Below are 68,383 nucleotides of genomic sequence, written 5' to 3'. Positions count from 1 at the left end.
GTGTGAAAGTTATAAAATATATGCTTATTTTGTGGATTGTAAACCCTTTACTTGTGTTACAAAAGGTTAATAAAATAAAAATATTTTTGCTATCATTTCCAATTTGGGGTCAGAAATGACCCCTGTTGGCGCTTTTAGGGGTCTAAATAGCCTATGTTGGCGCTTTTAGGGTTAATGATATTTTATTTGACCCATGAGTAAACCTCTAAATGACTTTCATAAACCATACAATGTGTTGTTTTCCTCTTTCCCCCTTATTATTCTTTGTAACACCGTCTATAGAGGGGATATTACGCATGTTGAGGCATTTGACGACACTTGTTCTGTTGTTAAATATATCTGCATGAATAATAAATGATGATGAGATTGATATAAAAACAACTGATTACACAGACAAGATATTACCTGTCATGTTACTACTGCAATTCACCAGGTTCATCAAGTACAATCTAATAGCATTGTGCTATTCCACGATTCTCAAAGCACAGGAAAAAGGCATTCTTCTCCTTAACAGTCTTCAATTCCAACACTGAAAGTGAGGAATTGGAATTGAAACAGCAAAACAGCCAATTGTCCCTACTCTACTTGTATCTTACAAGGTTACAAAAACCCTTGTTTTCCGTTTTCAAATACTATACATCTGTTTTGATCATTACAGAGAGAACAACCCAATCAACTCGCAGCGCTTCAGACCCTCCCCATGTGATGGCTGGGCCATCTCAGGAACTAGTAGGTCTGTTTTTTCAATTAATCAAATCAAAGTTTATTGGTTTATCAGTTTATCGGTTGCATACACAGATTTGCAGATGTTATCGCAGGTGCAGCCAAATGCTTGTGTTTCTTTCTCCAACAGTGCAGTAATAATACCTAGAAATACAAAACAATACGCATATAATCCCAAACAGTAAAAATAAAGAAATTAAGAAATATCAGAACGAGCAATGTCAGTGTCTGGAATATATGCAGTACCAGTCAAAAGTTTGGACACACCTACTCATTAAATGGTTTTTCTTTATTTTTACTATTTTCTACATTGAAGAAAAGTAGTGAAGACATCAAAACTATGAAATAACAAATATGGAATCATGTAGTAACCAAAAAAGTGTTCAACAAATCAAAATATATTTTATATTTGAGATTCTTCAAATAGCCACCCTTTGCCTTGATGAGAGCTTTTGACACTCTTGGCATTCTCTCAACCAGCATCACCTGGAATGCTTTTCCAACCGTCTTGAAGGAGTTCCCACATATGCTGAGCACTTGTTGGCTGCTTTTCCTTCATTCTGCCATCCGACTCATCCCAAATCATCTCAATTGGGTTGAGGTCGGGGGATTGTGGAGGCCAGGTCATCTGATGCAGCACTCCATCACTCTACTTCTTGGTAAAATAACCCTCACACAGCCTGGAGGTGTGTTGGGTCATTGTCCTGTTAAAAAAACAAATGATAGTCCCACTATGCGCAAACCAGTTGGGATGGCGTATCGCTGCAGAATGCTGTGGTAGCCATGCTGGTTAAGTGTGCCTTGAATTCTAAATAAATCACAGACAGTGTCACCAGCAAAGCACACCCACACCATAACACCTCCTCCTCAATGCTTTATAGTGGGAACTACACATGTGGAGATAATCCGTTCACCCACAACGTGTCTCACAAAGACACGGCGGTTGGAACCAAAAATCTCAAATTTAGACTCCAGACCAAAGGACACATTTCCACCGGTCTAATGTCCATTGCTCGTGTTTCTTGGCCCAAGCAGGTCTCTTCTTCTTATTGGTGTCCTTTAGTAGTGGTTTCTTTGCAGGAATTCTACCATGAAGGCCTGATTCACACAGTCCCCTCTGAGCAGTTGATGTTGAGATGTGTCTGTGACTTGTTTTTTTTTTACATTGATATGTTTTTTTTTTTAGATTGGTACATCACTGTTGCTGGGCAAGAACTTAATTAGTTCCTCTCACTGGGTTTGTGTGTGTGTGAAATGGGCATCTGACCTGTGTTTGGGTCAGATTCTACAGTTGTCTTATCTTATCAGTGACTGAAACCAGACTTTGACCCTGTGGCTTTTCTTAGGCAGATCAGGCTAAACCCTTTGTCTCTCCTTGGGCGTCTTCTTGATTATTTACAGCATGACGGGAGGGGAGAGAGGGGTTGGGCTTGGGTATGTTTGAGAGATTGATTGTGGACCTGCCATGTCCAACAATCAATCTCCAGGTCAAGCCAGGGTGAGTCAGGGTTGAACAGAGTTCAAACTAAACATGAGTATTTTTACATGACAGGGCTGTTATTTGTGCATACTAGAGGGAGGGGAAGTCAGATTTCACCACTATCATAGACTAAGGAGGTGGGCGGAGCGGTCAAGAGGGGGAAACTGGAGACAGTGGTGGGGGAACGAAAGTGGGAGGGGTTAAGCTCAAATGTATGTAAAATTACTATATAAACTGAGATTGGGGAGGTGGAAAATCAGATGCTCTGCAGACCACTCGGCTTTGTCCATTGTAATAAAGTCTATCTTAATTCTACAAAAACTCTGGGAATACTTTGGTTCTTTGATCAATATAAGGACGAATTTACCAGAACACTTGAACTCTGTGAAGCATTTATTTGGGCTGCAATTTCTGAGGCTGGTAACTCTAAAGAACTTGTCCTCTGCAGCAGAGGTAACTCTGTGTCTTCCATTCCTGTGGAGGTCCTCATGAGAGCCAGTTTCATCATAGCGCTTGTTGGTTTTTGTGACTGCACTTGAAGAAACGTTCAAAGTTCTTGGAATGTTCCATGTTGAATGACCTTCATGTCTTAAAGTAATGATGGACTCTTGTTTCTCTTTGCTTATTTGAGCTGTTCTTACCATAATATGGACTTGGTCTTTTACCAAATAGGGCTATCTTCTGTATACCCCCCCTACCTTGTCACACCACAACTGGTTGGCTCAAATGCATTAAGAAGGAAAGAAATTCCACAAATTAACTTTTAAGAATGCACACCTGTTAATTTCAATGCATTCCAGGTAACTACCTCATGAAGCTGGTTGATTGCCAAGAGTGTGCAAAGCTGTCATCAAGGAAAAGGGTGGCTAACATATTTTTGGATTTGTTTAACACTTTTTTGGTTACTACATGATTCCATATGTGGTATTTAATAGTTTTGATGTCTTCACTATTATTCTACAATGTAAAAACTTGTCAATATAAAGAAAAACCATTGAATGAGTAGGTGTGTCCAAACTTTTGACTGGTAGTATGTAATTATATATATATAAATAAAAGAGAGAGAGAGAGAGAGAGAGAGAGAGAGAGAGAGAGAGAGAGAGAGAGAGAGAGAGAGAGAGAGAGAGAGAGAGAGAGAGAGAGAGAGAGAGAGAGAGAGAGAGAGAGAGAGTATTCAGACCCCTTGACTTTTTCCCCATTTTGTTACGTTACAGCCTTATTCTAAAATGGATTACATTGTTTTTTTCCCCTCATCAATCTACACACAATACCCCATAATGACAAAGCAAAAACAGTTTTTTAGATGCTTCACAGTAGGGATGGTGCCAGGTTTCCTCCAGAACGTGACGCTTGGCATTCAGGCCAGAGAGTTCAATCTTGGTTTCATCAGACCAGAGAATCTTGTTTCTCATGGTCTGAGTGTCCTTTAGGTGCCTTTTGGCAAACTCCAAGCAGGCTGTCATGTGCTTTTTACTCAGGAGTGGCTTCCGTCTGGCCACTCTACCATAAAGGCCTGATTGGTGGAGTGCTGCAGAAATGGTTGTCCTTCTGGAAGGTTCTCCCATCTCCACAGAGGACCTCTGGAGCTCGGTCAGAGTGACCATCGGGTTCTTGGTCACCTCCCTGACCAAGCCCCTTCTCCCTCGATTGCTCAGTTTGGCCAGGCGGCCAGCTCTAGGAAGAGTCTTGGTGGTTCCAAACTTCTTCCATTTAAGAGTGATGGAGGCCACTGTGGTCATGGGGACCTTCAATGCTGCAGACATTTTTTGGTACCCTTCCCCAGATCTTTGCCTCGACACAATCCTGTCTTGGAGCTCTACGGACAATTCCTTCGATCTCATGGCATGGCTTTTGCTCTGACATGCCCCATCAACTGTGGGACCTTATTTAGACAGGTGTGTGCCTTTCCAAATCATGTCCAATCAATTGAATTTACCACAGGTGGACTCCAATCAAGTTGTAGAAACATCTCAAGGATGATCAATGGAAACAGGATGCACCTGAGCTCAAGTTTGAGTCTTATAGCAAAGGGTCTGAATACTTATGTAAATAAGGTATTTCTGTTTTTGTTTTTCATAAATTTGCCAAATTTTCTAAAAAACTATTTTTGCTTTGTCATTATGGGGTATTGTGTGTAAATTTATGAGGATTTTTTTTAGTTAATCCATTTTTGAATAAGGCTGTAACGTAACAAAATGTGGACAAAGTCAAGGGGTCTGAATACTTTCCGAATACACTATATATACAGTTGAAGTCGGAAGTTTACATACACTTAGGTTGGAGTCATTCAAACTCGGTTTTCAACCACTCCACAAATTTCTTGTTAATAAACTATAGTTTTGGCAAGTCGGTTAGGACATCTACTTTGTGCCTGACACAAGTCATTTTTCCAACAATTGTTTACAGACAGATTATTTCACTTATAATTCACTGTATCACAATTCCAGAGGGTCAGAAGTTTACATACATTAAGTTGACTGTGCCTTTAAACAGCTTGGAAAATTCCAGAAAATGATGTCATGGCTTTAGAAGCTTCTGATAGGCTAATTGACATAATTTGAGTCAATTGGATGTGTACCTGTGGATGTATTTCAAGGCCCACCTTCAAACTCAGTGCCTCTTTGCTTGACATCATGGGAAAATCAAAAGCAATCAGCCAAGCCCTCAGAAAAAATATTGTAGACCTCCACAAGTCTGGTTCATCCTTGGGAGCAATTTCCAAATGCCTGAAGGTACCACGTTCATCTGTACAAAGAATAGTATGCAAGTATAAACACCATGGGACCATGCAGCCGTCATACCGCTCAGGAAGGAGACGCGTTCTGTCTCCTAGAAATGAACATACTTTGGTGCGAAAAGTGCAAATCAATCCCAGAACAACAGCAAAGGACCTTGTGAAGATGCTGGAGGAAACAGGTACAAAAGTATCTATATTCACAGTAAAACAAGTCCTATATCGACATAACCTGAAAGGCCGCTCAGCAAGGAAGAAGCCACTGCTCCAAAACCGCCATAAAAAAGCCAGACTACGGTTTTCAACTGCACATGGGGACAAAGATCGTACTTTTTGGAGAAATGTCCTCTGGTCTGATGAAACAAAAATAGAACTGTTTGGCCATAATGACCATCATTATGTTTGGAGGAAAACTGAGGTTGCTTGCAAGCCGAAGAACACCATCCCAGTGAAGCACGGGGTGGCAGCATCATGCTGTTGGGTTGCTTTGCTACAGGAGGGAATGGTGCACTTCACAAAATAGATGGCATCATGAGGAAGGAAAATTACGTGGTAATATTGAAGCAACATCTCAAAACATCAGTCAGGATGTTAAAGCTTGGTCGCAAATGGGTCTTCCAAATGGACAATGACCCCAAGCATACTTCCAAAATTGTGGCAAAATGGCTTAAGGACAACAAAGTCAAGGTATTGGAGTGGCCATCACAAAACCCTGACCTCAATCCTATAGAATATTTGTGGGCAGAACTGAAAAAGTGTGTGCGAGCAAGGAGGCCTACAAATCTGAATCAGTTACACCAGCTCTGTCAGGAGGAATGGGCCAACATTCACCCAACTTATTGTGGAAAGCTTGTGGAAGGCTACCTGAAACGTTTGACCCAAGTTAAACCATTTAAAGGCAATGCTACCAAATACTAATTGAGTGTATGTAAACTTCTGACCAACTGGGAATGTGATGAAATAAATAAAAGCTGAAATAAATCATTCTCTCTATTATTATTCTGACATTTCACATTCTTAAAATAAAGTGGTGATCCTAACTGACCTAAGACTGGGAAGTTTTACTAGGATTAAATATCATGAATTGTGATTGTGTATTTGGCTAAGGTGCATGTAAACTTCCGACTTCAACTGTAGGCCTAAGGCCGAGACAATAAGAAGACACAGTGGCAGAATAAATTCAACCACACCTTTGTTTCATCACAAAACCGGAGAGCAACATCTGTCCTGTGAAGTCCACAATGCATATTGCATGTAACAAACAGTTACATCACCTACAGCATAGTCAAGCAAGTGAATGTTTCCGACATTTTCGGACTACTAAACAACTATTGATTTAGAACCACGGAGAGTACCGCAAGTCGCAAAGAAAACAGGAGCTGCTCCACTATTGCAGCGCCACTTCAACTTCAACATCATCCAATCACCTATGCTTAGACTAATACAGTGACAACTAAGATACCATTAACTATTTAGTCCAATCAACGTAAGCTAAATATGATGTGGCTGTCCATGGTACTTATTTCTCTGTGTAAGTGTATGCGTGCAAGTGGAAAAAACATGTTGACTCAGCCTACTTGTAGAGAAACGCCAATGCCATCCTCCTCTCTTTCATGACTCTATCATACAGTACACGCTTTTAGTTTTTGTTGTCCTAGGCTACCTGGTTGAAATGCTTGCTAGCTAGCCTAACTTCCTTTCATGGGCCACGATGCGCCAGGCCAGCTAGTTAACATTAGCCTACTACATCTACTGTAGATACATATTGAATATCCATCCTCTCAAGCCAGGGGCACAATGTATGAATTTATGGTTGATCAGAATCGCTGTTATAATCATTGGCTAGTATGGAGAATTAAGTATGACCACAAGTCCAAATCCCTAGCTCCATCCATGGCTAATTTAAGAAAGGGGACGATATTAACTAGATAGCTAGCCACCAGAAGACAACACAACGAGATGCAACAATAGATGTCCTATAGATACTGAGACAGAGGGGACTGTTTAGCTCGCTTTGATGTTTTATCCAGTGAGATACATTCAGCCTCTGGCGAATTAAAGGAAAATTATGAAACAGAGAGAAGAAATACACATTATTTTATGTTTTTTTCTTGGTACATATTTTGGGGAAGTCAGGTTTCCCTTGGCATCCATGAATACACACCACTGGGCAGAAGGTAATTAAAGTGCAACTTACCTCTGCTTGCATCTGGCTAAGAACCCACAAACAAAAATATCATCAGGAGTGAAGGTGTGCACTTCACTTCAAGAGCCATGGTTGAGCTACGGGGTTTGACGAACAACTTTGAGAGCCAATGGACTTAAGAGTTTTAATGACAAGCTATTTTGAATTCATTTAATTGGTCAAGGGGTCGTGAAATGTTCATACAGACATAAAGGGGACCGATAGCATCATTAATGTAAAAAAAATCTAAATCACCAAATGTGGAGTTACGAGGTTTTCATCTGACAGAGACAATATAATAATATAACTTAATGTAACTGAAGTGATTTTGTAAAATGTAACGTGGTAAAAAGTAAGTTACTTCCTTCAGAAATTACATGACTAAGAATACAATACAGCCCACAGAGAGTAATTAGAAAACTTCCTCCAAAAATTCAAAGGGCAGTAGTGGGCCAGATTTAACCCATGCCAACTCCGGCATATGTGTGCCAGCGGCTGTAACTGCTGGACCACACAGGCACTGGGTCAACCACAAATTTATTCTGAGTATTGCTTGCCTTGAACATACACTATATATACAAAGGTGCATGGACACCACTTCAAATTAGTGGATTCTGCTATTTCAGACACACCTGTTAGTGACAGGTGTATAAAATCGAGCACACAGCCATGCAATCTCCATAGACAAACATTGGCAGTAGAATGGCCTTACAGGAGAGCTCAGTGACTTTCAAAGTGGCACCGTCATAGGATGCCACCTTTCCAACAAGTCAGTTTGTCAAATGTCTGCGCTGCTAGAGCTGCCCCGGTCAACTGTAAGTGATGTTATTGTGAAGTGGAAACGTCTAGGAGCAACAACGGATTAGCCGTGAAGTGGTAGGCCACACAAGCTCACAGAACGGGACCACCAAATGCTGAAGCGCGTAAAAATTGTCTGTCTTCGGTTGCAACACTCACTACAGAGTTCCAAACTGCCTCTGGAAGCAACGTCAGCACAAGAACTGTTCGTCAGGAGCTTCATGAAATGGGTTTCCATGGCCTAGCAGCCGCACACAAGCCTACGATCACCATGTGCAATGCCAAGCTGCGGCTGGAGTTGTGTAAAGCTCGTCGCCATTGGACTCTGGAGCAGTGAAAACGCGTTCTCTTGAGTGATGAATCACGCTTCACCATCTGGCAGTCCGACGGACAAATCTGTGTTTGGCGGATGCCAGGAGAACGCTACCTGCCCAATTTTTTCATTGCCAACTGTAAAGTTTGGTGGAGGAGGAATAATGGTCTGGTACTGTTTTTCATGGTTCTGGCTAGGCAAAATCTTAACACTAGAGCATACAATTACATTCTAGACGAGTCTGTTCTTCCAGCTTTGTGGCAACAGTTTGTATCAGCATGACAATACCCCCGTGCACCAAGCAAGGTCCATACAGAAATGGTTTGTCGAGATCGGTGTGGAAGAACTTGACTGGCCTCCACAGAGCCCTGACCTCAACCCCATCGAACACCTTTGGGATGAATTGGAATGCCGACTGCGAGCCAGGCCTAATCACCCAATTTCTGTGCCCGACCTCACTAATGTTCTTTTGGCTGAATGGAAGCAAGTCCCATCAGCAAAGTCCCCAACATCTAGTGGAAAGCCTTCCCAGAAGAGTGGAGGCTGTTATAGCAGCAAAAGGGGGACCAACTCCATATTAATGCCCATGATTTTGGAATGAGATGTTTGACTAGCAGTCCACATACTTTTGGTCATGTAGTGTATATTAAAACAATTGATGAAAAAAAACAATTGAACGAAATTGTCCATTATAATCCACATTAGAATTCACATGAGCCTGCACGTGGCCTACATAGACCTGCAGACAAACACCGCTTCAGACCTGCCCCCTGGCAGCAATTCTAAATATGAAATATTCATTCAAATCCTCCTGCTGCAGGATTATATTCCTCCTGCGACAAAAGGGGTCAAATTAAGATCCGACATCTGTAGGATGAGCCATGACTAGAATACAGTATATACATATTAACTGGGTAAACAGTGTGTAAACATTATTAAAGTTACCAGTTCAATGGGCAAAGCAGTCTCTAAGGTGCAGGGTACAGTACCAGGTGGTAGCCAGCTAGTTCAGGGCAGGTTCCTGGGTAGAGGCCGGCGAGTGGTGACTGTTTAACAGTCTAATGGCCTGGAGATAGAAGCTGTTTATCAGTCTCTACGTCCCAGCTTTGATGCACCTCTACTGTCTCCTCCTTGTAGATGGTAGCGGGGTGAACAGGCCCTGTCTCGGGTGGCTGAGGTCCTTGATGATCTTCTTGGCCTTCCTGTGACACCGGGCTGACCGCACCACTATCTGGAGAGCCCTGTGTTTGCGGACTATGCAATTGTCGTGCCAGGGGTGATACAGCCCGCAAGGATGTTCACAATGGTGCATCTGTAGAAGTTTGTGAGGGTCTTAAGCCAAATTTCTTCAGTCTCCTGAGGTTGAAGAGGCGCTGTTGCAGAGGAACTTGAAGCTTTTGACCCTCTCCATTGTGGCCCCGTCGATGTGGATGAGGGCGTGCTCTCTCTGCTGTCTCCTGTAGTCCATCCTTCATTTTGTTGATGTTGAGGGAGAGTTTATTTTCCTGGCACCACTCCGCAAGGGCTCTTACCTCCTCCCTGTAGGCTGTCTCGTCATTGTTGATAATCAGGCCTACCACTGTTGTGTTGTCAGCAAACTTGATGATTGAGTTGGAGACGTACGTGGCTACAAAGTCATGGGTGAACTGGGAGTACAGGAGGGGGCGGCGCACGCACCCCTGTGGGGCCCCCGTGTTGAGGATCAGCGAAGTGGAGGTGTTATTGCCTACCTTCACCACTGACCCAGGGCCCTGAGCTTAGTGATGAGCTTGGAGAGCACTATAGTGTTAAAGGCTGAGCTGTAGTCGAGGAATAGCATCCTTACATAGGTATTTATCTTGTCCAGGTGGAATGGGCAATGTGCCTTGCGTCATTCGTGGGCAGTGTGCCATGTGTCATTCGTGGATCTGTTGGGGCGGTATGCAAATTGTAGTGGATCTAAGATTGTCGGGTAAGGTGGAGGTGATATTGTCCTTAACTAGCCTCTCAAAGCACTTCAAGATGACAGAAGTGAGTGCTACGGGGCGATAGTCATTTAGTTCAGTTACCTTCGCTATTTTGGGTCCAGGAACAATGGTGGACATCTTGAAGGAAGTGGGGACAACAGACTGGGATATGGAGAGATTTAATATATCCGTAAACATTCCAGCCAGCTGGTCTGCACATGCTCTGAGGAATCGGCTTGGAATGCCGTCTGGGCCGGTAGCCTGCCGAGGGTTAACACGCTTAAATGACTTACTCACGCCGGCCACGGAGAACGAGAGCACACAGTCCTCATGAGCGGAGGGGGCCCGCGTCGGCGGCTTGATGTTGTTTTCCTCGAAGTGGGCGAAGAAGGTGTTTAGCTTATCCGGGAGTGAGTAATTGTTAGATCAACACTGTAACCCTGCTGAGAGCACTGAAACACAAAAACTGACATTTCATCAGAACTCAGTGTGCAGTGCAGGGTTGCTCCTGTGCAGTGGTTAACAAGATATTCAATATAAAGGAGCTGATTGACATCTTCAAAATCAAGAATAAGATTACAGAATAACTTATAACTTATATAACTTATATAACTTATAATATTAAACAGAAATATATTCTGTTATCCATGGGCTGAGTTGTTTCAAAAGGCATACTAAATGAGGAGAATGTAGGTCAGGGATAGGCATCTGGGCAGCCACCTTTTGAAGGCGCTCTGATATACACTAAACAAAAATACACTAAACAAAAATATAAACGCAACATGTAAAGTGTTGGTCCCATGTTTCGTGAGCTGAAATAAAAGATTCCAGAAATGTACAAAAAGCTTATTTCTCTCAAATTTGTTTACATCTCCTGTGCCAAGATAATCCATCCACCTGACACTTGTTGCATATAAAGTGGCTGATTAAACAGCATGATCATTACACAGGTGCACCTTGTCCTGGGGACAATAAAAGGCCACTAAACTGTGCAGTTTTGTCACACAACACAATGCCATAGATGTCTCAAGTTTTGAGGGAGCGTGCAATTGGCATGCTGACTGCAGTAATGTGCAGCTGAGCTATTGCCAGATAATTTCATGTTAATTTCTCTACCATAAGCCGCCTCCAACGTCGTTTTATAGAATTTGGCAGATCGTCCAACCGGCCTCACAACCGCAGACCACGTGTATGGCGTCGTGTGGGTGAGCGGTTTGCTGATGTCAACATTGTGAACAGAGTGCCGCATTGTGGCGGTGGGGTTATGGTAAGGGCAGGCATAAGCTACGGACAATGAACACAATTGCATTTTATCAATGGCAATTTGATACCGTGACGAGATCCTGAGGCCCATTGTCGTGCCATTCATCCGCCACCATCACTTCAGGTTTCAGCATGATAATGCATGACCCCATGTCACAAGGATCTGTACACAATTCCTGGAAGCTGAAAATGGCCTGCATATTCATGTCAGCCATTGAGCATTTTTGGGATGCTCTGGATCTACGTGTACGATGCTCTAGATTGACGTGTACGACATGTTCCAGTACCCACCAATATCCAGCAACTTCACACAGCCATTGAAGAGAAGTGTGACAACATTCCACAGGCCACAATCAACAGCATGATCAACTCTATGCGAAGGAGATGTGTTACGCTGCATGAGGCAAATGGTGGTCACACCAGATACTGACTGGTTTTCTGAACTTAGGTCTAGGTTCCTGGATATTACAAAAGGTGTACCACAGGGGTTGGTATTGGGACCTGTTCTCTTTAATATTTATATAAATAATATTGGTCTATCTGTTATAACGTGTAATATTCATCCATATGCAGACAATACTGTTATGTTTGCCATTGCCCCAACTGTAGACTGGAGCTGCAATCTGACCTTGTTACCTTACAGAAAGCCCTGGTTGGTTTAAAACTTGCACTTAATGTGGGCAAGACTAAATATATGTTGATCTCTAATTCTCACAAGAAATTCACATGGACTACATATTTATTCATTGAATGGTTCCCCCATCGATCGGGTTCCCGTCTCCATAAATATCTGAGCTTTTGGTTTGGCAAGGATTTAACGTTTAAAAAACATACTAATGAGCTAGTTAAAAAGCTAAGATTTAAGTGGGCTTCATTTTTTAGAAATATATATGGCCTCTCCCTAAACAGAAGGAAGCAGATTGTACAGTCAACTTTCCTGGCAGTTTTTGACTATGGTGACACCATTTACCAGAATGCAGCAGCCACTACTCTTAAACCTCTGGATGCCGTCTACCATAGCACCCTTCGCTTTATCACAGGTGAGCGCTTTAAAACTCATCACTGCATCCTTTATCAAAAACTCTTGAGGTTCCTCGGGTCTCCACCAAATTAGGTAAATCCGCTTTTAGTTTTAATGCGCCTTACCGCTGGAACAATTTCCAGAACTCATTACAGTTAGATTTTCTGGTGCCGCTCTGACAGTTTAGGGTGTTAATTGAGGACCTAGTAGCTGAGGACTATAACTGTTTTTCATACATTTTGTGTGTTGTGTTGATTGCTGTTTTGTTTTAAATTGTATTGGTTGTTGTATTGTTGTGATCATGGCACCCTTGGGAAAGAGACAGTGGTCTTAAGGTTTTTACCCTGAATAAATAAAGAATAATAAAAAATCAGTCTCTAACCACGTTTCCTTCCACAATTTTTATGCGAGTAAAGTCATACCGTATAAAAAAGATCTTGACAGCTGTGATGGAAACAGGATGTTTCGGTACAGTTTTATAAATGCCGACAGATCATTTGTTGGTTCGACATGGTGGGACCTTTTTGTGTCAATAAAATTAATTATGCGAGAAATGGCAGTGGAAACGCCTTTATGCACAAATATTGATATAACAACCATCATATCGAAAGTAAACTTGGAGTCACGTGATGACATGGTGTGTAGTCCTCCCACTATGACTCGGGTAACCATGCAGCTTATTAGGCTACAGATTAAATACATTATGATGAACTTCACAGGGTGATGAAAGTGCACGCTAATATTAATGCTCCTTTCAAAATAATATCAAGGGTCTAATTCTGGTGACATGATGATCGATGCTTGACTGCCGTTTGATAAATAAAAATATTCTCACTCTTATCCATAATAATGTAATCATGTACAGTGGGGGAAAAAAGTATTTAGTCAGCCACCAATTGTGCAAGTTCTCCCACTTAAAAAGATGAGAGAGGCCTGTAATTGTCATCATAGGTACACGTGGTCCTCTGTAGCTCAGCTGGTAGAGCACGGCGCTTGCAACGCCAAGGTAGTGGGTTTGATCCCCGGGACCACCCATACACAAAAAAATAAAAATTTATGCACGCATGACTGTAAGTCGCTTTGGATAAAAGCGTCTGCTAAATGGCATATTATATTATTATTATTATACACGTCAACTATGACAGACAAATTGATTTTTTTTTTCTCCAGAATATCACATTGTAGGATTTTTTATGAATTTATTTGCAAATTATGGTGGAAAATAAGTATTTGGTCACCTACAAACAAGCAAGATTTCTGGCTCTCACAGACCTGTAACTTCTTCTTTAAGAGGCTGCTCTGTCCTCCACTCGTTACCTGTATTAATGGCACCTGTTTGAACTTGTTATCAGTATAAAAGACACCTGTCCACAACCTCAAACAGTCACACTCCAAACTCCACTATGGCCAAGACCAAAGAGCTGTCAAAGGACACCAGAAACCAAATTGTAGACCTGCACCAGGCTGGGAAGACTGAATCTGCAATAGGTAAGCAGCTTGGTTTGAAGAAATCAACTGTGGGAGCAATTATTAGGAAATGGAAGACATACAAGACCACTGATAATCTCCCTCGATCTGGGGCTCCACGCAAGATCTCACCCCGTGGGGTCAAAATGATCACAAGAACGGTGAGCAAAAATCCCAGAACCACACCGGGGGACATAGTGAATGACCTGCAGAGAGCTGGGACCAAAGTAACAAAGCCTACCATCAGTAACACACTACGCCGCCAGGGACTCAAATCCTGCAGTGCCAGACGTGTCCCCCTGCTTAAGCCAGTACATGTCCAGGCCCGTCTGAAGTTTGCTAGAGTGCATTTGGATGATGCAGAAGAGGATTGGGAGAATGTCATATGGTCAGATGAAACCAAAATATAACTTTTTGGTAAAAACTCAACTCGTCGTGTTTGGAGGACAAAGAATGCTGAGTTGCGTCCAAAGAACACCATACCTACTGTGAAGCATGGGGGTGGAAACATCATGCTTTGGGGCTGTTTTTCTGCAAAGGGACCAGGACGACTGATCCGTGTAAAGGAAAGAATGAATGGGGCCATGTATCGTGAGATTTTGAGTAAAAACCTCCTTCCATCAGCAAGGGCATTGAAGATGAAACGTGGCTGGGTCTTTCAGCATGACAATGATCCCAAACACACCGCCCGGGCAACGAAGGAGTGGCTTCGTAAGAAGCATTTCAAGGTCCTGGAGTGGTCTAGCCAGTCTCCAGATCTCAACCCCATAGAACATCTTTGGAGGGAGTTGAAAGTCCGTGTTGCCCAGTGACAGCCCCAAAACATCACTGCTCTAGAGGAGATCTGCATGGAGGAATGGGCCAAAATACCAGCAACAGTGTGTGAAAACCTTGTGAAGACTTACAGAAAACGTTTGACCTGTGTCATTGCCAACAAAGGGTATATAACAAAGTATTGAGAAACTTTTGTTGTTGACCAAATACATATTTTCCACCATAATTTGCAAATAAATTCATTAAAAATCCTACTATGTGATTTTCTGGATTTCTTTCCCTCATTTTGTCTGTCATAGTTGACGTGTACCTATGATGAAAATGACAGGCCTCTCTCATCTTTTTAAGTGGGAGAACTTGCACAATTGGTGCCTGACTAAATACTTTTTTCCCCCACTGTAGACTAGCCTACCCACACTGTATCTGCAAACTGTTGGCTAGAGTGCATGTGCCAAGACCAGAGTAGGCACATTTGCTATTTAACACAACAGTTTTTGGGACAAAGCTATCGGTAGAGTTGAAAATGCGAAGGAAACATATTGAACTTTAGATTTTTAATCGGTTTATTTTGTGTGCAGTACGTCATCACGCACAGATTTTTATCTGTAACAAGTCAGTTTGGTGTGAATACAGCACTGGTGGGGAATGCACATATATTCTTTAAAGCAGATTGTAGAATATTCACATGAAAATCTGTCGCCAATTGGATGGAAACCTAGCTACTGAGAATGACTACTGATTAGCCCATGTCAGCTAACATTTCTTAGATAGCTAAGTTAGTTTAGCGGCTATCTAAACTTCTTATCATGGTCGAATTACTGGCCGGGGGGCCCCCATAGATTAAAAAAAACCTCACATAACATATCAAAAACTGGGGGGTGGGGGTATGGATGGGGGTACGCAGACCCACGAACAACTACTCTGTTTATCATATGTCCTGATCAGTGGCGGCTCCTGAAAAAATTCTCAGGAGGGGCAATTTTTCTGATGATTTAGGTGACCTACACACGTGCACGAGTCCGTGCACGCGATTCCAGATATCTTTACCTCTGAATAAACTGCCTTTATTATACCATATCCACCCTGTCCAAAGTCTCTACTTGGTCTCAGTTCTCCAGTAAACTTGTGATTATCAACAGTACACAACGGTAACAAACAATTGGGGGAACTCACGGGGCAGATAGTAACCACTTAAAAGGAAGCGATTCCAAACCTTCCATAACAAAGCCATCACCTACAGAGAGATGAACTTGGAGAAGAGTCCCCTAAGTAAGCTTGTCCTGGGCCTCTGTTCACAAACACAAACAGACCCCACACAGCCCCAGGACAACAACAACAACAACAACAACAACACAATTAGACCCAACCAAATCATGAGAAAACAAAAAGAGAATTACTTGACACATTGGAAAGAACAAACAAAAAAACAGAGCAAACTAGAATGCTATTTGGCCCTAAACAGAGAGTACACAGTGGCAGAATACCTGACCACTGTGACTGACCCAAACTTAATGAAAGCTTTGACTATGTACAGACTCAGTGACCATAGCCTTGCTATTGAGAAAGGCCGCCGTAGGCAGACCTGGCTCTCAAGAGAAGACAGGCTATGTGCACACTGCCCACAAAATGAGGTGGAAACTGAGCTGCACTTCCTAACCTCCTGCCAAATGTATGACCATATTAGAGACACATATTTCCCTCAGATTACAGCGATCCACAAAGAATTCGAAAACAAACCCAATTTTGATAAACTCCCTTATCTACTGGGTGAAAAACCACAGTGTGCCATCACAGCTGCAAGATTTGTGACCTGTTGCCACAAGAAAAGGGCAACCAGTGAAGAACAAACACCATTGTAAATACAACCCATATTTATGTTTATTTATTTTCCCATTTGTACTTTAACTATTTGCACATTGTAACAACACTGTATATATACATAATATGACATTTGAAATGTCTTTATTCTTTTGAAACTTCTGAGTGTAATGTTTACTGTTAATATTTATTGTTTATTTCACTTTTGTTTACTATCTACTTCCCTTGCTTTGGCAATGTTAACACACGTTTCCCATGCCAATAAAGCCCTTAAATTGAATTGAATTGATAGTAAGGTCGCAATGACACAGAAAGCAGTTCAATGTCGGGGTACAGAGTCGCTCTCTTACCAGGATCGCGGTCCGCTCTGACCAGGGTGAAGGTGGCCGGCTCCACTTCTCTGTCCGGGACTCATCCAGCCAAGTCTCCCAGCTGTATTGGGATTCAGCTGCCAGCAGCGTTTTCATTATTTAGTCCGTTCGTAGCGGGTATGTACACGATCAACAAGATCAGTCCAAAACCAACCACTGGAAATCCATGGTTGGCAGAATGTTTGTAAACTAAGTCTACAAATTAAAAACATAAAATAACGCCGCACTGCAGGTCGCAACAGAGACGCTTCTAGCCGCCATTGTCTTAGTTACGTTCAACGTTACGTCACGTATGACGAAAGCGCGTAAGTGCAAGCCCACAGACACCCATAGAGAATGTATTGAAAGCTTTGAAATGTGAAAAAAATAGATTTTACATGACAGGCTATGAGAGACTTCTGGGCGATTTTCAACTTGACTGAAATCGCCCCAAAAACGGGCGGGGCCATTTGAAGCACGACTTTAGCCTGATTTGACATTTAGTGGCTGGCAGATCAGACGTGAACACTGATAACTGCTGTTGCCGTGATATAATTGATTAGAAAAAAAATCCCTTCCTTTTCCCGTTTGGCAGTGCGTCGCCCATATCGCCCTATTGAACAAGCCGTCCCTGGTCCTGATGCCTGACCCTGTATTTAGCTTCTTGCTTTCTCGTGTTCTTCTTATTTTTATTTATTGTGTGTTTTTGTTCTACGTTGTTATTTTTAGTGCTACATTGATATTGATTACTGCATTGCAATAAAGGCATTTCACTGTACTTGTGCATGTGACATTGAAACCTGAAACTGGAAATGCGGCCCCTCATGATAATTTTTTGTGGCCCCAACCTCCATCAAAGTTGCCCATCCCTGATCTAGGTTAAGCATGACCATGAAAAACCATAGGAATATGAAGATTGATACATAATAGTACTTAGTTAAAATAAATAAATCTGTTCGAGGTACAAAAACTAGCAACACTAAAGCAAAGAAAGAAAGAGAGAAAGAAAGAAAAACACCCTACACAAACTTTAGCGGATTGTCATAGGTTGTTTTATGGCTGTTTTCAGAGCAGCCATTTTGTGGTGTGCTTCAGAAGTAAGGGGCTGTTGATGGGATGGGTGTCAGGGCACCTCTGACTCAATGTAGGTTGTAATTCAGCTGGGGGCCCTCCCAAGGGGAAGGGGGCAGTGTATCAATCTGCCATCAGTATTGCAACTGTTTCCCCTTCCTTTTATGTGGTCAGGGGGTTTACGCTAAGAGGCCTGTATACTTGCTGAGAGTTCCTTAAAATAGGAGCTCATTCATGCTAGCCCCATATGTTATAAAGTGGGAGAAATGTAGCTTGATTGGAAAGAATCCATGATATTAAACAGTGGATGGGATTGTAAGTGCTAGAAGTAATCATGCCAGGCAACAGACCACAGGAATCCAAATTATCCTCCATGCCAAGAGTTAAGTTAGCAGGTGGCCTCTTCTATTCATTGAATGTCAACACTTTTTCGATGGGGCGCACATAACATCTGGGCAGGCTGGTCACTGCTTTAAATTAAGTGAAATATAGTCACTCAATGTTCCGCCATTTGAGAAAAAAAGCTATAAAATGGGGAGGGTGAGGGAAGAAAAAGTATAGCTGAGTACATATCCTGTGTTTGGTGAAAGTCAATACAGTTGTATAAATAAATATTCATCTTTAACCTAATCCCTTTGGTTATCTACCTTTCCAAGTGTACTAAACATCCCTGGGCAACCAAAGGACTTCAGGAAGACTAACTTGGATTGATTTGTTAGACCAAGGGTGAATGCAAGAGCTATTCATCCCAGGTCCCTGCTCTCATTTCATAAATGAGCTGCTATGGTGAGAACCTGCATTAGTTAAGGCAGTGCATGCTCCTGTTGATAGAACCTTCTTCTGATTTGACCCAGGCCTGCTCACTTCACAGGTAGATGCTTCTAGATTTCAGAATAAAATATGTGTGTATGAGAAGTAGATTAAGATCACTTTATTTGTACACAAGATCACTTTATTTGTACACATGATGACTTTATATAAGGTCCAATGGAAATTTGACTTCCGCTTTATCCCAAACCCTCTGAAAGACACACATACACACTCAGGTTGGAAAAGGGGGCTGCCACACTATAACGCCACGTGGAGCAGTTGTCGTTGGGGGTTAAGTGCCTTGCTCAAGGGCACAACGGCATTTAATGGCATCTGTGATTTGATACCAGCAACCCTCCAGTTGCCAGCTCACTTACCACCAGATTTTTCCCATCAGACCCGGGATTCAAACTTGCAACCCTCCGGTTGCTGGCTCGCCTCTCTAACCGCTAGGCTCCCTGTCGCTAGGCTACTGTATAACAATAAACAAAATAATATACTTTATTTACAGTGGTGTGTATACATGGATGATCAAGAAAAGACACCAACAATATATCAAATAATTTGTCTTTCATCTCTCTGTGTTTCATAATTTTTATTCAATTTGCAAGAGGCTGAATGTATCTCACCGGAGAAAGCATCTGAGCGAGCGAAACAGTGCCCCTTTGTCTCTGTATGTGAAACCCATCTATCTGATGCTGTCTGGTCAAAAAGAGTATGACATTGTTGCTGCCCGTAGAATTGAATGCAAAGGAAGCCAGAGAGCATTTGGCCTCCCTTGATAAAAACATGAATGGAATTAAAAGCCAATCAGCATTGAGCTAAACTGAGTGAGCTCAACTGTGAATGGTCCAGGCACTCCAAAAAAAAAAGTGTCAAGGGAAGCCAGTTTGGGTCTGGCTTCACACTAATCACATCAAAAGCAAAACGTCATTGACAAAGCAAACTTGAATTGTTGCATCTCATTGCGTTGTTGTCCTCCGGTGGCTAGCTAGCTAGCTAAAATGGTCCCTTTAGAGATAGGGATTTGGACTTGTGGTTTTACTTAATTCTCCTTACTGGCCAATGATTATAAAAGCGATTCTGATCCAACCATATGTTCATACATTGTGCCCCTGGCCTGTGAGGATGGAAATTCAATATGTAGCTAGATGTAGTAGGCTAATGTTAACTGACTGACTCATCGTTGCGCATGAAATGAAGTTAGGCTAGCGAGCAAGCATTTTAGCCAGGTAGCCTAGGACAACAAAAACTAAAAGCATGTACTATTTTGCTATGAGACTTCTAAATCAATAGTTGTTTAGTAGTCCGAAAATGTCGGAAACATTAACTTGCTTGACCATGCTGTAGGTCATGTAACTGTTTGTTACATGCAATATGCTTTGTGGACTTCACCGGACAGAGGTTGCTCTCTGGTTTTGTGATAAAACAAAGGTGTGGTTGAATTTATTCTGCCACTGTGTCTTCTTATTGTCTCGGCTTTAGGCCTACTGTATATACAGTATAACGGTATCAATGCATATGAACTAACAGGTTATAGAGCAAACAACGCAATGATCACAACACATAAAGTACTAGTTAAAAAATGTGGACACACCTACTCATTTTTCTTTATTTTTTACAATTTTCTACATTGTAGAATAATAGTGAAGACATTAAACTATGAAATAACACATATGGAATCATGTAGTAACCAAAAAAGTGTTCAACAAATCAAAATATATTTTATAATTTAGATTCTTCAAAGTAGCCACCCTTTGCCTTGATGACAGCTTTGCACACTCTTGGCATTCTCTCAACCAGCTTCATGAGCAATACTTTTCCAACAGTCTTGAAGGATTTCCCACATATGCTGAGCACTTGTTGGCTGCTTTTCCTTCACTCTGCGGTCCAACTCATCCCAAACCATCTCAATTGGGTTGAGGTTGGGTGATTGTGGAAGCCAGGTCATCTGATGCAGCACTCCATTACTCTCCTTGGTCAAATAGCCCTTACACAGCCTGGAGGTGTGTTTTGGGTCATTGTCCTGTTGAAAAACAAATGATAGTCGCACATAGAAAATATATTTGGATTTGTTTAACACTTTTTTGGTTACTACATGATTCCATGTGTTATTTCATTGTTTTGATGTCTTCACTATTATTATACAATGTAGAAAATAGTAAAAAATAAAGAAAAACCCTTGAATGAGTAGCTGTGTCAAAACCTTTGACTGGTACTGTAGGTTGTAATGTGGCTTTTCTTTCTGGCTCCCCAGTGATTTTACCCACACACCGCTACTGTTTATGTACATTGCATAAACAAGAAGTTTGACTGAATCCTGCTCTTGGTGTGTTAGTGGTTATTAGGGGCAATTTCCTCAATGGTTAACTATCTGTTCTTCATTCCATTTGAGCCAAGTGGGAGCTAGAATGGGAACTAATATTATCGTTTCTCTTTTCATCTCGAGGGATAGGAGGCACTGTCAGTGGTCAGAAAAGGAAGTAGAACTGTCTTGAACTGAAATGTGTCTCCAAAGTGTTTGTGTGTCACAGAGAAAACCAAATCCATTTAGATATTCTCCCGCTTGGTAATTATCTTTCTAATAGCTTGGATTTCCTAGCTAGTTGATTTAAAAGGTCACTTCTCTATGGAAACCCCATGCACAACGGTGCTTTACCAACAGCTGCTTGGCAGGGCTCATGATTAAGTGCTCACAAAGACGAAAACAACCATTGTGATCACACCACCGTAACTCAAACCCTGATGATACTGCTATACTATGTATTAAACAATAACGTAGCAGTAAAACATTTGAGCACTGTATGGTCTAAACCATATATTTATTCTATGTTCTCCAAAATAGGAGGGACCTCCTCTTTGGTGCCTAGTGACTGTAGATCACTACACACAGCAACAATATGATGTTGTAATCCTCCCTGACAGGAGTCAGGAGAGAGCAGAGCTCTGCTGTAGCTCCCAGCACCACTAAACACTAGCAGTCTCTCACTACACAGCAGATGTACAGGCTCCCTGGGTGGACCCCTATGTTTAGATCATACTTGTCAAACATTTATACATCTCAGACGGTAGTCCGGCAACAGTGCATAAAACATCCAGAGAATTCCAAACATTAATACACGAAGACAACTTGGATTTGAAAGACCTGAAGGCCTGCAGCTGGAGGAGAAAAGAGAGTGTTTGTCAATGGAGTTTCTTTGAGGTAGGATTGGTGTTTTAGGGCCTTTGTGAGTGGGGAAAATAGTTATTTTCAAGTTTAAACTGAAAATCTTTTAAGGGATGTAAATTGTCTGTTTACTTTATAATGTGTTTTGGTTTAGTTAACAATACATTGAAAGTATTTGGAAGCAATATTTTCAAAAAGATCATTTAATAATACGTAAACAACACTAATAATACAGTAACCTGTATTTTTCCCAAACATATATTACTCAAATTACTATGAAGCATAACAACATGACAATAATAATATAACATCAATAATAATACAAAAATAACAGTGATATAACCACAATTGGGCAAACAATGTATTTTCTCACACCTTGACCAAACCGGCCCCTGTATCCGCGTGAGCCATCTTACGCATGTTGTTTTTGTTTATCCCCACCAGACGCGTTCATGACACGCAGGTTAAAATACCAAAACCAACTGTGAACCAACTATATTAATTTGGGGACAAGTTGAAACACACATGAAACATTAAAGGACATTTAGCTAGCTTGCTGTTGCTAGCTAATTTGTCCTGGGAGATAAACATTGGGTTGTTATTTTACCTGAAATGCATATGGTCCTTTGTAGAATTTTGTCCCGTTTTGAGTCATACAAAATTGTGTGTTCTCTACTCCGACAATTAATCCACAGATAAAAGGGGAAACCTAGTTTGTTTTTTTGTCCTTTTTCTTTGATTAATCTCTCCTCGTTCATTTTTCAATCACCCATGTGGGTTAGTATGGTCGTGAAAACAAAAGAGTAGATGAGAGAGGTGGGACTTGTAGCGCGTCAAGCTTCTCAAATAGAACCAAGTTCTACTTTAGCGCCTGGCTACGCAGACGCCCATTGACACATGCTAGCAGTTTGGATGACATGATTGAATAACATGTACAGTATGTGTACATTTATTTTGCAACACTCACCCATGCAACATGGCCGGTCTAGTCAGCATGTTAGGGTTGTTTCATCCATTACGTATTGAGTATGTAAAATATGAAAATATATACTGGCCATTAAGTACTTTTAAGAGAGCTACTCCACAACTTTTGCCTAGTTTTTATATATTCCTACAATAGACTGTTATTGAACTATGGGTCTGAGAATATAGCAGGCCAGTCCTCATGTTTTTTCAGTGAATGCTCTGGAAATATATATTCAACAGAGTGTAGCTATAAGATACTTTGGCGTAGAGGAAGTACCTTTCAGCATAACTTATTTGATATAAAACATGATATATACATATATTTTATAGCCAGAAGTCTAAGGATACCGTATAAACAACCACAAGTTTTTCCAAACCCATTTTTATGATAGACTGTTTGAAGCCTGTGCACAGTGTAAATATGATTAACGTCAAGCCTGGAGGAAAAACTCAGAGTGTTATTCAAGGGGACCTATTTGAAATACTTACTTTACTCTTCTACGTCATACCTTGTAATGTGATTTATGTTGTGCCGGGCGGTTACTCACTCAATGACATGAATAGGGATTCTGCTTTTAACATAGCTGATGGAGAAATCCAATAAATTGTTACAAGTTGCATAGGGTAGTATAGGTTATAATGTGCTTACAAAACCGTAATAATACAATGTTGATGCAATAATTGACACTATTTCTAGGTAAGGTACTGTAGCTACACAAACATTTTTCTTCTGGTGTGTCCTAAGATTTTACCTAATTTTACTGTAGCAGCATTTTGTAAACCTTTTTTGAGTGGTTAGAATGGTTTAAAACTATGGTTAGAACATTTAATCTAATGTAACAGTTTGAAAAACAGTGCTATACACTCTTGGAAAAAAAGATTCCAAAAGGGTTCTTCGGCTGTCCCCATAGAAGTACCCTTTTGGGTTCAATGTAGAACCCTATGTGGAAAGGGTTCTACATGGAACCCCAAAAGGTTCTACCTGGAAACAAAAGGGTCTCTTCAAAGGGTTCTCCTTTTAGGTTCAAGATAGCAAATTATTTTCTAAGAGTGTAGGTGTGCTTGAATAAAAAGATAAGTTGGAAAAATGTGTATACTTAGTTGAACCGTATCCAATAACAATATGTCCAATAGATCCATATAGGATCTAGAAGTTTCCTTTTACTAAGATGTACAACGAAATGCTGTAACTATAACAATGTACCTGTATATGTTCGCTATGGCCTATAGGAGAGAGTGCCAAGTGATGTCAAATATACATGGACTCTAATTTCATATTCTAAGTCATATTCATTGTACAATATCGAGTGTTATCACAAAAATAGGGGGAAATAAATAAGTTAATACAACTAATATATACATAATACTGTACATCACAACATCCGCTCTATCTAAATCGATATGTAGTTATCCAGCAATACCACATATCTGAAATATAGCGCTGCTTGCCCGTTAATGGCAACCACATGACCTGACGACCATGTTTCTGTATTTCTTGAGGATGACATTTGAGCTGTCATCAAAGTAAAGCACAGATATAGCGTTCAGCTTGGTCGGTGCACAACATGGCTTTGGCACATTGTCAGGAAACATCAGATGGACCTGTGGAAGTGAATGGAAAGGACTGTGTAAAATATAAACTAAAATGACTGAAAGAAAGAAAGAAAGAAAGAAAGAAAGAAAGAAAGAAAGAAAGAAAGAAAGAAAGAAAGAAAGAAAGAAAGAAAGAAAGAAAGAAAGGACTGAGTACAGAAAGGAGATAGCATCAAAGCAGCAGTTTGAGCAGCTCAGAAAATCTATATGGTGTGGGATTAATTATCACCATATTGGTCAAGAAATTCAATATGAATTCAAATAAGTAACTCTCAAGGGTTTGCACTTACCAGGGTTTGCACAATGGCGTGATTTGTCGCATTCATATGCGCATTGAGTGGAAAAGAACATTCCCCATCGCAGTAAAAAGCAGCGTAGCCTTCAGGTGCAATAATCCAGTCCTTCAAATAGAATAACAAAAGACCAAATAAGCCTCAACGTGCTCCTCGTTGAATATTGAAGAGACTTCATTGACACTTGATGTGTTTTCTTTAGTCATTCATATTATCTGTCTGTTTCTCGTGCACTGCATTGAATACCCTAAATAACATGGTTGAAACTAAAAGAGGTGCTTTTTACAAACACACACATATTTGTAACACACATGTTATGACTCCTTGGCTGCGTTTCTTTCACTAATTGGTCTTTTGACCAATCAGATCAGCTCTGAAAAAGATCTGATGTGAAAAGATCCGATGTGATTGGTTAAAAGACCAATTAGTGGAGAAAAAAAATCTGAATTGGGCTGCCTGTCTAAACGCAGCCTATGTGACATCTGCTCTGGCATGCTTATGACAGTGTAGAATAGACATGGTAAGGTTCAAATAGTATTCCATCTTTCTTACCTGCCATCCTAAGTCTCGGAAGCTGACATAAAGTTCATGCTTCTTGCAGGCTTGTTTCTGTTCACTGGTGTTATGATCTAAAAACAAGAAACATTCAATTAATCTGCAAGTTTATCAGTTCCTCATGTATCATTGGGCTTTTTTATTTTTTTATTGACCACCTGTGAGCACTCTGGTACAGTGAGGGGGGAAAAGTATTTGATCCCCTGCTGATTTTGTACGTTTGCCCACTGACAAAGACATGATCAGTCTATAATTTTAATGGTAGGTTTATTTTAACAGTGAGAGACAGAAAAACAACAAAAAATTCCAGAAAAACTAATGTCAAAATTTTTATAAATAGATTAGCATTTTAATGAGGGAAATAAGTAATTTGACCCCTCTGCAAAACATGACTTAGTACTTGGTGGCAAAACCCTTGTTGGCAATCACAGAGGTCAGACGTTTCTTGTAGTTGGCCACCAGGTTGGCACACATCTCAGAAGGGATTTTGTTCCACTCCTCTTTGCAGATCTTCTCCAAGTCATAAAGGTTTCGAGGCTGACGTTTGGCAACTCGAACCTTCAGCTCCCTCCACAGATGTTCTATGGGATTAAGGTCTGGAGACTGGCTAGGCCACTCCAGGACCTTAATGTGCTTCTTCTTGAGCCACTCATTTGTTGCCTTGGCCGTGTGTTTTGGGTCATTGACAGTTCTTTTGTGTTTCTTCCATTTGCGATTAATCGCACCAACTGTTGTCACCTTCTCACCAAGCTGCTTGGCGATGGTCTTGTAGCCCATTCCAGCCTTGTGTAGGTCTGCAATCTTGTCCCTGACATCCTTGGAGAGCTCTTTGGTCATGGCCATGGTGGAGAGTTTGGAATCTGATTGATTGATTGCTTCTGTGGACAGGTGTCTTTTATACAGGTAACAAACTGAGATTAGGAGCACTCCCTTTAAGAGTTTGCTCCTAATCTCAGCTCGTTACCTGTATAAAAGACACCTGGGAGCCAGAAATCTTTCTGATTGAGAGGGGGTCAAATACTTATTTCCCTCATTAAAATGCAAATCAATTTATAGCATTTTTGACATTCGTTTTTCTAGATTTTTTTGTTGTTATTCTGTCTCTCACTGTTCAAATAAACCTACCATTAAAATTATAGACTGATCATTTCTTTGTCAGTGAGCAAACGTACAAAATCAGCAGGGGATCAAATACTTTTTTCCCTCACTTTTTTGGCCACAGTAAAATTATTTTGGACAATAGGAAATGTATTCCAAATAAATTATTAATGAAATGTTAACAAACTGTTAACAGCAAATGGCATCACCAACTCAGTTATTGTTATTACATTAAAGCGGCCACTGAAGATGTGTTGAATGGGTGTCCCTAACGCACTGAACCACATCAGTTCAAAACAGCTGCAGAGCTGAAGCAAGTGCACATAGACTTCTATAAAATGACAGCCAAATTAAAATAAGAGAGGGTCATTGGGGATGTTCTGTGTAGTTTAGCTAGAGTATTTGTATGAGGTGAGCATTACATGTTAATATCCATGGACCATCCTTATGAGGAGTTGAAGGAAGGGTAATAGATTGAGCAGGTAGGTTTATTATTTTGAAAATCTATCTGTTTTATACGATCTACAGTACATGTGTACTGCAGTTGATTACTAAGACTTGTGATTTATGAATTGGAACATCATGCTGCCAAAACAAGACTAATTGGCAACAAGAGACTGCTTGAGTAGACAAATGTAAGGCTGTAAGGCTTGCCATCAACCCCTCAAAAGTCGTTGTATTATTTCAAGTTAATTTTCCAACCTACTCCAGTCGAAACCCAAAACAATGTCAATTATGGTCGTTTAATATGCCCACCTCCACTTTTCGGTGCATGTGATGAATCCTGTTGACCACCTGATTTGTTGCGATTGTGATTCTTCCTCTTTCCACCAGTGGCCCTGACAGAGCGCAGCAACACCTCACTGGCCTTGAAGAATGAGACTAGGAACGGCTGTTTGGATTGTGGTCCATTCCTTCCAACGATGCCAGCAGACTTCATGTTGATACTCCGTCCTTTTAAAACAACAAGCAATGTGAATAGCAGCAAACAGAAACATAATTCGATTCCCATCTAATCAAATGCAATGATATAGGGGAGCAATATAAGCGTTTATTTCCAAAAGGCTATATCCACCAATCGTTCACATTAGTTTTTACATCAGAAATTATTGCTTATGGGTACCTTCATGTGTGTGTAAAATATTATTGTTCTCAGATTTTTTAATTCATAGATTTTAGATGTGTATGAAAATGTGTTTTTTTTGCAAAACGCTATGTATCCATTGTTTAGCTGGAATGGTATGGTCGTATCCTGTATATTTGACTGTGATATGTGGCTGTCTCACCTAGCTATCTTAAGATGAATGCACTAACTGTAAGTTGCTGTGGATAAGAGCATCTGCATACATCTCATATTACTGTATAGAATATATATATATATATATTTTAATTATATTGATGTCACAAATGTATCATTTGTAAATTTGTGTAAAAAAAACGTGTGTAAAATCAAGCAGTACTACGTATTTCTCTGACAGTGAGGCGGATACTGTATATAACATTTTGCAAAAGAACATGATTATTTGTCTCTCTGAAATGAAACCATCAAGTGATAGATTTTAAACAAATACATGTCTGTCATTGAACAACCCCATGCCATGACTAGATAGTGAAAAACACACCAATCTGTTTCATAATTTCTTTCCACAATAAAATATAATTTACCAACATTTCTGAAAATGGATATATAGCGTTTTGGAATGAAAGTCTTTAATTGCACCAACCAAAAGTAGGTACAAAACCTTGCATCATGTAAGCTTGCATTGTTGATATGAGCAAATGCAAGGTCCGTTACACTTGGCTAGACAGCACTAATCTCAAACCACGACGATGCTTTATTATTGATTCATGGTCAATAATGGCTTGATGTGATGATAGTGGCTTGATGACTCATTGTGAGCTCACAGAACAGAGCTCCGGGCAGCTGAGCGGAAATGGAAGAAAACTAGACTCCCTGCGGACCTGGCATCTTTTCACTCCCTCCTCTCTACATTTTCTTCATCTGTTTCTGCTGCTATGGCCACTTTCTACCACTCTAAATTCCAAGCATCTGCCTCTAACCCTAGGAAGCTCTTTGCCACATTCTCCTCCCTGCTGAATCCTCCTCCCCCCCTCCCCCTCCCTCTCTGTGGATGACTTCGTCAACCATTTTGAAAAGAAGGTTGACGACATCCGATCCTCGTTTGTTAAGTCAAATGACACTGCTGGTCCTGCTCACACTGCCCTACCCTATGCTTTGACTTCTTTCTACCCTCTCTCTCCAGATAAAATCTTGCGACTTGTGACGGCAGGCCGCCCAACAACCTGCCCGCTTGACCCTATCCCCTCCTCTCTTCTCCAGACCATCTCCGGTGACCTTCTCCCTTACCTCACCTCGCTGATCATCTCATCCTTGACCGCTAGCTATGTCCCTTCCATCTTCAAGAGAGCGAGAGTTGCACCCCTTCTCAAAAAACCAACACTCGATCCCTCTGATGTCAACAACTACAGACCAGTATCCCTTCTTTCTTTTCTCTCCAAAACTATTGAGCGTGCCGTCTTTAGCCAACTTTAGCCTACACAGGATGCGGCACAGGTCCTAATCCAGGCACTTGTCATCTCCCGTCTGGATTACTGCAACTCGCTGTTGGCTGGGCTCCCTGCCTATGCCATTAAACCCCTACAACTCATCCAGAATTCCGCAGCCCGTCTGGTGTTCAACCTTCCCAAGTTCTCTCACGTCACCCCGCTCCTCCGCACACTCCACTGGCTTCCAGTTGAAGCTCGCATCTGCTACAAGACCATGGTGCTTGCCTACGGAGCTGTGAGGGGAACGGCACCTCCGCACCTTCAGGCTCTGATCAGTCCCTACACCCAAACGAGGGCATTGCGTTCATCCACCTCTGGCCTGCTGGCTCCCCTACCTCTGCGGAAGCATAGTTCCCGCTCAGCCCAGTCAAAACTGTTCGCTGCTCTGGCACCCCAATGGTGGAACAAGCTCCCTTACGACGCCAGGACAGCGGAGTCACTCACCACCTTCCGGAGACATTTGAAACCCCACCTCTTTAAGGAATACCTGGGATAGGATAAAGTAATCCTTCTACCCCCCCCTTACCCCCCCCCCCCCCCCCCCCATTTTTTAAAAAATATATATATAATTATATATATATTATAACATTAAAAAAAAAACATTTAAAAAAAAAATAAACATTGTAAAGTGGTTATCCCACTGGCTATAAGGTGAATGCACCAATTTGTAAGTCGCTCTGGATAAGAGCGTCTGCTAAATGACGTAAATGTAAATGTAAATGTAATGTAGTATTAATATCATAATAATAGATGCATGGATTATATAGTTCAATTTACTCTAGTGTGCATACGTTATATATATATTTTTAATGGTAACATTAACATTGTGCTTTAAAAAAATGCACAAATGAACATATGAATTGACTTAAATTCTTCACTACTAAAACTGCGATCTTATACGCTCTCATCCTCTTGTACCTGTCAGTTGCATTTGACACATGTGAAACATCAGATCCTGCTCTGAATCCCCACCTCTATGAGGGATGGGCATCTCTAGATGATCACTACAACCACATGACATGAAGAGGATCTGTCCTCACCATGAAGCCAAGCAACAGGTGTTCCCCAGGGCTCAGTTCTCCTCCCCCTGGTGTTCTCTTTGTAGACCACGACCATGTCACTGGGCTCTGTTTTCTCTTCACAGGGCTTATCCTACCTTTGCTATGCAGAAGGCGAACAGCTCTGTCTGTCCTTCTCTCGTCTGACATATATTTATGTATCTCTTCATGGTAAACATCAACATCTCAACCTCAAACCCTGACAATAAAGACCTAACCTCTCCTCTATGGACAGCTGTGTCTAACTACAAGATGGCAAAGAACTTGGGTGTGACCTTGGAAGACCAGCTTTGGGGTAACTACAAAGTTTAACTGACATTTGCTTTTTATATGTAATTCCCAGCAACAACAAAGGCTGAAGAAAAGTAATGCTTCCATTACCATCCATAGTTTCAACAGAGAGCTGTAGGCCCATGTTCTGCAGTGGATTCAGCACCCAGTGGTTACTGGTAGCTGTGATGTCAAAGACCAGCCAGCCCCCATCAGAGGCCTTGATCTTTTTGGAATCCAACAAGAATGTCTCTGCATCCCTGTTGAGGAAAATACATAGAAAATCAATAATAAATAACAGGTGAATGCATGTGATAACTTGACACACAAAGCAATGCACATACATTACTATGAGTAATAGTTTGATTTACTGGATAAAAAAGATTTAACACAGTGGTGATATAACTGATGGACCTTACTCTCCTCTTTGAGCTCTGGAACTAATCATGAAATTCCTGTTTATCCACATTCATTTTGTTAAGACTTGCACGGGGCCACACAAAGAGAGAACATGTTTCCTCTGTGTCATTTAGACTTGGAAGCAGTAGAACAATTAAGGAGGCCATGACCTGCCATATTGGAAATTATGATATAAACAAAGTACCATTGAATAATCACTACTGGATGCAATTTCTTCCATCTTTCTCCCTCAGATCTGAGCCAAAAACATCCTTTGACAAAAATGTATCTTACTAGTTGAATTTATTGTTCCATGTGTTCTGTCCTATGAGCCCCATATTTTAAAGTAAATTCCTCTGAAATACAGGTGCACAACTTTCACTGGGGATGGGGGGGTCATGTCCCGCCCCCACATTCTGAAATAGCATTTTTGTCCCCCCCAGTTTTATCATTGCAATGTGATACAAAACGAGGCAACGGTGTGCTTTAGGACCACGCGGACGCCTCAGAGCAGTCCGGTAGGCTGTTTGGAGTGTTCAGCCGGCTGTATTTAGGACCATGCGGACACCACAGAGCGGGCTGACAGTCTGTGTAAAAGGCAAAGCTTCTGGAAGGCTGACTGGACCAGCACTGGAGAGTTGAACAGAGGCAGCTGCTCTCAGTGTGTTACACTCTTTTTCTGAGTTGTAAAAGCAAGCAGAGCAGAAACTGGCGACTCTTTAGTTGACTGATGGAAAAAAAACTAAACTAGTGTTTATTCGCAGTGCTGAGCTATTAGCTAGTGTAACTGACATATAACGTTAGCTAATGTTTCATCCTATCTCGACTGAGGTGAATGAATTAGCTGCGCTAGCCTCTAGCTATCTGTCAGATAGCGATATGAGGTGGCTATTATTACTATCTAACAGCAGTTGCTTGTATGGACATGTTTTGTAGCCTTTGTTTTGTCCCGTTTCAACAGAAGTAAATGAACTTGGCTAGCATTCACCAGCTGATGTATCATTAAAGAGAGAGAGCTGGCCAAAAGTTGGCTAACGTTAGCTATTATTTTTGCCTCAATCGTTCTAGGCCTGAATCAAACAATGAAACCATCAGCCAAAAGATTGAAGATTGATATTCTGACTTTTTTTCCGTGCAATGTGAGTTTCTATTAGTCAGTATGGCAATTTAACATTATTGATCTGTCAGCTTCCCTAGCTAATTCCTTACTTTTCATACTGACACAGTAATAAACAGCTCTAACGTTACAGGCTTCACTATCATGGTGCACAGAAGAGGTCTGCACGGACTGATTTCTTCATCCCGCTCCCACCCGCACCCACAGGTTTTCATACCAATCTCAGCCTGCAAGAACTGGTCCCAAACCCAACCGCAGTCCCGCAATGTTATTTTAGGCGTATGTGACACAGCTCACTTGCCAGCCATGGTCCCAGCAATTTTGTGCCAAATAGGCAATATCAAATGCACAAAAATAACTTAAGAAATAGTTTAAAGTACCAGAGATTGTCACATGGCCCTTATATTAGGATATTTGTATTACTGGGCTATATCAGCCAATATGCTAGTTGTAGTTAGAAAAGAGCAGAGTAGGAGAGATTTGCACTTTCTCTTTAGCTATTTATTTTGCCTACCTTTTAGTAGTGGGAAGATTTTCAGACAGAGAAATATGGGTGATCAATATTTAGGCCTATTTCTAGGCAATGTAGTAAACTATATAGGAAGTACATTTCTTTGGAAAGATAACTTCCCCGTGCTTCTCCGCCCATGCATAGGCTATAGCCTACTCTATTTAATTGAGACCACACACGTACCTGATCTCGCAGGTATGGCTACTGAACTTGAAGCAGCAAGAATGATGACAGCGACACTTGCTACGTTTTGTATAGTCCTATAGGATATAGCCTACCGTTTAGGAGGACGATTTGCAGGCAAAGACAAATAATGGGTAATCAATACTTATTGAAAATGTAGCCTAACCTATGTGTGTGTTGTGCCTTTTCCTTTTCAGTGATGATTACATTTTTGGATTGCACTTCAATTTACGTTGGTTGAGCACCGTCCACTTCTTTCCATTATCAATAATTATTTACAGACACTCTAGTAAACTACAGTCGACTCATATTTAAGTTAAGTTCATATTTAAGTTAACAGCCATGTGATTCTCCACCCATGTATGCAGCCTACTCTGTTTCAACGAGACCACACATACTAGGCGCACTTGAACTGTCACGACTTCCTCCGAAGCTGCCTCCCCTCCTTGTTCGGGCAGGCTTCGGCATTCGTCGTCACCGGCATTCTAGCCACTGCCGCTCCATATCTCATCATTCCATTTGTCTTGTCTTGTCAATTACACACACCTGGTTGTTATTTCCCTCATTAGTATGTGTTTAAGTGTTCCCTCTGCCCCCTTGTCCTTGTGGGTGACTGTTCATTGTGAGGATTAGTAGCTCGGTTGAGCTCAGTATTTTGTATTGCCGGGGTATTTTCCCTGTGTGCATGTTTGTTCCAGTGTGCCTGTTTTGCGCACTGGACTGGTTACGCTGGATTACGGAATAAACTCTGTATACTGTGATTTACCCTCCTGCGCCTGACTCCTTCAAATCACGCATCACAGAATCACCCACCCACTATGGAGTCAGCGGGAGAGGAGCGCATGCCTGGACTCATGGCACAGGTCCAGGAGCATTCAACAATGCTAGCCAGCTTGGGAGAAGCGATGGATCGAGTTCTCCAGGTCGTCCAACGCCTGGAGAGGAGAGGACCCAATCTGTCGAGACCTGCTGGGCAACCGGATCCAGCCACCCACACCCCAGCACCCAGAGGGATCCATATATCCCCACCACGGGAGTTCGATGGGACAGCTGCTCTCTGCCAGGGATTCCTCCTCCAACTGGAGCTCTACTTCTCCAGCATCAGCCCGGCCCCATCGGAGCGGGAGAAGGTGTCCGCCCTCGTCTCCTGCCTCTCGGGGAAAGCACTGGAGTGGGCCAACTACGGGGAGTTCGCTCGCCTCTTTCGGGCTGTCTTCGATCACCCGCCCGAAGGTCGAGAGGTGGGCGAGCGGCTGGTCCACCTGAGGCAGGCGACGAGGACTGCGCTGGACTTCGCCTTGGAGTTTCGGACTCTAGCAGCTGGGTCCGGGTGGAACAAGCGGGCCCTTATCGACCACTTCCGGTGCCATCTGCGGGAGGACGTCTGAATGGAGCTAGCCTGCCGGGACACCATGTTGTCCTTCACGCAACTGGTGGACATGGCCATCTGTTTGGACAACCTGCTGGCAGCCAGACGATGTCCTGGAGGGGGTCTGCCCGTTCCAACCCCGGCCGACTCGGGTCACGAGCTGATGGAGCTGGGTGGAGCCGCGATCCGGGAGAGCGGAGGACGACAGCGCCAGTGTCACTCTGGTGGCACGAAGGGACATTACACCGCACAACATCGTCAGTGTTCTTTTGGGTTTGGAGGTGGCAGGCAGGCAGAGCACTCTCGCATCACCCCAGGTATCGAACACCCACACTTGTTCAGGGCCCTCTGCTGCGCACTGTACCCTACCAATCCACTTTCCTGATCACATTGTAGTTCCCCAGTGTAAGGCACTAGTCGATTCAGGCGCAGCTGGGAACTTTATGGACAGGGCATTCTCACACAGTCTAGGCATTTCATTGGTTCCCCTATCCATTCTACTCCCCATCAGAGCACTTGACAGTCGGCCATTAGGGTCCGGGTTTGTTAGGGAAGTTACTGCACCCATCACCATGGTTACCCACGAGACTCATTGCGAGCAAGTCACGTTTTTTATTATTGAGTCTCCTGCTTTCCCTGTGGTACTAGGTATCCCTTGGTTAGCACTCCACAACCCCACATTCTCATGGCCGCAGAGGGTTCTCACAGGGTGGTCGCGAGAGTGTCAGGGTAGGTGTCTCTGTGTTTCCGTTGGTGCAACCACGGTGGAAAGTCCAGACAGTACTTCCACCATGCGCATTCCCCCCGAATACCTCGATTTGACGCACGCGTTTTCCAAAACGCAGGCGACCAAGTTACCACCTCATCGGGTGGGGGATTGAGCGATAAACCTCCGGGTAGACGCTGTGCCTCCCAGGAGTCATGTGTATCCCCTGTCACAGGCTGAAACGGAGGCTATGGAAACATACAGTTGAAGTCGGATGTTTACATACACTTAGGTTGGAGTCATTAAAACTATTTTTTCAACCACTCCACACATTTCTTGTTAACAAACTATAGTTTTGGCAAGTCGGTTAGGACATCTACTTTGTGCATGATACAAGTCATTTTTCCAACAATTGTTTACAGACAGATTATTTCACTTATAATTCACTGTATCACAATTCCAGTGGGTCAGAAGTTTACATACACTAAGTTGACGGTGCCTTTGAACAGCTTGGGAAATTCCAGAAAATGATGTCATGGCTTTAGAAGCTTCTAATTGACATCATTTGAGTCAATTGGAGGTCTACCTGTTGATGTATTTCAAGGCCTACCTTCAAACTCAGTGCCTCAAAGCTTGACAACATGGGAAAATCAAAATAAATCAGCCAAGACCTCAGAAAGAAAATTGTAGACCTCCACAAGTCTGGTTCATCCTTGGGAGCAATTTCCAAATGCCTTAAGGTACCAAGTTCATCTGTACAAACAATAGTACGCAAGTATAAACACCATGGGACCACGCAGCCGTCATACCGCTCAGGAAGGAGACAAGTTCTGTCTCATAGAGATGAACGTACTTTGGTGCAAAATCAATCCCAGAACAACAGCAAGGACCTTGTGAAGATGCTGGAGGAAACAGGTACAAAAGTATCTACATCCACAGTAAAGCAAGTCCTATATCAACATAACCTGAAAGGCCGCTCAGCAAGGAAGAAGCCACTGCTCCAAAACCGCCATAAAAAAGCCAGATTATGGTTTGCAACTGCACATGGTGACAAAGAATGTACTTTTTGGAGAAATATCCTCTGGTCTGATTAAACAAAAATAGAACTGTTTGGCCATAATGACCATTGTTATGTTTGGAGGAAAAAGGGGCTGCCTTGCAAGCCGAAGATCACCATCCCAACCGTGAAGCTCTGGGGTGGCAGCATCATGCTGTGGGAGTGCTTTGCTGCAGGAGGGACTGGTGCACTTCACAAAATAGAATGCATCATGAGGAAGGAAAATTATGTGGATATATTGAAGCAACATCTCAAGACATCAGTCAGGAAGTTAAAGCTTGGTCGCAAATGGGTCTTCCAAGTGGACAATGACCCCAAGCATACTTCCAAAGTTGTGCCAAAATGGCTTAAAGACAACAAAGTCAAGGTATTGGAGTGGCCATCACAAAGCCCTGACCTCAATCCTATAGAACATTTGTGGGCAGAACTGAAAAAGTGTGTGCGAGCAAGGAGGCCTACAAACCTGACTCAGTTACACCAGCTCTGTCAGGAGGAATGGGCCAAAATTCATCCAACTTATTGTGGGAAGCTTGTGGAAGGCTACCCAAAACATTTGACCCAAGTTAAACAATTTAAAGGCAATGCTACCAAATACTAATTGAGTGTATTTAAACTTCTGACCCACTGGGAATGTGATGAAAGAAATAAAAGCTGAAATAAATCATTCTCTCTACTATTATTCTGACGTTTCAAGTTCTTAAAATAAAGTGGTGATCCTAACAAACCTAAGACAGGGAATTTTTACTAGGATTAAATGTCAGGAATTGTGAAAAACTAAGTTTAAATGTATTTGGTTAAGGTGATCGAGTCAATGCATGGAGCTCGCTTCCTCACCAAATTAGATCTCCGGAGTGCGTACAACCTGGTGCGTGTCCGAGAGGGGGATGAGTGGAAGACAGCATTAAGCACAACCACGGGGCATTATGAATACCTGGTGATGCCCTACGGTTTGATGAATGCTGCATCCGTCTTCCAGTCCTTTGTGAACGAGGTGTTTCAGGATATGCTTGGTCGCGGGGTAGTGGTCTATATGGATGACAATTTGGTGTATTCCATTACGCGCGCCGAGCATGTGTCCCTGGTTCGCAAAGTGCTGGCCTGACTGTTGGAAAATTACCGTTATGCCAAGGCAGAAGGGTGTCTGTTTTTCCAGCAGTCCGTCTCCTTCCTCGGATACTGCATTACCACCTCAAGTGTGGAGATGGAGGGAGATCGCATTTCAGCCGTGCCTAAATACTCCAACCACGGTTAAGGAGGTGCAGCGCTTTATTGGCTTCGCCAACTACTATCAGAGGTTTATCCGGGGCTTTGGCAAGGTCGCAGCTCCCATTACATCTCTGTTGAAGGGTGGGCCGTCCCGGCTCCGCTGGTCTGCTGAGGCTGACAGGGCCTTCAGTAACCTGACAGCCCCGGAACTGGCCCACCCCGATGATCATCACTACCGTTCGTAGTGGAGGTGGATGCGTCCGAGGTAGGGATAGGCGCTGTCCTATCTCAACGCTCGGGCACGCCACCCAAGCGCCGCTCCTGTGCCTTCTTCTCTAAGAAGCTCAGCCCGGCGGAGTAGAACCATGACGTTGGTGATCGGGAGCTGTTGGCTGTTGTCCGAACCCTGACCATGTGGAGGCATTGGCTCGAAGGGGCGAAACAACCTTTCCTCGTCTGGACGGACCACCGTAACCTGGAGTACATCCAGGCAGCGAGGAGGCTGAATCCTCGCCAGGCCAGGTGGGCCCTATTCTTCACCCGGTTTGATTTCACACTATCATACGTCCCGGGTACGAAGAACGTGAAGGCAGATGCATTGTCATGGCTGTATGACACAGAGGAGAGGCCCAGAGACAACACCACCATACTCCCGGCCTCCTGCATTGTAACGCCGGTAGTATGGGCGATGGACGCGGATATAGAGCAGGCGTTACGCACAGAGCCATCTCCACCTCACTGTCCAGCTGGGCTGCAGTACGTGCCTGCTCTTATCCGTGATCGTCTGATCTACTGGGCACACACGTCACCCTCCTCTGGTCACCCAGGTATCGGTCATACAGTGCGCTGCCTGACCGGAAAGTACTGGTGGCCTACCTTGGCTAACGATGTGAGGGTGTATGTCTCCTCCTGCTCTGTGTGCGCCCAGAGTAAGGCACCTAGGCACCTCCCAGCGGGTAAGTTACAACCTTTACCAATTCCACAACAACCATGGTCTCACCTGAGTGTTGATTTACTTACCGATCTTCCCCTCTCCCAAGGTAATACCACCATCCTGGTCGTTGTGGACCGCTTTTTTCCAAGGCCTGCCGCCTCCTTTCTCTGCCCGGTCTACCCACAGCCCTGCAAACTCCGGAGGCCCTGTTTACACACGTCTTCCGGCACTACGGGGTACCAGAGGATATAGTATCTGACCGGGGTCCCCAGTTCACATCCAAGGTCTGGAAGGCGTTCATGGAACGTCTGGGGGTCTCGGTCAGCCTGACCTCTGGTTTCCACACTGTGTCTAATGGGCAGGTGGAATGAGTAAATCAGGATGTGGGTAGGTTCCTGCGGTCCTATTGCCAGGACCGGCCGGGGGAGTGGTCGGTGTTCTTGCCATGGGCCGAATATGCCCAGAACTCTCTCCGTCACTCCTCCACTAACCTAACGCCATTACAATGTGTTTTAGGTTACCAACCGGTTCTGGCACCGTGGCACCAGAGCCAGACCGAGGCTCCTGCGGTGGATGATAGGTTTTGGCGCGGAGGAGACGTGGGACGCTGCCGACGTCCACCTCCAACGCGCCGTGCGTCATCAGAAGGCCAACGCTGACCGCCACCGCAGTGACGCAGTGAGGCCCCGGTCTTCGTACCTGGTGATCGGGTCTGGCTCTCGACCCGGAATCTGCCCCTCCGCCTGCCCTGCCGGAAGCTGAGCCCGCGTTTTTCTGGGGCCGTTCAAAGTCCTGAGAAGAATCAACGAGGTTTACCTATAGGTTATTACTCCCCCATGATTACCGTATTAACCCCTCGTTTCATGTGTCTCTCCTCAGGCCGGTGGTGGCTGGTCCGCTCCAGGAGTCTGAGGTGCGGGAGGTCCCTCCGGCTCCTCTGTACATCGAGTGGGCCCCGGCGTACTCCGTCCGTTCCATCCTGGATTCGAGGAATCGGGTGGGGGGCCTTCAGTACCTCGTGGAGTGGGAGGGGTACGGTCCGGTGGAACGGTGCTGGGTCCCGGTGAGGGATATCCTCGATCCCTCCCTGTTGCGGGATTTCCACCGTCGCCATCCGGCTCACCCTGCTCCGCGTCCTCCTGGCCGTCCCCGAGGCCGGGGTCGGCGCTCTGCTGGAGCTGCGCGTCAAGGGGGGGTTACTGTCACGACTTCCTCCGAAGCTGCCTACCCTCTTTGTTCGGGCAGGCTTCGGCATTCGTCGTCACCGGCCTTCTAGCCACTGCCGCTCCATATCTCATCATTCCATTTGTCTTGTCTTGTCAATTACACACACCTGGTTCATATTCCCCTCATTAGTACGTGTTTAAGTGTTCCCTCTGCCCCCTTGTCCTTGTGGGTGATTGTTCATTGTGAGGATTAGTAGCTCGGTTGAACTCAGTATTTTGTATTGCCTGGGTTTTTTCCCTGTGTGCATGTTTGTTCCAGTGCGCCTGTTTTGCACACTGGACTGGTTACGCTGGATTACGGAATAAACTCTGTATACTGTGATTTACCCTCCTGCGCCTGACTCCTTCAAATCACGCATCACATGAACTCTCACACCCAACTAGGAGAGGGAGGCTACTGAAGTTGAAGCGAATTCTGAGTGTGTGAGTAATGCGAAAAATATGTGATTTTATACAATAGGTAGGCTAACCCATACAAACAGAAAGAGGACCGTTTCCAAATAATCTGTGGGGCAAGAAAAATATTTTCATCCCAAAGTCGTCTTTCTGACTGCATAAACAATGCAGACTGCACCGCAATGATCTATGCACCGCAATGATCCTGCAGGGAATGCAGCCCTCTGGTGCACAGTCAGTACACAACACTGCTCATCATGTCTTAACAGGATCAGATGGTGACAGGGGTCAGGGAAGACCAGTCTACAGAGCTCAGGTGAATCTTGTAGTATATTAACATTATCAGTGAATGATACAAAGTTCCATCTTGAATTTATGGGTAGACCTACAGTAGCTACAGGACAGCAGCTTAAGCTTAAAGCTATAGTCTGGGATCTGGGAATAATGGTCATGTCAGTTATTGAACCATTGATTCTATTATTGGATAGCATAATGTATAAATGTACACCAAGGTAATTCTTTGTCATGCCTCATCTTAGGAGGATCAGATGGTGACAGGAGTCTCAGCAGGGTCAGGTAGCCAGGGAAGACCAGTCTGTGACGGAGCTGAGGTTAATTTTTTGCACATACAACACTTTATTCTCTCTGCAGAAAACACTGGACAAGCCAGATGCAATTTTAAGGCAGTCTGAAAAACCTCCAAAGTTTATTTCCAAACTGTATCAAGGATTGATAGAGGCTTTGCACGATGTCACAAAACATGTGAAACAAAAATGTGAGGAAGACCTGATAGAAGCTATTGATGATGATGAATGGATACAGATATGTTTGAATGCCCAGTCATGTTCATATAATCTCAGACATAAATTACTGCAGTTTAAGACCATCCATAGAATGTACTATATGCCAGTGAAACTGAATTACATGCACTCAGAAATGTCATTCCTCTGCTGGAGGTGTAAAACACAAAAGGGGACATATTTGCATATGTTATGGTCTTGTGAAGGCTGGCTGAATTCTGGCAAAGAGTATGTTATTTTATCTCAGCATGTCTACAGATTCTCCCTTCTACCTGTTTTTGTTTGCTTGGAAATGTTGATACTGGAGACTGTTATCTGAAGAAACTGTGTAACCAAGCATTTATAGCGGCTAAGAAATGCATTTACATTAATTGGAAGGTTGGTTTTCCTCCCACAATGTCAAGTTATGTATCACTAGATTTGATTTATTACAAGATTAAGGGTATACTGGGCAACTTTCATAAGGTCTGGGTGCCTTATATGGAATACATTATGACTAAAGGAGTCTGTATTGAAAATATGCCCACGTCAGGGGAGATACCTATTTAGGCAATCCCTAGCTGCTGGGCTGCTCAGTCCTGGCCCTGGGGGTCTGCCGTCCTGTGGGTTGTCACTCTGGCCTTGGCCTAACACACCCGAAACCAATAAATGAATGTTTCCCTAAGATCCTAAAGCTGAGTGGAGTGTGTTGTGTTGGGGCGCTGCAGGGTGGTGGGCCCCTGGGGGCAGGACGGGGCGACCCAGCTATATTGAGTGCAAGTAAAAAGAGCAGTACTATCAGGCCTATGAGATTAAATATAGGGAGGATTTGCTGTTTCTGTGAGTTCATGTATATTTGAGGTGTATATTGTTTTTTTTGTGTGTCTTTTTTTTTGTTTACAAACCTTTCCCTTCGGAATTAAAACAATTAAAGGTGGGAACTGGGAAGGAAATTGTGTTGGGAGAGAGTTGAGTTATTGACTACATTTACATTTACGTCATTTAGCAGACGCTCTTATCCAGAGCGACTTACAAATAGGTGCATTCACCTTATAGCCAGTGGGATAACCACTTTACAATGTTTTATTTTTATTTTTTATTTTATTTTTATTTATTTTTTGGGGGGGGGGTTGGAGTAAAAGGGGGGGGGGGTAGAAGGATTACTTTATCCTATCCCAGGTATTTCTTAAAGAGGTGGGGTTTCAAATGTCTCCGGAAGGTGGTGAGTGACTCCGCTGTCCTGGCGTCGTGAGGGAGCTTGTTCCACCATTGGGGTGCCAGAGCAGCGAACAGTTTTGACTGGGCTGAGCGGGAACTATGCTTCCGCAGAGGTAGGGGAGCCAGCAGGCCAGAGATGGATGAACGCAGTGCCCTCGTTTGGGTGTAGGGACTGATCAGAGCCTGAAGGTACGGAGGTGCCGTTCCCCTCACAGCTCCGTAGGCAAGCACCATGGTCTTGTAGCAGATGCGAGCTTCAACTGGAAGCCAGTGGAGTGTGCAGTGGACTAGACTGGTGGGGGTCGGGCGTGCAGGCGGATCGGGCTGGCTGGTCGGTCTGGCAAAAATTTGGTTTAGAGAATGTCTTAATAAAGACAATGAAAAGTCTTTATATGTAACTCATTTCAGGAAACTAGGCGTATGTCACAGGTCACTACTTCACAGGAGAGCCATTTGAACATAAACTTTTTCTTTTTATCAAAATGTGTTTTTTGGCAGAAATGCCTTCTGGAACATGTGAACTTTCATGTGCCTTAATAACAAACTTGTATGCCATCTGTAAATACGAATACAATTGTTAAATTACGAGCCTAGTTGGTTTAGCCACAGAAAAAGACAGCAACCTTCCCGCTAGCCATGATTGGCTGAGATAATGAGTGGGCTGGACATGCCGAGAGATGAGTTCGGATTGGTCTGCCATATAGCATGCTTCTGTCTATTTCAGCTGGTCAGTAATCCTGTCTAACGCAGCTTAAACAATATATAGTGTTGCTCTCCACTTTCTGGAGGACCGAGTTTTGAAATCAGTGGAATTAGAGAATGATAGCTAAGGAGATGGAGAAAACACCTGTCTCCGAATTACATCTTCAAACTAAGGGCAACCATGGCATCCGTGACAGGGAGAAGCGTCCAACCATGATGTATACGGGTAAGATAGTCTAGCTAGCTACATTTTCAGATATTACACATTTCTAATTTTGACAGAAAGTCGTTTTCATTTCAAGTTAAGGTGTACTGTTAGATAGCTAGCTAAAGTTAGCTGGCTGGCTCGTTAGCTAACGTTACGTGTATGATCTTATTATTCATATCTCAGAGCCATTTGCTTGGCTAGTTATAGCCTAATGTTAGCCAGCTAACATTGAACCTGGATGGTTAGTTACCAGCAGATTCATGCAGGGTAGTAACATCATGAGTTGGGATTATGGTTCATTGTTTAGCTAGCTACATGTCTTAACAAAATACTCCACTATGCAAGTAACCATTTCAATAGAATGTTCATGATATCAATGCGACAACTGTTGATAGACGTAGCTGGTAAATTCGCTCTGGCTATCTACTCCGATTTCAGAGCACTCTCGTATGAGTGTGCCAGAGCGCAGAATAATTGATGAATTTACGAACGCTCCACACCCGTTGAATATGGCCGGTGTCAGTAAACGTTGGCAAAAAAACGTAATTCAATTGTTACCAGCAGCACAGTTGCAGTCACCAACGCTCTGGATAACATAAAAACAACCTAACCAGCTCTGCTAGGGCGAATAAAATGGTCAGAATGAGCTGTTCTCTCATTTGTGTCTGGAAGTAGCTAGCAAGCTAGCCAACGTTAGCTTGGGTGCTTGACTGCTGTTGTTAGGACAGAACACTCGTCTCAACCCTACTCCACGGCTAGAGCATCCAGTGTGCACTCTGAATGCTCTGAGCATTCGAACGGACAATCTGACAAAGCTCTGAGTTTACGGGCGGGGCTATAGTTTAAGAGGGTGTGAACGATACTGAACGGGTGTAGACAAAGAAGAGCTCTCCAGTGGGTGTACCAAAACATTCAAAGGCCATTTTCTCAGAAGTGAAGTTACAAGTTTATCAACTTTCAAACCAGAATTACTTCCCCATTGTTCCTCAACTGGGCAGAAAGCTTAAATTCCTGTTGATCTAACTGCACTGTCCAATTTAAAGTAGCTATTACAGTGAAAAAATACCATGCTATTGTTTGAGGAGAGTACGCAACAACAAAAAACTTAGCACGGCAACTGGTTTGATACATTCACCTATGAAGGTAAATAATGTACTTACTTTCAGTAAACTTGCTCTGATTTGTCATCCTAAGGGTCCCAGAGATAAAATATAGCATAGTTTTGTTTGATAAAATCCATTTTTATATTAAAGTGTAGGAACTGGGTTCTACAGTTTGAAACCCTGCTGTCTCTGGCTCCACACCCACCCCGCCCGGCCATCTAGATGTATGAAAGTTAGTGTATAAGCTTATGATCCATCATGTATGACATTCCTGGGAGTGTGTAAACTTACACTTTGTATTACCATATAATTTTTGTATGTTCTCTATAGTTATTAACTTGAAAATGTATCAATTGACCAATTCGGCCAATTTGGGCAGACTTGATACAAAATAGCCCAGTATTGCAATGCTTCACTGGATCAATCTGAAACTTTGTACACACACTGCTGCCATCTAGTGGCCAAAATCTAAATTGTGCCTAAACTGCAATATTATATTGTGGCCTTTCTCATGCATTTCAAAGATGATGGTGTTTTTGTTTGTATTATCTTTTACCAGATCGTATGTGTTATATTCTCCTACATAAATTTCAAATTTCCACAAACTTCAAAGTGTTTCCTTTAAATGGTATCAAGAATATGCATATCCTTGCTTCAGGTCCTGAGCTACAGGCAGTTAGATTTGGGTTTGTAATTTTAGGCAAAAATTGAAAAAAAGGGTCCGATCATTAAGAGGTTAAAGAGTTGTTCATTTGTTAGGCTATTGGTTAAACATATTTAATAATGATCTCTTACCTAGCTTGATGACTGTGGGTATTTTTGCTTATTTTTTGTTCTAAATAGAGACGGCAAATTGGCTTGTGTAAAAATCCAGGAAATGTGCTTTAGATGCCCAAACAATTTCTGGGGGAGGACCCCCAGATCCCCAACTAGGTTATGTCCCCCCCACTTCTAAAACCAAAGTGGCGCCCCTGTTGAAATATATACAGTACCAGTCAAAAGTTTGGACACCCCTACTCATTCAAGGGTTTTTCTTTATTTTTACTATTTTCTACGTTGTAGAATAACAGTGAAGACATCAAAACTATGCAATAACACATTTGGAATCATTTAGTAACCAAAAAGTGTTAAACAAATCAAAATATATGTTATATTTTAGAATCTTTAAATAGCCACCCTTTGCCTTGATGACAGCTTTGCACACTCTTGGCATTCTCTCAACCAGCTTCACCCGGAATGCTTTTCCAACAGTCTTGAAGGAGTTCCCACATATGCTGAGCACTTGTTTACATTTACATTTAAGTCATTTAGCAGACGCTTTTATCCAGAGCGACGTACAAATTGTTGGCTGCTTTTCCTTCACTCTGCCGTACGACTCATCCCAAACCATATCAAAAAAAATGTATGCACTCACTAACTGTAAGTCGCTCTGGATAAGAGCGTCTGCTAAAATGACGTAAATGTAAATGTAAATTGGGTGGAGGTCGGGGGTGTGTGGAGGCCAGGTCATCTGATGCAGCACTCCATCACTCTCCTTCTTGGTAAAATAGCCCTTACACAGCCTGGAGGTATGTTGGGTCATTGTCCTGTTGAAAAACAAATGATAGTCCCACTAAGCCCAAACCAGATGGGATGGCATATCGCTGCAGAATGCTGTGGTAGCCATGTGTCACGGATTCTGCCGAGGCTGCTCCTCCTCCTTGCTCGGGCAGGCTTCGGCGTTCGCCGTCCCCGGAGTACTAGCTACCACCGTTAGATGTTTCGATGTTTGATTGCTTTTGTCTGTCTATTGCACCTGTGTCCGTTTGTGTCTGATTATGTGTCCTATAAGTTGCCTGTCTTGTGTTGGTTAGTTTGTGTGTTGTTATTCGCCTGTCCGTAGTGCTGCGTGTTTGCTCTGTTTGTTGTTTTATTGTTTACGCACAGTTTGCGTAATTGCTCGCCTCTGTTTTTGTTGAGGCCGTTCATTGTCTCTTTGCCTTGTGTTCTCACAAGTAAACTTTGTTGGACTAAGCTTCGGTGTCATGCGCCTGACTCCCACACCACATTCACCTCAGCCTTGACAGAACAACACACCAGTATGGAGTCAGCAGGAGCAGCGGCGGCACCCAAGTCGCTGGAGGATCGGATCAGCGACCAAGACACCATGATCCGGCAACTTGGGGCCGCCATGAACGAGGTGTCCAACACTCTGCGCCGGTTGGTTACGGGAGAGGTGCCCACGCCTTCTCACACCTTACCATCACCAACGGCCAGTCCTCCTCTCCCAGCACCGGAACCCAGTGGCATTCGGCTCTCGCTCCCGAGGGCATATGATGGTTCTGCAGCCGGGTGTCAGGGGTTCCTCCTGCAGGTGGAACTCTACCTGGCCACCATACACCCGGCGCCCTCGGGATACGAGAGCGTCTCCGCCCTCATCTCCTGTCTATCCGGCAAGGTGTTGGAGTGGGCCAACGCCGAATGGAGGGGAATAGACGCCGCTACCATCACCTACGCGGAGTTCTCCCGCCGCTTCAGGGCTGTGTTCGATCATCCACCTGAGGGGAAGGCGGCGGGGGAGCGTCTGTTCCACCTCCGACAGGGGAAGAGGAGTGCACAGGAGTTCGCCCTGGAGTTCCGGACTCTAGCGGCGGATGCGGGGTGGAATGAGAGGGCCCTCATCGACCATTACCGGTGTAGCCTACGAGAGGACGTTCGTCGTGAGCTGGCCTGCAGGGACACCAACCTATCCTTCGACCAGTTGGTGGACATCTCCATCCGTCTCGACACCCTGCTGGCTACCCGCGGACGTCCCGAGTGGGGGTCGTCCATTCCACCCTCCAGCACCTCCGAGCCGATTCCCATGGAGCTCGGGGGTGCTGGCGCTAGAGAGAGGAGGAGAGAGAACCCGAGGGGGGCCATCCCCTGCACCAACTGTGGCCGTGGAGGACACACTGCGGCCAGGTGCTGGGGAGGGTCTCCTGGGAGAGGGGACAACAGGTCACGCACTGGGGAGTCATTTCAGGTGAGTAGGCGCCCCACTTACCCAGAGCTCTCTGTTGGTCACCTGTGTATACCTGTGAGATTTCCACAGGTGGCACCTCATTCCCAGCATAAGGCGCTAGTAGATTCAGGCGCAGCTGGGAATTTTGTTGATCGTGAATTTTGTTATAGGTTAGGAATTCCCCTTCGGCCGGTAGAAGCCCCCTTTCCTGTTCATGCCCTAGACAGCCGGCCGTTGGGGTCGGGGTTGATCAGAGAAGTCACAGCACCACTTAAGATGACGACGCAGGGGGGTCATGAGGAGATCATTCAGTTTTATCTGATCGACTCTCCTGCGTATCCCGTGGTGCTGGGGCTTCCCTGGTTAAGCGCCCATGATCCTACCATTGCGTGGCAACAGAGGGCTCTTATGGAGTGGTCTGCCCAGTGTGTAGGGAGATGTCTAGGTGTTTCCTTAGGGGCGACCTCGGTGGAGAGTCCGAACCAAGTGCCCGCAATGCGCATTCCCCCTGAATATGAGGATTTAGCACTTGTGTTCAGCAAAACGAGGGCAACACGGCTACCACCTCATAGACAGGGGGATTGTGCGATAGATCTCCAAACAGGAGCGGCACTTCCGCGGAGCCGTGTGTATCCCCTGTCTCAAGAGGAGACAGCGGCTATGGAGACTTACATAGCCGAGTCCTTGGCACAGGGATACATACGGTCCTCCACTTCCCCGGTTTCCTCGAGTTTCTTCTTTGTGAAGAAGAAGGACGGGGGTTTGCGCCCGTGTATTGATTACCGTAGTCTCAATCAGATCACGGTTAAGTACAGTTACCCTCTTCCACTGATTGCGACTATGACAGAGTCATTACGCGGAGCGCGGTTCTTCACAAAGTTGGATCTCAGGAGCGCGTACAATCTGGTGCGCATTAGGGAGGGGGATGAATGGAAAACAGCATTTAGCACCACCTCGGGTCATTACGAGTATCTCGTCATGCCATACGGGTTAATGAATGCTCCTTCAGTCTTCAATCCTTTGTTGACGAGATTTTCCGGGACATGCATGGGCAGGGTGTGGTAGTATACATCGACGACATCCTAGTGTACTCTTTTACACGAGCCGAGCATGTAGCCCTGGTGCGCCGAGTGTTGAGGAGACTGTTGGAGCATGACTTGTATGTCAAGGCAGAGAAATGCTTGTTCTTCCAGGAGTCCGTCTCCTTTTTGGGTTATCGGTTGTCCGCGTCTGGTGTGAAGATAGAGGTTGACCGTGTGTCGGCCGTGCGTAATTGGCAAACTCCAACCACTGTAAAAGAGGTGCAGCAGTTTTTGGGTTTTGCTAATTACTACCGGAGGTTTATCCGGGGCTTTGGACAGGTTGCAGCTCCCATTACGTCCCTGCTAAAGGGGGGTCCGGTTCGTTTGCAGTGGTCAGCTGAGGCGGACAGGGCATTTGTCAAACTGAAGAACCTGTTCACCTCGGCTCCGGTGCTGGCGCATCCGGATCCCTCTTTACCATTCCAAGTTGAGGTAGACGCGTCCGAGGCCGGTATTGGGGCAGTCCTGTCGCAACGGTCCGGCACGCCACCTAAACTCCGCCCCTGTGCGTTCTATTCTAAGAAGCTCAGCTCGGCGGAGCGTAATTATGACGTAGGGGACAGGGAGCTGTTAGCTGTAGTCCAGGCCCTAAAGGTGTGGAGGCATTGGCTTGAGGGGGCTCAACACCCTTTCCTCATTCTGACTGACCACCGTAACCTGGAGTACATCCGGGCAGCTAGGAGATTGAACCCTCGTCAGGCTAGGTGGAACATGTTCCTGACCCGGTTTGTTTTTAAGATCACATACATCCCAGGGTCCCAGAACGGTAAGGCAGACGCCCTTTCCCGGCGGTATGACACAGAGGAGAGGTCCATTGAGCCTACTCCCATACTGCCGGAGTCTTGTCTGGTGGCTCCGGTGGTGTGGGAGGTCGATGCAGAGATCGAGCGGGCACTGCGTACCGACCCTACTCCCCCAGAGTGTCCGGTGGGGCGGACGTACGTTCCGCTCGAGGTTCGTGACCACCTTATTTATTGGGCTCATACATCACCCTCCTCTGGACATCCAGGTATTGGCCGGACAGTGCACTGCCTTAGCGTGAAATACTGGTGGCCAACGTTAGCTAAGGATGTGAGGGTTTATGTCTCCTCCTGCTCGGTGTGCGCCCAGTGTAAGGCGCCTAGACATTTGCCCAGGGGAAAGTTACATCCCCTGCCCGTTCCACAACGACCATGGTCCCACCTCTCGGTGGATTTTGTGACAGACCTTCCCCCCTCCCAGGGGAATACCACTATTTTGGTCGTTGTGGATCGGTTTTCCAAGGCCTGTCGTCTCCTCCCAATGCCGGGTCTCCCTACTGCCCTACAGACCGCTGAGGCCCTATTTACCCACGTATTCTGGCACTATGGGGTGCCCGAGGATATAGTGTCTGACCGAGGTCCCCAGTTCACCTCCAGAGTCTGGGGGGCGTTCATGGAACGTTTGGGGGTCTCGGTGAGCCTTACCTCGGGTTACCACCCAGAGAGCAATGGGCAGGTAGAACGAGTCAACCAGGATGTGGGTAGGTTTCTGAGATCCTATTGCCAGGGCCGGCCGGAGGAGTGGTCAAGGTATATCCCCTGGGCAGAGATGGCACAGAACTCTCTCCGCCACTCCTCCACTAATCTAACCCCTTTCCAGTGTGTGTTGGGGTATCAGCCAGTTCTGGCACCATAGCACGAGAGCCAGATCGAGGCTCCTGCGGTGGACGAATGGATTTGGCGCTCGGAGGAGACGTGGAACGCTGCTCATGTCCATCTGCAGCGGGCCATCCGTCGACAGAAGGCGAGCACCGATCGCCACCGCAGTGAGGGTCCGGTGTACGCACCGGGAGATCGAGTCTGGCTCTCGACTCGAAACCTGCCCCTCCGCCTGCCCTGCCGGAAGCTGGGTCGGCGGTTTGTGGGGCCCTTTAAAGTCCTGAGGAGATTGAACGAGGTGTGTTACAGGTTACAACTGCCTATTGATTATAAGAATATTAACCCCTCGTTCCATGTGTCTCTTCTCAGGCCGGTGGTAGCTGGTCCACTCCAGGAAGGTGAGATAGGAGACCCCTCCGGCCCCTCTGGACATCGAGGGAGCTCCGGCGTACACGGTCAGGACCATCTTGGACTCGAGACGTCGGACGGGGGGTCTCCAGTATCTCGTGGAGTGGGAGGGGTACGGTCCGGAGGAACGGTGCTGGGTGCCTAGGAGGGATATCCTAGATCCATCTCTCCTGACTGAGTTCCACCATAGTCATCCCACGCGCCCGGCTCCGCGTCCTCCTGGTCGTCCCCGAGGCCGGGGTCGGCGCACGGCTGGTACCGCGCGTCAAGGGGGGGGGTACTGTCACGGATTCTGCCGAGGCTGCTCCTCCTCCTTGCTCGGGCAGGCTTCGGCGTTCGCCGTCCCCGGAGTACTAGCTACCACCGTTAGATGTTTCGATGTTTGATTGCTTTTGTCTGTCTATTGCACCTGTGTCCGTTTGTGTCTGATTATGTGTCCTATAAGTTGCCTGTCTTGTGTTGGTTAGTTTGTGTGTTGTTATTCGCCTGTCCGTAGTGCTGCGTGTTTGCTCTGTTTGTTGTTTTATTGTTTACGCACAGTTTGCGTAATTGCTCGCCTCTGTTTTTGTTGAGGCCGTTCATTGTCTCTTTGCCTTGTGTTCTCACAAGTAAACTTTGTTGGACTAAGCTTCGGTGTCCTGCGCCTGACTCCCACACCACATTCACCTCAGCCTTGACACCATGCTGGTTAAGTGTGCCTTGAATTCTAAATAAATCACAGACAGTGTCACCAGCAAAGCACCCCCACACCAGAAAACCTCGGTGGGAACTACACATGCGGAGATCATCCGTTCACCCACACCGCGTCTCACACAGACACGCCGGTTGGAACCAAAATCTCAAATTTGGACTCTAGACCAAAGGACACATTTCCACCGGTCTAATGTCCATTGCTCGTGTTTCTTGGCCCAAGCAGGTCTCTTCTTCTTATTGGTGTCCTTTAGTAGTGGTTTCTTTGCAGCAATTCGACCATGAAGGCCTAATTCACACAGTCCCCTCTGAACAGTTGATGTTGAGATGTGTCTGTGACTTGAACTCTGTGAAGCATTAATTTGGCTGCAATTTCTGAGGCTGGTAACTCTAATGAACTTATCCTCTGCAGCAGAGGTAACTCTGGGTCTTCCATTCCTGTGGCAGTCCTCATGAGAGCCAGTTTCATCATAGAGCTTGATGGTTTTTGCGACTGCACTTTCTTGAAAGTTCTTGAAATGTTCCGTATTGACTGACCTCATGTCTTAAAGTAATGATGGACTGTCTTTTCTCTTTGTTTATTTATTGTTTTTTATCAAATCAATTATAGTAGTAGTAAGCTATCAAAGTTGACCTCCGGTCCTCCTTCTAATCTTCACACTCTCCTCAAACTGAACAGAACATAGGCTATAGGCTAGTCCATGCACAAGATGGTGAATTTTTTGTACTGGACCTAATCCTCCCCCAATAAACGGAAAGAAGCCTTTGAGTCTTCTCCTGAACTGCCACCGTAAGCCTACACAGCACAGCCATTGGTTAGGCAGCACACAAAAATAGTTTGGGATCAGCAAGAGCAGAGCAGGCCGGGGCTCAGGGTTGTAATATCCATTGCAGTGTGTAATGCAGCCTAGTTTTATTAACACCATCCCAGCAGCTTTCTTAGAAATATAACTTTGCTCTGTGCTTCTCCGAGCATGCACTTCGTAGCCTATAGCCTATATGGATCATTTGATTGAGACCACAGTAAATAGCCTATAGGCCCACTTGATATTGCACGCCCAGCGGAGAATCAGAGATGAGGGGTAGCATCGGGCACACATCCATATATAGCCTAATAAGCAACTAATTCTAAAACACTAATAAATATAAACATTTCATCAATTACAAATTACATGACCCTCCCCTGGACTAGATTTAAAAAAGACTAAACCCTCCCCTTGACTGAAATTGAAAAAGCATGACCCTCCCCATTTTCCTCCAGGTAACCATTCTGTAAATTTCGATCCGTCCCTAATGACTCTTTGGCCGGATTAGAGACAATCTGTTTTCACAACCGCACAAAATATGGACAAACAGGATATGGACAAACAGGATATTTGTCGTTCTCCGCCAACATCAAGGCGGTGACCCGATCCTGCAGGTTCATGCTCTACAACATTCGGAGAGTACGACCCTGCCTTACACAGGAAGCGGCACAGGTCCTAATCCAGGCACTTGTCATCTCCCGTCTGGATTACTGCAACTCGCTGTTGGCTGGGCTCCCTGCCTGTGCCATTAAACCCCTACAACTCATCCAGAATGCCGCAGCCCGTCTGGTGTTCAACCTTCCCAAGTTCTCTCACGTCACCCCGCTCCTCCGCACACTCCACTGCCTTCCAGTTGAAGCTCGCATCTGTTACAAGACCATGGTGCTTGCCTATTGAGCCGTGAGGGGAACGGCACCTCCGTACCTTCAGGCTCTGATCAGTCCCTACACCCAAATGAGGGCACTGCGTTCATCCACCTCTGGCCTGCTGGCTCCCCTTCCTCTGCGGAAGCATAGTTCCCGCTCAGCCCAGTCAAAACTGTTCGCTGCTCTGGCACCCCAATGGTGGAACAAGCTCCCTCACGACGCCAGGACAGCGGAGTCACTCACCACCTTCCGGAGACATTTGAAACCCCCACCTCTTTAAGGAATACCTGGGATAGGATAAAGTAATCCTTCTACCCCCCCCCCAAAAAAAAAAAAAAAAAAAAAACTTTTGTATAGTGGTTATCCCACTGGCTATAGGGTGAATGCACCAATTTGTAAGTCGCTCTGGATAAGAGCGTCTGCTAAATGACGTAAATGTAAATGTAAATATTAATCAACCAGTCACATACTCAAGGCCATAATTTCCAAGAAGTGAAAAAAACATTTAAGTAACAAATGTGTCTTTGTTCTCCAACCCATTTAAAGTCCTATGTGTCTGAGCTGTTGAGCAGTTTAACGCCAGCTTTATGAGTGCTCCTTGGTGGAGGAGCAGAGAAAAGGGTGCTGAACTGTGAAACTCTGAATACGTTTATCAAGCCGAAAAATCACAGTTCGGAACTGAGAAGCTAAATGTGTGATGTGTGATGGCGCCAGACCTGGGTGAGCTATAAAAGTGACCGTGATGACTATGGCCAGGGGCTTCAGATGGCAGAGTTTATTGACTAGGACCTCCAGAAAAGCCCAAGAGGGCCATATCTACCCTTCAATCACCAGCACACATATTTGGCCAGTGAATGTGGGCCCTGCTTTAAGTAGACCCCTGTGTGTTCAGCTATGTCACTGCTTCCCACTTCCAGAACATTGTTAAGAGAAGCAGGTAGGCATGAGGGTTACCATGGGAACCCCCTAGGCAGCTGCTATTGGGCCCAAATGGCTTCAACTGAACTGGGATGCAACAAGCCGCCTGACAGGCAACACATAGACCAGGAGGACTGATAACTGATGGATTTCCGAGGCTTCACAAGTGGTGAACTTGCCAATGGAAAAGCTTTATCCGAGAACTATATTTGTAAGGGCCTGGTGTGGTGAGAATGAGACAGAACATACAAGGATGAGGTTCACATATCTAGTCAGTCAGCTGAAAGGAGAGCAATACATAACATTGATGGATTTAGTTAACATGCAAAATTGAAATGTATGTTTTTTCCAAAGTTTCAGTAGCTTATTGAAAACATATTATTCATGTCCAAATGCATATAAAGTCCAAATGTATGTTTGGTCTTATTTCATCAAAAGAAAAACCTAATTGGACCCCAATGTGTGTGTAACCATGTCCAATGATAGTAGGCTGTGTTTACACAGCAGCCCAATCAGATCTTTTGGCAATAATTGGTAATTTGAACAATCAGATCTTTTGCCCATAATTGGGTAAAAGATCCACATTGGACTGCCTGTGTAAACACAGCCTTATTGCCTCCTTTCTTGTTTGTTTCATCTTCATAGGATTGTTTCATGACACACCAAGCTGTTTAGGCTACTGATTGCATTTACCACAGCTAAAACTCTCTTTCCATGGAAGACGTATAATATAAATAGCACAATGGATGTTTCTAGTTAATAAAATAAAATAAACATAAAAATAACTTTAATATAGATCCTCCCAGAAACTTCTAGATTGTGTCCCACATTTGGAATCAAAGTTAAGATAAAACAAAAGTATAGTCAAGCTCCTAATGATAATATATATATATATATATATATATATATATATATATATATATATATATATATACACTGCTCAAAGAAATAAAGGGAACACTAAAATAACACATCCTAGATCTGAATGAATGAAATAATCTTATTAAATACTTTTTTCTTTACATAGTTGAATGTGCTGACAACAAAATCACACAAAAATTATCAATGGAAATCAAATGTATCAACCCATGGAGGTCTGGATTTGGAGTCACCCTCAAAATTAAAGTGGAAAACCACACTACAGGCTGATCCAACTTTGATGTAATGTCCTTAAAACAAGTCAAAATGAGGCTCAGTAGTGTGTGTGGCCTCCACGTGCCTGTATGACCTCCCTACAATGCCTGGGCATGCTCCTGATGAGGTGGCGGATGGTCTCCTGAGGGATCTCCTCCCAGACCTGGACTAAAGCATCCGCCAACTCCTGGACAGTCTGTGGTGCAACGTGGCGTTGGTGGATGGAGCGAGACATGATGTCCCAGATGTGCTCAATTGGATTCAGGTCTGGGGAACGGGCGGGCCAGTCCATAGCATCAATGCCTTCCTCTTGCAGGAACTGCTGACACACTCCAGCCACATGAGGTCTAGCATTGTCTTGCATTAGGAGGAACCCAGGGCCAACCGCACCAGCATATGGTCTCACAAGGGGTCTGAGGATCTCATCTCGGTACCTAATGGCAGTCAGGCTACCTCTGGCGAGCACATGGAGGGCTGTGCGGCCCCCCAAAGAAATGCCACCCCACACCATGACTGACCCACCGCCAAACCGGTCATGCTAGAGGATGTTGCAGGCAGCAGAACGTTCTCCACGGCGTCTCCAGACTTTGTCACGTCTGTCACGTGCTCAGTGTGAACCTGCTTTCATCTGTGAAGAGCACAGGGCGCCAGTGGCGAATTTGCCAATCTTGGTGTTCTCTGGCAAATGCCAAATGTCCTGCACGGTGTTGGGCTGTAAGCACAACCCACACCTGTGGACGTCGGGCCCTCATACCACCCTCATGGAGTCTGTTTCTGACCGTTTGAGCAGACACATGCACATTTGTGGCCTGCTGGAGGTAATTTTGCAGGGCTCTGGCAGTGCTCCTCCTGCTCCTCCTTGCACAAAGGCGGAGGTATCATCAGCCAGGAAGCATAGAAACTGAGAAGTGGTCTGTGGTCACCACCTGTAAAGCAGTCCTTTATAGGGTGTTTCTTGCTAATTGCCTATAATTTCCACCTGTTGTCTATTCCATTTGCACAACAGCATGTGAAATGTATTGTCAATCAGTGTTGCTTCCTAAGTGGACAGTTTGATTTCACAGAAGTGTGATTGACTTATTTCTGATTACTTTGTGCCACTTAATGCTCTGCAATATCCATCTATTGCCTAAATGTGCGTATCAGGTCATGATTTGATATTTCAAAGTAGACAAATTACCTTCTTGAAGCTACTCAAAACAAGCAGATTAATCAGGCTCCGTATAGCTCCGCATTGACATGATTGGTTGACGCTAGGGGGGGGGTCCTGTATAAACACAAACTTACTTCCTTGACAACTTCCTTCACAACAGCTCAGCTCCGTAAAGCGCAATAAGTAGGTATGAATGCTCTGACTTCTGCGGAAGCCGCATCGCATTAAACACTGTAAGGCCACTGCAGACGTCAGATTGACCATGCATAGCCTTTTAGGGAGAGCCGCTCATAGATTTTATGCTCTACAGATGTGGAATATGTTGCAAAGGAGGCTCAGGATTGAATGCCTCATGCCCTTTAGGGAATGTACAGCATTAGTGGGAGATGCTCTAAGTGAATATTGTGTTTGTTTTTATGATTATGTCTTATGATTATGTATTTTTTATTGTGTTTTGTATTGATGTGTGTGTTTGTATTGTGCAGGGCTCATTTGAAAAAGAGACATGGTTTCAATATGACACCCTGTTAAAATAAAGGTTAAAAAAGTTTAAAATGTGATTGATTGGATTTATTGATTAATTAATTAGTTTATTTATTTATTCATTCATTTATTCATCCATTCATTTGAAAATACATTTACAGCCATATCACTGAGAGATTACATCTGACATATGATAAATAAATGTTTTCCATTCTCAAAATATCAAAGTTAAAAACCCAAATCAGCAACCATTTTGGTTCTCTAACTGGCAAAAAGGTCAGGTCAGAACAAGGCAAACTGGTTTGTAAACTCACATGGCTGCACCTTTTATGTACAGGGATTCAGGATGCCTATAAACAATAATAGGGGACATTTGAGATGACTGGTTCCTCTCAGTTAAACAGAATAAGATGTGCTTTCTGTTCTCTTCGTATAGGTATTTCATTGCGGAATCCACCACTCTAAACCATAGAATGATCAATTATATGCAATAGCCAATTCAATTCATAACATAGTTTGATTTAGACAAAATGTACAGTGACAGTCTAAAGAGGTATACAACTGGATGTCAAGGATATTCTACTGTACATTGTACTGTTTCAGAAAAATAAACCTTGTGGAACTTGGGAATCATAAATATACAGTTCAGCTTATTCCATAGGTGGCATTCTATACAATCTGTTTCTGTGGAGGGACATTTAAATGCCCATGGCTGAATGTATATTCAATTTCACAAGAATTTACAAGGTAATGATATACTTCATTAAAAAAAATGTTTTGGATGGATGATTAACGGAGTCGAATTGAAAAGCAGCTGGTCATGATTTGATATTTCAGAGGAGACAAATTACCTTCTTGAAGCTACTCGAAACAAGCAGATTATTCAGGAAAAAATACCCTCTAAACTTCAGCGATGTGCTAGTGTAAACAGGATGTCCTTTATTTTATGCCTGATTGCCTGCCACAAGTGTTTCACAGAACCGTGCAGGTTTTAAAGGGCAATTTAAAAGCCTCCCTTGGAGTAAGCTGACACAAGCATGTCCCCAAGGGTGGATGCTCAACTTTAGATAATTATCTAAATACAGCCACGCCAAGAATTCCAAACTTTCAAATGCATCTAAATCAAATCAAATTGTATTTATCACATGCGCCGAATACAACAGGTGTAGACCTTACCGTGAAATGCTTACTTACAAGCCCTTAACCAACAATGCAGTTTTAAGAAAATAGAGTTAAAATATTAACGAAATAAACGAAAGTCAAAAAAATTATTTTAAAAAAGAACAATAAATAGGCTATATACGGGGGGGTACAGATTAGTCGAGGTAATTTGTACATGTAGGTAGGGATAAAGTGACTATGCATAGGCAAAAAAACAGCGAGTTGCAGCAGTGTAAAAACAAAGGGGGGGGTCAACGCAACAGTCCGGGTGGCCATTTTATTAATTGTTCAGCAGTCTTATGGCTTGGGGGTAGAAACTGTTAAGGAGCCTTTTGGACCTAGACTTGGCGCTCCGGTACCGCTTGCCGTTCGGTAGCAGAGAGAACAGTCTATGACTTGGGTGACTGGAGTCTTTGACAATTTTTTGGGCCTTCCTCTGACACAGCCTAGCATATAGGTCCTGGATGGCAGGAAGCTTGGCACCAGTGATGTACTGGGCCGTACACACTACCCTCTGTAGCGCCTTACAGTCGGATGCAGAGCAGTTGCCATACTAGGCAGTGATGCAACCGGTCAGGATGCTCTCGATGGTGCAGCTGTAGAACCTTTTGAGGATCTGGGGACCCATGCCAAATCTTTTCAGTCTCCTGTGGGGAAAAAGGCGTTGTCGTGATCTCTTCACTACTTTCTTGGTGTGTTTGGGCCATGATAGTTTGTTGGTGATGTGAACACCAAGGAACTTGAAACTCTCGACACGCTCCACTACAGCCCCGTCAATGTGAATGGGGGCGTGTTCGGCCCTCCTTTTCCTGTAGTCCACAATCAGCTCCTTTGTCTTGCTCACGTTGAGGGAGAGGTTGTTGTCATGGCACCACACTGCCAGGTCTCTGACCTCCTCCCTATAGGCTGTCTCATTGTTGTCGGTGATCAGGCCTAACACCGTTGTGTCGTCAGCAAACTTAATGATGGTGTTGGAGTTGTGTTTGGCCACGCAGTCGTAGGTGAACAGGTAGTACAGGAGGGGACTAAGCACGCACCCCTGAGTGGCCCCCGTGTTGAGGATCAGCGTGGCAGATGTGTTGTTGCCTACCCATACCACCTGGGGGCGGCCCATCAGGAAGTCCAGGATCCAGTTGCAGAGGGAGGTGTTTAGTCCCAGGGTCCTTAGATTAGTGATGAGCTTTGTGGGCACTATGGTGTTGAACACTGAGCTGCAGTCAATCAACAGCATTCTTGCATAGGTGTTCCTTTTGTCCAGGTAGGAAAGGGCAGCGTAGTGTGCGATTGAGATTGCATCATCTGTGGATCTGTTGGGTCGGTATGCGAATTGGAGTGGGTCTAGCATTTCCCGGGATGATGGTGTTGATGTGAGCCATGACCAGCCTTTCAAAGCACTTCATGGCTACCAACGTCAGTGCTACGGGGCGGTAGTCATTTAGGCAGGTCACCTTCACTTTCTTGGGCACAGGGACTATGGTGGTCTGCTTGAAACATGTAGGTATTACAGACTCGGTCAGGGAGAGGTTGAAAATGTCAGTGAAGACACTTACTAGTTGGTCCGAGCATGCTCTGAGTACACGTCCTGGTAATCCATCTGGCCCTGCGGCCTTGTGAATGTTGACCTGTTTAAAGGTCTTGCTCACATCGGCTACCGAGAGCGTGATCACACAGTCGTCCGGAACAGCTGGTGCTCTCATGCATGCTTCAGTGTTGCTGGCCTCAAAGCAAGCATAAAATGCATTTAGCCCGTCTGGTAGGCTCATGTCACTGGGCAGCTCGCGGCTGCGTTTCCCTTTGTAATCCACATCCAGCGAGCGTCAGAGCCGGTGTAGTAGGATTCAATCTTAGTCCTGTATTGACGCATTGCCTGTGTGATGATTCGTCTGAGGGCATAGCGGGATTTCTTATATGCGTCCGGATTAGTGTCCCGCTCCTTGAAAGCGGCAGCTCTAGCCTTTAGCTCGGTGTGGATGTTGTCTGTAATCTATGGCTTCTGGTTGGGATATGTACGTACGATCACTGTGAGGACGAAGTCGTCAATGCACTTATTGATGAAGCCGGTGACTGAGGTGGTATACTCCTCAATGCCATTGGATGAATCCCGGAACATATTCCAGTCTGTGCTAGCAAAACAGTCCTGTAGCGTAACGTAGCATCTGACTACTTCCGTATTGAGCGAGTCACTGGTACTTCCTGCTTTAGTTTTTGCTTGTAAGCAGGAATCAGGAGGATAGAATTATGGTCAGATTTACCAAATGGAGGGCGAGGGAGAGCTTTGTACACGTCTCTGTGTGTGGAGTAAAGGTGGTGTAGAGTTTTTTTTTCTTCTGGTTGCACATATGACATGATAGTAGAAATGAGGTACAACGGATATACGCTTGCCTGCATTAAAGTCCCTGGCCACTAGGAGCGGCGCTTCTGGATGAGCATTTTTTTGTTTGCTTATGGCCTTATACAGCTCGTTGAGTGCAGTCTTAGTGCCAGCGTCGGTTTGTGGTGGTAAATAGACGGCTATGAAAAATATAGATGAAGACTCTCTTGGTAGACGGTGTGGTCTACAGCTTATCATGAGATACTGTGCCTCAGGCGAGTAATACCTCGAGACTTCTTTAATATTAGACATCGCGCACCAGCTCTTATTGACAAATAGACACACACCCCCACCCCTCGTCTTACCGGACGTAGCAGTTCTGTCCTGCCGATGCACGGAAAACCCAGCCAACTGTATATTATCCGTGTCGTCATTCAGCCAAGACTAGGTGAAACATAAGATTTTACAGTTTTTAATGTCCCGTTAGTAGGTTAATCTCAAACGGAGCTCATCCAGTTCATTCTCCAGTGATTGCACGTTGGCCAATAGAACGGATGGTAGAGGCGGGTTACCACCTCGCTGACGAATTCTCACAAGGCACTCTGATCTCCGCCCCCTGTATTTCCTTATTTTCTTAATGTGAATGACAGAGATTTGGGCCTTGTCCGGGAGCAACATTAAATTGTTTGCGTCAGATTCATAAAAAAAAAAATCTTCGTCCAGTTCAAGGTGAGTAATCGCTGTTCTGATATCCAGAAGCTCTTTTCCGTCATAACAGACGGTAGCATCAACATTATGTAAAAAAAAAAACACACAAAATAGCACAATTGGTTAGGAGCCCGTAAAACGGCAGCTGTCCCCTCTGGCGCCATTATCAGATTCAAAGCTAATTCAAAGGTCATTTAAGCTGTGTTCAATTTCACAAAGTGTTAGGTTCACTCTAAGACTACGGTGATTGGTAAATTGGAAGATTGGAAGATTGGATGACTGGTAGATTGGTTGTTTGGTAGATTGGAAGATTGGAAGATTGGTTGATTGATTGGTTGATTGGTAGATTGGTAGATTGGTAGATTGGTAGATTGGTAGATTGGTAGATTGGTAGATTGGAAGATTGGTTGATTGGTTGTTTGGTGGATTGGAAGATTGGTGGGTTGATTGATTGATTGATTGATTGATTGGTTGGTTGGTTGATTTGTAGATTGGTCGATTGTTAGATTGGAAGATTGGTTGGTTGATTGATTGATCTGTTGGTTGATTGAAATATTGATTGATCTGTTGGTTGATTGTAAAATTGGGTGAAAGGTCAGGTCAGAACAAGGCAAACTGGTTTGTAAACTCACATGGCTGCACCTTTTATGTACAGGGATTCAGGATGCCTATAAACAATAATGGGGGACATTTGAGATGACTGGTTCCTCTCAGTTAAACAGAATAAGATGTGCTTTCTGTTCCCTTCGTATAGGCGTTTGATTGAGGAATCCACCACTCTAAACCATAGAATGATCAATTACATGATATAGCCAATTCAGTTCATAACATAGTTTGATTTAGACAAAATGTTCAGTGACAGTCTAAAGAGGTATAAAACTGGAACTTGTGAATCATAAATATACAGGTCAGCTTATTCCATAGGTAGAATTCAATATAAATGTTTCTGTGGAGGGACTTTTAAATGGCTGAATGTATATTCCATTTCACAAGAATTTACAAGGTAATGATATACTTCATATAAAACATTTCATTGGATGGATGATTTACGGAGTCGAATTGAAAAGCAGCTGGTCATGATTTGATATTTCAGAGGAGACAAATTACCTTCTTGAAGCTACTCGAAACAAGCAGATTATTCAGGAAAAAATACCCTCTAAACTTCAGCGATGTGCTAGTGTAAACAGGATGTCCTTTATTTTATGCCTGATTGCCTGCCACAAGTGTTTCACAGAACTGTGCAGGTTTTAAAGGGCAATTTAAAAGCCTCCCTTGGAGTAAGCTGACACAAGCATGTCCCCAAGGGTGGATGCTCAACTTTAGATAATGATCTAAAGACAGCCACGCAAAAAATTCAAAACTTTCAAACGCATCCACTCACAAATTCAAAGCTAATTTAAGCTGTGTTCAATTTCACAAAGTGTTAGGTTCACTCTAAGACTATGGTGATTGGTAAATTGGAAGATTGGGTGATTGGAAGATTGGGTGATTGGTAGATTGGTTGATTGGTAGATTGGTTGATCAGTAGATTGGTAGATTGGTTTATTGGTTGTTTGGTAGATTGCTTGATTGGAAGATTGGCAGATTGCTTGATTGATTGATTGGTTGATTGGTAGATTGGTAGATTGGTTGATTGATTGTTTTGTGGATTATAAGATTGGTGGGTTGATTGATTGATTGATTTGTAGATTGGAAGATTGGTCAATTGGTAGATTGGTTGATTGATTGGTTGATTGGTAGATTGGAAGATTGGTTGGTTGGTTGGTTGATTGATTGATTGATCTGTTGGTTGATTGGTAGATTGGAAAAGTGAAAGATTGATTGATCTGTTGGTTGATTGGAAGATTGGTTGATTGATAGATTGGATGATTGGTTGGTTGGTTGATTGATAGATTGGAAGATTTTTTCATTGGAAGATTAGAAGATTGGTTGGTTGATTGATTGGTAGATTGATTGAATGATTTATTGATTGATTAATTGATTGGATTTATCGATTAATTCATTAATTCATTTGAAAATAGATTTACAGCCATATCACTGAGCGATTACATCTCCCATGATAAAGACAGTTCTTCCATTCTCAAAATATCCAATATAAAACCCAAATCAGCAACTATTTTGGTTCTCTAACTGGCAAAAAGGTCAGGTCAGAACAAGGCAAACTGGTTTGTAAACTCACATGGCTGCACCTTTTATGTACAGGGATTCAGGATGCCTATAAACAATAATAGGGGACATTTGAGATGACTGGTTCCTCTCAGTTAAACAGAATAAGATGTGCTTTCTGTTCCCTTCGTATAGGTATTTCATTGCGGAATCCACCACTCTAAACCATAGAATGATCAATTACATGCAATAGCCAATTCAGTTCATAACATAGTTTGATTTAGATAAAATGTACAGTGACTGTCTAAAGAGGTATAAAACTGGATGTCAAGGATATTCTACTGTACATACTGTAGTACTGTTTTAGAAAAAAAAATATTGTGGAACTTGTGAATCATAAATATACAGGTCAGCTTATTCGACAGGTAGCATTCAATACAATCTGTTTCTGTTGAGGGACTTGTAAATGCCCACGACTGAATTTATATCCCATTTCACAAGAATTTACAAGGTAATGATATACTTCATATTTAATTGGGATGATTTGGGGGGTTGAAATAAAGAGCGCTGGAGCTTACTTGTTTTGATATTCCTTGATGACCTGGTGGATGGTGACCTTCAGGGTAATGTTCTCATAGCGGGCAGGACTGCCATCTTTATAGATCCGAAACTCAGCAGCAGTCACCACCTCCCCCTCTGGGATCTGAGTCAGGTCGAAACGGAACTCCTTGTAGTGTCTTCGCTGATGGGAGAAATCTTTGTCTTTCTCCACTGTAAAAGAAGACAATATGGTCAATGAGGACTAAATAGAGGACTTGCATAACTGCATAACATGCTGAGATGCAATGCATAAACCTTATTCAGAGCAGTGATTATTATTACTGATATCTTCTTCCCTGATCCACAATAGATCCAAAATGTGTTGCAAAGCGACAGAATGTGGTGTAACAGCAGTAACCTACCTAACTGAAAAAAATGTAATTTATGTAAACTTTTCACATTCCAAAAGCCAATCCAAACATTTTGTCTCCCAACAAAAGCACCAGTCCATTCAATCAGTCAACTGAGTACAAGTAGCAGTTTCCAGACAAGCCCTCCACTGTGAGAGGAACTACATTCTCTGCCGATGATGAAAGTGCTGTCAGTTATGAATAACAGGCTGATTTCAATAATTGAAAGACACTTTCGTCTGCCCCTCCGCGTGAGAAAAAGAGACCAGACAGACTTTTTTTTAAACATTATTTCAGTAAACGATTTGAGTGACTGCTTTGACCTCATTTTCCAACCTAATATGGATGTCCTGTAGTTCCTATACAACATATTGTCCGTGTTTGATAGAAGAAACCTATATTCAGTTATCTTTGCCTGACATATCTATTTAAACTTGTTTCATAGGAGGACAATATAAAATGTCCACATTAACAATTTACAGAAATGATAAATGCAGGTGTAGGATCTTAATTTGACTAATATTGTCACCAGTGGCGGTCATGCCGTTTAAGATTAGGGAGGACAATTTTTCTTTTTATGAGCATGGTCTTATTTATATTACAGCATATTGGATGATATTCTAATTTGCCCTTTACCCATCATGAGGCTGCTACAACCTAGCCTGCAAATGAAAGTTTATAACGTTGGTGCACAGGTTGAGAGACAAATTGGAGTAATCAAGATGACAGACAGTGACACATTCAATACTGCCTTGCACACTCTTGCCTGCATCTAGCTGATCTGGTGTGTAATCATTAGTCCAAATAGTTTCAAAACGTTTCTCCTCCTCTCACCTTTTGCCTTTGATTGTGGACTTCAGTGCACAACACAATAGCTGTGACCTGGCACAAAAACCTCTCCAAGCCAAACCTTGATACCATAACTTCTAATTGCTAAACAGCCTACATCGTTGTCACCATATTAACGTTATAGTCAACAAACTAGAACTAACGCGTTAGTAAACCCACAATCCAATCCATATGTACAATCATACTTTTCTCATTCTCAGCTCAAGCTATTTCTCCAACTGTCAATACATTCAAATGAATAGAGGTACCGGAGCCCCGTAGCTATGTCACAATGGGACGCCGGACTATCGCATCTCAGCATCTGTGGACTATGATTTACACTTTAGCCAGCTAGCTAACGTACAGTAAATAGCTAGCTAGCATTCCTCAATGTTTGAGTCAGGATGTTGAGCAGGCTAAATTAGTTGCATTACCTAAGTAAGTGAAAGGAAAAATACAACGAAATCTCTCTCTCTCTCTCTGTCTCTCTGCTGCTTCTCCTTAATTTTTGAAGAAATGAATTTGTTCAAAACTGTTCAACTATTGTCTTTCTCTCTCTTTTTAAGTCAACTACTCACCACACTTTATGCACTGCAGTACTAGCTAGATGTAGCTTATGCTTTCAGTAGGCTACTAGATAAATTATCTGATCCTTTGATTGGATGGCCAACATGTCAGTTCGTACTGCAAGAGCACTGGTAGGTAATTATGAAGTCGTCATTATTACTGTCTAAGTCTATGAAAGGGGGTGAGAACCATGAGCCTCCTATGTTTTGTACTCAAGTCAATATAACCAGAGGAGGATGGAAAATAGCTGTCCTCCGCCTACACCATGTTGCTACAGTAGAGGGTGCTGTTAAGGCTACTGTAGACCTTCATTGCTAAACAGCTTGCCGTAAGAAGTTTGGTGACGTGAATATATTTAGTCTAGTTTTATCTAAAAATGATAACTTTTTTAATGTTTCACTATTTGTATTTTTCTGAAATTCCCTGAGTAGGATGGTCCTCCCCTTCCTCCTCTGAGGAGCCTCCACTGATTGTCATAGCAAAATAATCCTGCAGCAACAGCATTTGAACGTTTAGTCCATAATGTTGTTTATCAGTGGTTAGGCTATTAGCTGGCCAAAAGTAAGCTACATGAAAAGTGCAATAGTGAATTTATGTAAATCACGAAGCTCATCTGCATTTCCTGCGGTACAGGAAAATTATCAGCAACAAAAAGAGAGATAAAATGAAGATGGTACATCTGTACTATAGTATATGACTGAGAGTTACACTTGACAAACAAAGAAGAGCAGACCTCTTTTTGAACCCTGTCTGCAATCAAAGGGATGTCATCATGCAGTCAAGAAGACACAAAGTGACAGCTAACCATCCAACACTTGCTAAATAGCACACAAAAGCATCGAGGTTGAGGTGTGTTAGTGTTCTGGCACAGCCAGTGAAATTATACAGCCAGTGAGTCCATTTCACTGATAGTCTATCCACAGTGAAAGTCTGTGGTTCCTTAACACACACAGGCCATGGGTCAGGCCGTCCTGTTACAGAATGGACTTGCTCCATGATTAGCTATAGTCAGTAACGTGAAGCAGAAGTGAGGTTGAGTATATAGTATTTCAAGTGTCAGATAGCTGCAGATTCATTCGGAGGGTGGTTTGACTCACTAAAAAGGGTCTGCCTCTTAGGCTACTTGACATGTAACAGTTTCAGTGAATAAACTTTGATGACAATTTGGAAGAAGAGGAACTAGACAAATGATACATATTTTGTCTAATTGCTCATCGTAATGTCGACAAGAGTGAATATGCATTTTTGTGAATACCTCACGTAAATGGCCTAATAATCATTAATAGTAGTAGTATTATAGGAGTTAGTAGTAGCATTAGTGTAGTTAAGTCCATTATTGCTGTAGTAGTAACACTTGTGTAAATAGTCTCATTGAACACTTTACCACTGACTGTCCCCAGAATGAGAGCACAGAGCATTTAAGGCTGACAGTGAACATGCCATGCAGCTCTAAGTGCAAACAGATGGGACAGGCCAAGGTGAGGGATTTTACATCCAACAGCATGTTCACACAAATACCTTTTACATGCTTTCGCTATACAGCACTTTAGCTATATTTCTTATAAGCCTCTTTGTTGTTAAATGTGTTCTCTGTAACTGTAGTTGTTGGTAGATGTGTCCTCTGTATAGATGTAGGAGCTTAATTTGACCTATATTGTCACAGCAAAATAATCCTGCAGCAAGAGGATTTGAACTGTTTAGTCCATAATGTTGCTTGATCAGTGGTTAGGCTATTAGCTGGCCAAAAGTAGGCTACATGAAAAGTGCAATACTGTTAATATAACCGTGTGTTAGTGTGGGTTTTCAGTGAATGTATGTAAATCACAAAGCTCATCTGCATTTCCTGCAGTGCAGGAAAATTCTCAGCAACAAAAGAGTGATTTAATTAAGATCCTACATCTGTAAGTGTAGTTTGTGTTTATCATAGTGGCACATGTAAGCAAGTATAACATTTCACTAGCTCCATAACAACGGATCATAGGCTTTATCGTTTTTTTGTTTTTGTTTTTTTACAGCTGGTGTACTATCCCTTAAATGGGATATACATTACATTTCACTCTCCATTGGGATGTAATGTTTAATGAAAAATGACACAAAGACAAATTAACAATGCTATTGCTTTCACATCTTACTTCCCAAACCCACTGCCACGAGGAATAAGTGCAGAATATGTGCAGCCCTCACTCAATCTCTTTCCTTTCTTTAACAACAGGACGTAATTAAGGCCAATTTAACCAAGGCCAGACAGTCATCTGATAAGTTAGTATGAACTGCGGGTATAAAGGTCAGAGCTACTGAAGAAACATAGTGTTAATCATTCTTACCAGAATGCATTTCTTTAGGCTACAATGCTTTTTCACATTTCAAAACATATAAATACTCCAATGTGGGCCTTATGAAGTACTTTGATAAACATCTATTCATTCAAAATGTATGTGCTGGATATCTAACATGCTGAATGCTTTTGATGTCCCCTTGTCAAATAACCATTGTCCTAGGTCAGTCAAATATGAAGGTTTAAGAGAAAAGTCATGCATTTTAGTGGAAGCAAGACTTAGCATGATATTGCAGTTGAATATTTCAAGATCTCCATAGAGATGAGAATTTCAAGAATGTCCATACAAACAGCTTGTTTAATCAAATCTTATTCAAAGAGCATGGATAAGGTCTTTTAAGATGTGGGTTGTTTGTGCTTTTACCACTGTTTGACCTTGTAAATATGGTCTTACATTAATATCAGGCATCTCAAAGACTGAAATAGAAACTGATATTGAAATCAAAATAGACTTGAAACATCAACAACAGTATCATGAAAAGTCCAGCATTAAGACAAACAGCACAGTGACCTTGAAGAGAACAGTGTGTGTTCCTGCTATAGGTGACAAAGGGGAAATGACGGTCTGCTACTACAGGAATAGCCTACAACTTCTATTCATTGGAAATCGAATTGAATATCATCATTTTCTGCAACAAAATTAATAGCCATGCATATGCTACTGTAGGAGGAACATTTGATTAACATGTTAAGGGTTTTTATTTTTAGTCTAATGAATTCAATCAAATTCAAGAAAAATAAATACGGATTCATTTTAATTCAACCAATGTTGTTAAGTTAGAATTTTAACGAATCTATCTGGTATTTTATTTTTTAAATATAAAATAAAAACATGGTTAAAAGTACGTTTGCAGCATTGAAGGACATATGGACAATATACAAAAATAATAGGCCTATAATATATAAACAAATCTAAACATTAAGATATGAGTAGCGAGAAGGCCATGTGACATAGTTCTAAGGCTTAAAAAATACTGTGATAAATCAGTGGCCACAATATTTGCCATTTGTGGGTGCTGGCGCGCATCGCACGGCACAAATCAGCAAGCTTGAAACCTTTCTCAAGTCAATTCGCTTACCTAAATTGACAAAGCTCATAACCATATCAGCATCGTTTAGAAAGTTGGTGTCGTGAGATGTAGTGAGTGGAGGGCTTTGACTCGTCAGAGGAGCCGCGCGGTAAGGTTGCGAAACACGAGAGTGTCCCTGCGAAGAGCCGTAGTACCCTTTACGCGAGTTTCCATGAGCCTTCCCGCTGAATCCTTTCCCTCTAACCTCTTGTGTTCTCAATCCTTCTTCTTCCTCAGTAGTCATGGCATTGTACAGGTCAAGCATGAACAGGGGTGCTGAAGATGCTTGTTTTCCTGGAGAAAAGGGCCTTGGACGATGTGGTAAACCCAAAATAGAGAGAATCTCTCTCTGAATCTCTCTCCGTTCATGGTTACGCAATCTCCTGTAAATAAAACTAGAATGCACATGGTTGTCGCCTAAACTACAATGAGCGCAGTATAGAAAACTCAAGCAGCTCCAGAAAAGTCCAAGTGTGGCCCGGTTCAAAGGAACGAAAGCTCTCATCTTGCACAAGGATGTTTTTGATGATGATGTTACACAGGTATACAGTTGTTACTCATATATAAAGATGATCTCCATTTCAATGCAAATATCACAATTTCTGAATGTTTTTTTTTTTTTATTTTTTTTTTTACATCCAGTATAACATAAAGGTTATTATGTCACATTACTTTTAAGGAGAACGTCTGCCTGCAATGATGTTCTTAAAAGTCTCACATCAACGTATGTTGTGGAGCTGTCCCTTCTCTTCGGCAAAAAACAAAACAAGT

At 43.4% G+C, this 68,383-nt stretch overlaps 1 protein-coding gene across 1 annotated transcript; it reads right to left on the bottom strand.

Moving 5' to 3' along the window:
* Window positions 1–24,337: 24,337 nt before the first annotated feature.
* Window positions 24,338–68,117, bottom strand: bmp5 (bone morphogenetic protein 5; the record flags this gene model as incomplete). Its single annotated transcript, XM_084141385.1, has 7 exons — window positions 24,338–24,487; window positions 24,769–24,879; window positions 25,324–25,400; window positions 27,181–27,378; window positions 30,432–30,580; window positions 62,441–62,633; window positions 67,622–68,117. The coding sequence occupies 7 exons, from the start codon at window positions 68,115–68,117 to the stop codon at window positions 24,338–24,340; spliced, it is 1,374 nt and encodes a 457-aa protein (XP_083997511.1).
* Between the last annotated feature and the right edge of the window lie 266 nt (window positions 68,118–68,383).

The sequence above is a fragment of the Coregonus lavaretus genome (assembly GCF_964263955.1).
Source record: "Coregonus lavaretus genome assembly, chromosome: 25".
NCBI lineage: Eukaryota > Metazoa > Chordata > Actinopteri > Salmoniformes > Salmonidae > Coregonus > Coregonus lavaretus.
Note: the sequence above shows the minus strand (reverse complement) of the source record. Positions and strands in the feature narration are given on the sequence as shown.